The sequence below is a fragment of the Canis lupus genome, chromosome 19 (assembly GCF_003254725.2).
Source record: "Canis lupus dingo isolate Sandy chromosome 19, ASM325472v2, whole genome shotgun sequence".
Taxonomy (NCBI): domain Eukaryota; kingdom Metazoa; phylum Chordata; class Mammalia; order Carnivora; family Canidae; genus Canis; species Canis lupus.
Genome location: NC_064261.1, coordinates 32,884,555 through 32,956,643, shown reverse-complemented (window position 1 = coordinate 32,956,643; position 72,089 = coordinate 32,884,555). Strand labels below are relative to the sequence as shown.

General features: G+C 41.7%; 1 protein-coding gene and 1 pseudogene across 1 annotated transcript; one reads left to right on the top strand and one right to left on the bottom strand.

Moving 5' to 3' along the window:
• LOC112649742 (sal-like protein 4) overlaps nt 1-12,485 on the bottom strand; it is a 14,294-nt pseudogene extending 1,809 nt beyond the window's left edge.
• Nucleotides 12,486-54,612: 42,127 nt separating this feature from the next.
• Nucleotides 54,613-71,023, top strand: DDX18 (DEAD-box helicase 18). Its single transcript, XM_025429683.3, has 14 exons — nt 54,613-55,141; nt 57,041-57,325; nt 59,140-59,280; nt 60,688-60,823; nt 61,175-61,275; nt 61,392-61,591; nt 61,683-61,797; nt 63,253-63,392; nt 64,658-64,819; nt 65,129-65,281; nt 65,968-66,081; nt 67,527-67,583; nt 67,945-68,122; nt 69,219-71,023. Exons 1-14 carry the CDS (start codon nt 55,057-55,059, stop codon nt 69,359-69,361), a joined length of 2,010 nt encoding a protein of 669 aa, XP_025285468.3. The 5' UTR covers nt 54,613-55,056; the 3' UTR covers nt 69,362-71,023.
• Nucleotides 71,024-72,089: the final 1,066 nt, after the last annotated feature.

Genomic DNA, 72,089 nt, shown 5'->3' with positions numbered 1-72,089 from the left:
TCGGCAGCCGCGCCCCCGAGTGGAGGGCGTGCGAGGCCCACGTGCTCCCCTGCGCGCCGATGTGCTGGGCGAGCTGGGTCTGCTGCAGCTGCTGCTGCGGCGCAGGATCTGCTCCAGGCCTCACCGGGGCTGCTGGCGCTGGGCGCTGCGCGGCTCACCGGCACCTTGGTGCCCCAGGGTGACCTTGGTGTTGGCCACTTTGCCTTTGGGTAAGTAGCTTATGGCCTGGGACTCGGTCGGCAGAGCGGTCTCCGCCTTCAGGTATACGACAGACTGGGCGCCCGGCTTCTCCTTCAGCTCCCGAGCAGCCGCCGCCCTCTCCGGGACCCTCCGCAGCGCCTGGGCTGTGCTGGGGGCGGGGGGGGGGGGGGGGGGGGGGGCAGGGGGGTGCTGAGCGCGGCCGCCGGCCCCTCGCTGTCGCTCCTGGTGAGCACCGCTGGGGTTTAGTGCAATTTTTCTTATGTTCTAAGAACTCCGAGAAGCTGAAGAACTCTGCCCAGCATTGCTCACAGATGCGAGCCTCCACCCGACGAGTCCTCTCTGCAGTCACTCCATCCCTGTTGGCTTCACTGCCGGTCCCGGGGTGGTTCATTGAGCCCCGGCTCCCCCGCTGCCCGCGCCGCTGCGGCCGCATCTGCAAACTCCGGGGCGAGGGCTGCGGGGGCTGCTCGCCCGGGTCCTCCTCCGAGTTGATGTGCTGGGGTTTGCACTGCTTGCGCCTCGACGGGGTGCGAGCATCGGGCGCCTGGAGAGCCTCAGTTATTTGCCCACTCCGCCACAAATTCTGTTACCCCCATAAATGTTAAATGTGTTGAAACCCTATGCTCAGGACACCTGGGTGGCTCAGGGGTTGAGCGTCTGCTTTTGGCTCAGGTTGTGATGATCCCGAGGTCCTGGGATCAAGTCCTACATTGGGCTTCCTGCAGGGAGCCTGCTTCTCCTCTGCCTGTGTCTCTGCCCCTCTCTCGGTGTCTCTCATGACTAAATAAATAAAATCTTTAATAAAATAAAATAAAATAAAATAAAATAAAATAAAATAAAATAAAATAAAACAAAACCCTGTGCTCTAATATGTTGGTAAAAGAGGCAGGACCGTTGGGGGGTAATTAGGATTTACTGAGGACATGAGAGTGGAAACCTAAGGAGGATCAGTGCTCTTGTGAAAGTCAGGAGAGAGTTTGCTCCCTCTCTGCTCTCTAACAGGTACAGATACAATAATATGATCGTCTACAAGCCATGAAGCAATTTCTCATCAGACACTGGATCTGCCAGCACTTTGATCTTTGACTTCTCAGCCTCCAGAGCTATGAGAAATAAATGTGTGTTGTTTAAGCCACCTAGTCTAGGGTAATTTGTTATAGCAGCCCAAGCAGACTAAGATAGCTGATAATACCATCAGAAATCAGCTTTCAACTCAGTGTTCTCTTTGATGGCTTTATCCTCAAGATCCTCAGGATCAGGCCCAGCATCCTATATTCCCATTGATATGATATGAAGTACAAAGAAAGAGAGAGATTTTGTTTCCCATAATACTGTACATGCAATCTTTGAGGAGGGCCTTACTGAACCCAATAGACCTGACTTGGATCTTGGACCTATTCCTGAACTAGTCATGACAGCCAGAAAGAATGCACTGACTGACTAGCTTACATCATGTGATACATGCTGTCATCCAGAGTGGTCGCATTTCCTCAAAGCACATGGGCTGACAATGGAGGATCAGGGCACACTTGCCACACACACACACACACACACAAAAAGAACATTTATGTTGGGCATAAAAGTCACACACCTTTTCCATAACCATATAATCATCTTTCAGGCCAGCGGAAAGTTTCTTTGAAACTTTGGAATTGCATAAAATGTACCATGGATAGTCACTGAGAAAAAAATTACTTGAAGGAACATAATTACTAGAGAAAGTAAGGAATATGGAAAGTTAAAATGATATTAGTACTACACACTAACATTTGAAGTTCATGATGACTTTTTTATGAGGGCCAATGGTAGGTCAACGAAATGACAAAGCTTTTTTATTATCTTAATCATTTTAAGGTCAGGAGGGATTTGGAAGTGAGGTTATTGAAGAAAATTAAACATTCCATGGTGCATTTATCTCCTTCACACTTTCATCTCAAGAATACTTGTCCCTGCTCATTGCTGCTAAGAGGTCTTGCCATGTTTAGAAGGCACAGATTCTAAGTAAGACGGTGAGGAAGCCCCAGAGGAACAGGAAATTTTTGGTCTTCTGGGGAAGATTTTACCCAGAATCCAGATGATCCCGAGAGCAATTCCATATATCAGTCATGGAGATAAACAGCAGCCCACATACCCAGGATATAGGTAAGTAGCTCCCCCTGCTTCCTAATAACCTATGCTCAAGACCAGTGGCTTTTAGGAGTGCCTGGGTGACTCAGGCAGTTGAGCATCAGCCTCCGGCTTGGGTTGTGATTTTGGAATCTTAGGATGAAGCCTCCATCTTGGGCTCTCTGCTCAGTGGGGAGCCTATGTGTCCCTCTCCCTCTGCCCCCTACCACCTTTTGTGCTTGTTCTTGTGCTCTCTTTCTCTCTCTCAAATAAATAAAATCTTTAAAAAACACCAGTGGATTTTACCACTGTATCAACAATCAGAAGCTTTGAAATCCCCTTGCAGAAGAAGAAAAAATTTAGAAACATTCCATTTTTATTTGTTTATATCTAGGGATACTCCATAAAATTATAATCTATTCCTAAACTCTACTTTTCCATGGAAATCATTCTATGCAGGAGAAAGGAAAAGGCAAGCAAGGGGCTCACATTCTTAGGTTTTTCATTGGAGCTTTGCATATGTAGGCTTTGGGGGTTCACACAACCACCCTGAGATGTGTATTATCATATTCATCTTACAGATGAGGTAAGTAACTTGCCCGCAGACTCAGCCAGCAGTGAGTAGTGCTTTAAGCCCATATCCATCTGATTTCAAAGTTTATATTTCCCTATAGTAGTATACTGCCTCTCAAAGTTCTTTTCCCTACAAATAAGAAAAGAGAGCCATTGAAATGACTCTGTTGTCTTGGTTCCCTTTCTTTTTAAGCAGAGTAGCCAACAGCCTTTTTAATGCATTTCTTCCACTACCAATGGGAAGAGGCTAAGCAGGAGGTTAAAATTGTCCTTTCAAAAAAGATAGGTGCAAAGAAAATGGTATTGTGAAGTGGCAACAGAAGAGGGAAGGGACTGGAGACACCAAAGCTCTAGTGTGGGCACTCTCCCTTCCTGGCTGTATGTCTTTAATCAAGCTAGCTGTCTCCTGTCTCCTGTGGTTCACCTTCCCCATCTATAAGATGAGGATGATAATAATACTTACATCACAAGATTATTGAGGGGGAATAGTGAACCACCATGTAACAATTTAGAGCAGTGCCCACACGTAGTCAGTTCCCAGTAAATGTTAACTTCCATTAACTCTCCTCTTTGGCCTCACTTGGTACAACCCACAAGGCTCTCAGCCCCTCCACAACCACCAACCCTGTTGGAAGAATGTAGTATCTTGATGTACTTTAATTAGTTACTGATTTGTTGGCATTTGTGGTCGGTGTTCTCTGCCCAGATGTCTTTTAGGCCCATCTGTTAGCTCAGCAGTTCTCAAATTTGAGGGTATATTGAATCAGCTGGAGGGCATGTTAAATCAGACTGCTGCATCCCACTCCCAGAGTCTCTGACTCAGTAGGTCTAGAGTGGGGCCTGGAAATTTGCATCTCCAACAAGTTCCCAAATTGTTGGCCGAGGAAGAATACTTGAGATTCACAGTAATGGACACATTTTTGAACATAAGTCCGCTTAGCTGGACTATATAAGACCTGTAATGCAGTGAAACACTAGTAATGAAAAGGGAGAATGACTAAACCCAAAATTGGCTCCACAGGCTTCTGCCTTCAAAGGAGGGGGCTGGGAGGAGTGTCATAAACCACTTCAGTGAGAGCTAAAATCTCTCCACTGCTTCTTTTCCCTTTCAGCAGACACTGCTAGGGAGGGGGAAAGGCAGAGGCCATTGTCATGGTCCACTAAGCCACAAAACACTTTTGTGAGACCTTGGATGTGCAAGGAGACCTGGAGGTGATCTGAGTGCTTTGAGCTTTTTATTGCTGTTCCTTAATGGGAAGGGGATAGAAGTAGAAGAGGGAAGGAAAATAAACAGAGTGAAACCAGAAGAAGGAGTGAGAAGTACCACTGAGCAACATGTAGGAAGCTGGAACTTGGGTTGGTAAAGATGGTGAAGGGCTTACAAAGAATATTGTTCAATTTTAGGTTGTTTGCATTTTTATGTATTTTATATATTTTATCAGTCCTTTCTATCTGCCAAGTCTTCATGAAAGTCAGCACCATGCAGAGGCCTTGTGGTGGGGATGCAGGAAAGAGGTGATAAAGCAAGCGCAGAGACTGATACTGTAGCTCAGATGATGCATTTTGAAACACGACAGCATGTCGGGACAGCAGCGCTCTCTGAACTGAGTGACTTAGAACAGAGGCTCACAGCGAGAGGTGTGACCAGCAGAAATACAAGCCACTCCCTCAGCAGAAATATAAGCCACCCCTTCCCAGAAACCCTGGAGAGATTGGGAATGACTCAGACTTCCTACTGAATTTGGCATGGGATCAGAAGGCAGCTTCATTTATATCTCAGTGGTCAGGGGACCTCAAGGGACATCTGGTAAATACCAAACTGCTCTAAGTAGTTTGCAGCACAAGAAGAGTTTGGGTTTCTAGGTTGGGAACCATTAGATAGTTCTTGATGGCTCCTCCTTTCTGCATCACCTTTCACAGGTGGCCCAAGAAACATGGAGGTTCCTGGCTCAGTACACTGTTAACACTCTTTAAAATATGGCTCACATGCAGAAGTTTGGCAGTCCTCATGCTTCTAGAAGAAATACCATCTACATCTTTCCAGTGTGACTTAGCAGCTCTGGGGAATGAAAGTACAAGTTTCTAAGTAATAAAGACAGAGCAAAACACTATTTGGGAAAGGGACATTAATTGTTGGCAGTTAAAAAGTAATGAGTAATTCATAGTGGCTTTCTGCTCTGATTTACATGGTAACCTTTTTTCTCCTCCACAATAAAATTCACAAACAACAGAAACATCTGTTTATGGGTCTCCTGTCTCCCATCTGCATTCATTAGGCATCTGGGTGGGGGTGTCAGAAACTTCTAACTCATCAATGCCTCCCCTGACAACATCTGATTCCAGTTCCCTTGTTACACCCAGAGGGGCCCCTTCCAAAGCTGTAACTAAAACCAGTTTCCTTGGATGGCTTTCAAGTACTAATAATATACCCCATTTGCAGATGGAATCATCCTGGTGGTGAATGGGAAGCCAGCGAGGTCCTGGAAATATCCCCCAAGGTCTACATCTTCCTCCCTGCCAAGTATGCATGCCCAAGGGCATGGGGAAGGGAGCTTTAGGTAAGGCCTTCACACCTGGGATCCAAGGGTATCAGGTCCCTAAAGATGTGAAAGTGACAGAAGGAGAGGTTTTTATGATGCACCACAAAATACAATAAAGTCCCATCAGACAGTCACTTAAAGAGAACATTATCTCCTCTTGGATGGTTGCTATCACTTCTCCTCACTCCGTGGAGGCTGTTTCGACACCGTGCCCTATCATCATGCCTTAATGTCAAATTACTGAGGCAGTAAGTCCATAAAAGGAGTGTGTGGAGTCATGTGACTGAGCTGAAAATTTCGGAAGAAGAGCACACAATTGTATATTAAGGGAGAAAATATCTAGAACTTAAATACTCATCTCTGCTGCATTTTCTTTTGCCTTTTGAGAGTTTAATAACATATTTCTTTTCTACCCTCTGTCTAAAGATGTAAGGTTTTGGTGGCAGATGTTAGTAGCAAATGCGCTTAGTAACAGTTGGGTTGCCACTGTCTGCTTGTCCCTTCCAGACCCTACCTACAGTCCTCTTGCTACCTCCACCTCCTCCTTGGCCATTTTCCCTAATGCGACTACCCCTGAAACTGAAAGGTGCTGGACTTCAGAGTAGACAGTTTCCCGTGCAAAGCTGGAGCTACACGTGAGCTTGTTAAAGCTTGGCCCAAACAGGAGGTTTGAGCTAGATGATGCCAGTAGTGTTCCTTACCCAAGACTGGTCCCCCTCCAGTCCTGCCTGAAAGTCTGAATGGCTGCTGTCACTACCCTCCTCAGTCTTACCCAATAAGGAGATGATATGGTTGAGAGATCACAGTATCAGAACCAAACAGGCCCTGGTCTCAAATCTGATTCTTATAAGCTGAATAGCTAAAGGGCCTTGGTTAGCTCACCCAACCTCTCTGAGCATCAGTTTCTTTTTTTTTTTTTTAATGGGAATTCCACTTACCTTGTAGAGTCTGTACTTAGTAAGTACTCAGTAACACAAGTCTTCTTTTCTTTTGTGATTGTTGCTGTTTCTGTGCTGTTGAAATAAGAAAGGAGGAGGAATGGAGTCCCACAAATGAGAAACTATCTCTTTTTCCTTGGAGATTAAGCCACTGTCTTAGTGGCAGAGGAGGGGGAGGATCTTAAGCAGGCTCCACGCCCAGCATGGAGCCCGTTGCAGGGTTCAATCACACAACCCTGAAATCATGACCTGAGCCAAAATCAAGAGTCATTTGCTTAATCAACTGAACCACCCAGGCACCCCCACAAGAAACTATTTCTTGAGGACTTGCATTCTTGGAAGTAAGACTAGCACATTCTTTCACAAAGGAAAGAAATCCTTCCTGGTCTCTGCCAGGTCCAGATATCCCACTCTGCCCTCTGGAGTTAAGAAATATCTTAAGCTAGCCCTGAAAAGGCAGAGAAGCCTTTCCAATTCTGCCCAACCTGAAAATTTAGCAGTCATGGAAAAACACATTGGGAATTAATTAAAGACTACCAAATATACTTAAAGACCAATCAGAAACCTACCCGTATGGAATGCTCAGCAGAGATGATCTTCAGGACAATTTTTATTCTATGAAACCTTCCCAGCTCCTTCAAACCCCTGCTGAAAGGGAAGTGACAGCGGACCATCTCCTTGTAGCTGCAAGCTTATGAATAAATGGCCTCAGCTAATTGGGTCTCTGGCTTATTTTCGTCTTTGACAGCAGGGTAACTTACTAATTCACTGTAAGTCGTTAATGTGTCACCCCTGATTTGTTACCAAAGGGTAAATTTGGAAGGGGTAGATGTGTCACATATGCTTAGATAGGGACAGAACTGAGGCATGGAGAATGGGGTGCCTGGCAAACGTGCACTAGATATATGCTGGGTTTCTGAGGTGAAGTGGATGAAGCTCTTTAAAGAAAGAGACAAAATGCTAAAGACATCTTTACCTAAGTCATACTTATTTCCAACGATGGCACTAGAGGCCTGCTTTAGAAATAGTGTGATTATCAGTTAACTATGTCATCCATGGTCAGGTGTAGAGTATATAAACATGCTCCATTCGACTTGAGTACAAGGAAAGTCACCTTGCTTTATTTTTATGTTCAATTTAATTTGGTGAGACCCTTACCATCATGCAAATTCAGAAGTCCTAGGAAGAGAGGAATGGCTTACATAGACCAGAAAATTTGACGATCTATGTCATCACATCCCTAGCAGTTGCTGCTAAGATACTCAGTGTCCAAGTTAGCAAGACCTGTTTAGGAGGTGGGATGTCCCTGACCTGTACCAAGTGGGCCTTGGAATCTATTGCCAAGACTTCTAAGCAGATCCATTCTCCCTTGGCTTCGTACAGCCACCGTTCCATCCAGAGTGCTATAGAAAGGCAGGCCTTGGGCTTCCACGTCTCGTGGAGACCACTGCCCACTCCAGGGTAGCCACTGGAATTTCTAAGGAACAAGAGGGCCACAAGCCAGTGCCTGCCTCAATTCCTATTAATTCCTCTCCCCATCTGTTGGATGAGCTTCTAGCTCCCAGATAATATCTAGGTGGAGCCACACAGACAAGATAGGGACAGAACTGAGGCATGGAGAATGGGGTGCCTGGCAAACGTGCACTAGATATATGCTGGGTTTCATATAATGAAGCAAGGGGAAGAAACCTCTTTCAAGTTTCCTGAAGCCAGCTTCTCTGGGACCCTCATACAAATAAAGAAAATGTACCCCTTCCTCAAAACACATCATGTGTCGTCAGAAAATTTTCCATATTTGTTAGAACAAAACTCATATTGCCATCTGCCAGATTTTCTTATAGTAAGTACAAGAAGTCATGATGTATACAGTATATTAGAGCCCTTAGAGGAGATGTCTTTCTGCAGTGCACAACCCACACAACCTACAAGCCTTATTTACAACTTTCATTGGAGGCTCTGAAAGCAGAGAGCAAACTTGAAAAAAGTAGGATCCAAAAGAAAACCCAGCATAAAAGGATAAGGATGCTAAATATTATTTTTTTTTAAGATTTTATTTATTTATTCATGACAGATGCACAGAGAGAGAGGCAGAGACACAGGCAGAGGGAGAAGCAGGCTCCATGCAGGGAGCCCAATGTGGGACTCGATCCCGGGACTCCAGGATCAAGCCCTGGGCTGAAGGCAGGCGCTAAACCAGAGCCACCCAGGGATCCCCAGATGCTAAATATTCTAACCTGTTTAGAGAATGTATGCATTCTATATGGCTTTCACACAGTGCCTGTTTCTAAATTTGAATTATGCATCAAACAGTCTTCTTTGAGGTACGTTTATGTAGAATGCAGACGATAGGCCTCCAGAATAGGTGGGCAGGGGAAATGGAGCACCTTTTCTCTTAATCTTTAATAGTATGTAGGACCTTCCCATACTGGGAGAAAAGACCACAGAAGCCAGTCATCAACCCTCCAATGCCGGCTTTTCACTGAAGCCAGGGACAAGCTGTCTCCATGGCCCAGTGACAAGAAAAACACTCTATACATTGTGCTCAGGCAATTGTTCCAAAACTAGGAGTCAACAAAGCTCTAAAACCATCACACTTGGCTTCATTCACTGAGTGATCTTTGGCAGAGGGCTAAGGAGCCACGCTCTGAGAACTGGGATGATAAAAAGATCATTCAAATGCCTGGAGGGGGGGTGTATGGTGAAGCCAAGGTACATTCCATCATGCCAACTTCCACAGAGCTGGAGAAAAGAATCCCAGGAAATAGTCAAGGAGAACGGACAATACATCTTTTTGCTATCAGCGAACTGAGACCTACAGGGAAAATCTTTTGGTGGATGCCCCCATGGTAACAATCCACCTCAATGAAACAAGGTTATCAGAATCAGGCAATTGTCTACCTGTGAGGTAGTGCATTGTTCACACTCCACACAGCTCACAAGGGCCATGTCACAACCAGAGTGCCATGCACAGTCACCACTTAGACAATTGCTTCCTGGCCCACTCTGTCTTTATTCTCAGGTGTGCTGAACTCACAATTCTCCATCATCATCATCATCATCATCATAGTCTTCAGAGTTGAAACCTCACCTGTTTCTCCAGGTATAACCTTCATTATCCTAACACTGATCCTGATAATACACAACTCCAGCTGTTACTGCCTCCCCAGCTCAGCTAACCTGCTCTGGAACTCTGTTCTCCATGCCATGCTCAGTCCTGGCCCACCCCAACATGGAAGCAGACAGTGCATATCTCTAGACAGACGGCTGAGAACATGATCTTCCAAAGAGCCTCCGAACCCTCAGTCCCAAGGACTTGTTGAGAGACATAGGCAGACCTCAACTTAGACTAAATTCTATTTGGGGAGTAAGGTTTCAGCAACATTTCAATTAAAAAAGATCACAAATTCTGTACTGGGGCACCCATAGAAATAGAAGAAAGAGCTCTAATGAAAAACAGTAAGGCACCTGGCATTCCATGTTCTCTCCCCCATTACTCCCACCATATATTTAAGTAATAACTTATTTACCAGAATAATATCATGTGAGCAATCCCAGATGCTCTGGCTCTTAGCATCTACAGCTTTCCTAACAGAGTTAGATGAACAACAGGAGGCTGGAATAGAGATTGGATAAGCCAGGCTGCAGTATCCCCCACAGCAGAGCCAGAGTTTGGACTTGAGGTCTATTTGATGCTGGGACTTACTCTCCTAGTTGTTACTGCTACAGACTCTGCTTTATTTTGTTAAGTGCCAACCAATGAAGCTTTAAAGGAGCTAAGCATAAGTTCCAAGAGTGAAGTTCAGAAATGTATAGACTATTAAAACCGGTTAGTTGAGAAATCTTCCAAAGGAGTCAAATGGGAATCTAAAATGGCAAAGGGACTGAGCCTTTTAAGGAAGCAGAAAAGAAAGAAGGTGGGACAGTGGAGGGAAAGGAGAGAAGAAAAAAATTAGAAAGAGAGAAAAAAGAAAATAGAGGAGGGAAGGAGGGAGAGATGGGAGGAAGAAAACATTTAGTTTACTACATAATCCCATTTAGGATTTACTCCATATAAGTCATATAAGGATCCACAGCTTGCTTAAAAAAAGAAAAAGAAAAAGAAAACAAAGGAAAAGAAAAACAACAAAAACCACTGAAACAGCTTAATAGTTGACAATGGCTGAACATAAGTTTTCTTAAAATTAATACAATTGGAGCCAATACATAAAAAACGTAATTGTATGAAGTCTTCTTCTTGCTAATCAATTAACCAGGGCTCTCTATGCCCTTTAGATGTCACTGAATACCCACGCCCCTGGAGCAGACTCCAGGTTTTGCTACTTTCTTCATACTTTCCTTCCTCTGGTCCCAGGATCTCACCCAGCTTGGGTAGCTGGGAAAAGCAACAACCAAATTCCATGAGGTTGTTGCTAAGTGTCACAGACAACTCAAAATACCCTAACGGTATGTTCTGAGAACACTGGTTCCTCAAGATGATGAAAGAGTTTACACTGCTTGAAAAATGTCAATGACTTTATTTACTTGAGAACATCTCAAACTTTTACTGTGCTGATTTATATTGTCAATATCTGATAGGATGTAGTTAATGTCATATCTCTTAGGCGTGCTTTTTTTTTAAGAATATTTTGGGGGTTAGTAGGACACAAAAACCATTTGAGGATCCCTGACTTGATCAGCTCCCCTTTCTAGACAATTTTGCATTTTGCTGCAACCACTCCCAGGGAAGACTCTTACTACAGAAGTTTCTAGCAAAAAAGTGAGAGGACCAGGAAGAAAAAGTGGGCAAAGAGACCAAATTCTCTAAACCTCCATCATTCTGTAGCTGTTGGACCATTTATAGGTGGAGCCAATCCTTCCAGAAATACGGACACCTCCTTGGGCTTGAGTGTTCATTTCACCAAGGACATCTACAACAAAGTCTCATCTGAATCAACAATGAGAAATCCACATTCTTCATGTTAGCAACAAGAAAGAAGGACTACGAGAAATTTGGGTCTCACACATACTCTGTAAACCAATAAGCATGCAGCAAATCTCTTGCTTGGCAGTGTGTTCTTGGGGGGAGAACAAAAGGAATTAAAAGCCATGTTTTTCGTCACCCTGGAGAGCTCAAAAGGCACATAATTTTGTAAAACAACAAAAATATGTATAAAGGAAGAAACTAAAGCTTGCAAGTCCTCCACTGACCTGTAAATGTAATAACTTGGGAGTGTTTCCTCTCTCACAGAGGGAGGCAGCAGCCCTGCTCTTGCAGGAAGCCAAAGTGGCCAACTCACCACCAAGAGCCTACCTTCTTTGTACCAGATCCCAATAAATCCACAGGCACTGCGGGCTCTCCTTTTGCTGTTTGCTTTCAGGCAAAACTCCCACTGATTTACAAATGCCCACTTCCCACACAAAGAAGAATTTCTGGAGGAGAACTGCCAGAGGAGAATAAAGGCCCAGAATGTGCTAGGAATTGAAAACGGTCCTTTTTGTGTTAATTGGATGAGAATGCAAATGACAAGGAGTGCAAACAGTGAGCACCCTCCACCCCAGGGAAGTCACTAACCCTCCAAGTGGAATGTTGGGTACCTGGACAGGAATTGGAAACAAAAGTACAACAGCAGACTCTAAGTGGGTGTCTAACCCTGAAAAGTTCAAAGCCAGTAGTTAGGCTGAGGCCCTGAAGTCAGGGACCAAAATTCAAGAACACTAAGAAGAGTCCGGTGATTTTTATCAATTATTACACATAATTCTCCTAATAACCTTCCAAGGTGTTGTTATGGGGCTGGGAAGGTAAGTGACCCGCTAAATCAACACAGTTCTGAGCAGCAGAACTAGTATGTAAGCCAGCCCTGGCCTTTCTCCTGTTAAAGATAAACCAAGGCATGTTGAAAATGTTAAGAGTTCATTTGAGCAAAAATCAATTTGAATCAGGCAGTGCCAAAGCAGACAGTTAGGAGTGTTCAATGGACAGGAGCCAGGGGAAAGACTTCTAGAGAGAAGAGGCAGAAAGCAAGCAAGCAAACTATGTGGTTGACTATAGCTGAGAGCCTCCTTGGCTGTTTGTGATTGGTTGTCCTTAGTGTTTTGATTTCATAACCTTGAGGCACTTATGGGCTTAGATTTGGGTTTGCTTACGCATATTGCCATGGCTTCAGAGCCACCTCAGACAAAAGGCCTCCTTGTTGAATTAATGTAATATCCCTATAGCATCCATCTCCCTGTAGCCCAGAATCAGCACCTAGAAGAGTCACCTCTACCTGGCTTCTCTTTAGTTTTTAAATCCCATAGGTAACACCTGAGTATGGTCTCTTCCTTATAAACAATAAAAAACATAAGCAACAAGAACTCTCAACTATTATAGATAAAGTCAAAGTCCTACTAGACCACCATGCCCCATCCTGTCTTCTAAACAGATAACTGCTGCTACCCTTTGGCATGTCTCTTTCTAGAGCTTCTTGCATTTACATTCACATACGTGTACCCATGAAAATACATAGCACTGTTTCGTGGGAGCAACTCTCACAGAAATGATATCATGTATTGCTCTGAACCTTGCTCTTTTTTTACTCAACAGTGCATCTTGGAGATCTTTCTCTGATAGAGCACCCAGAGCTACCTCATTCATCCTAACCATAGCAATGCATTCAGTAGCCTGGCAGTGCAGTGTGACTTATGTAGACATTCCCCCATTGTCGGGCATTTAAGTTGTGACTAGCTTTTTTTTCTGATGTAACAGTCTTGCCATGACATGTGGTGATGACCCAGGCACATTTAAGGACCCAACACAGGCAGACCTCTGAGAATTATCTGAGAAAGCATCCCAGGAGATAGAGAGATGTGGAACCTTTAACCCAGCGAGGAGGCTCCAGTGGTGATGGCTGCAGGGGATGCTCAGGGGAGCCTGCTGTCCCCAGTGGCCACAGATCACGTTTGTTGGAAACTGAGAAGTTCCTGTGAAAGCCAGACGCAGCCTTCCAGTTTAAAGAGGAGACTGCAAATAAAAAACACACTTAAAAAGTATAGTTGATGTAAAATGAAATAGTCACTATGGAAAACAGTATGGAGGTTCCCTCAAAAAATTAAAAATGGAATTGTCACATGATCCAGCAGTTCCGTTGTTCCAAATATACTCCAAAGAACTAAAAGCAGTCTCTCAAAGAGAGATTTGTACACCCATATTCATAGCAGCATTATTCACGGGAGCTAAAACATGGATGCTAGCCCAAGAGCAGACAGATGAATGAATAAGGAAAATGTCATATATACATACGGTGGAATATTATCCAGCCCTAAAAAGGAAGGGAATTGGGCAGCCCGGGTGGTTCAGCGGTTTAGCGCCGCCTTCAGCCCAGGGCATGATCCTGGAGACCCAGGATCAAGTCCCACATCAGGCTCCCTGCATGGAGCCTGCTTCTCCCTCTGCTTCTCCCTCTGCCTGTGCCTCTGCCTCTCTCTCTCTGTCTCTCTCATGAATAAATAAATAAAATCTGTTAAAAAAAAATAAAGGAAAGGAATTCTGCATGTGCCACAACATGAATGAATCTTGAAGATATTATACTGAGGAAAACAAGCCAGCCACAGAAAGACAAATACTGTGTGATTCCACTTACTTCAAGGTATTTGGGGTAGTTAAAAATCATAAAGTCAGGGGCACCTGGGTGGCTCAGTGGTTGAGTTCTGCCTTTGGTTCAGGGTGTGATCCCAGGGTCCTGGGATCAAGTCCTGCATTGGGCTCCCCACAGGGAGCCTGCTTCTCCCTCTGCCTATGTCTCTGCCTGTCTCTCTGTGTCTCTCATGAACAAATCAATAAAATCTTTTCTAAAAATCATAAAGTCAGAAAGTATAATAGTGTTTGCCAGAGGCTGGAGAGGTGGGGGCATGAGGAGTCCTTGCTTAATAGGTATCGAGTTTCAGTTTTCCAAGACAAAAAAAAGTTCTGGGCATAGATGGTGGTGACAGGTGCACAACAATGTGAATGCATTCGATGCTACTGAACTGTACACCTAAAAAATGGTTAAGATGGTAAATTTTATGTCATTATTTTAACACAGCAAAAACAAAAGACAAAATAAAATTTTTACAAGTGTAGTTACATTTTCCCTGGAATAATTAAAGCAAGCCCTACAAAACTGAGGACTCCATGCATCCCAAACCCAAACCAACTTGAGAGGTTAATATTGATAAAGTACAACTTCAGCTCTTCAAACTAAACAAGTATTGAAATGCAGCCCATGCTTTAATGCTCTTTTTATAGATTTATAATATTTTTCCTCTTTTGAAGCAAATGAGAAAATAGATTAGTCCTATATCGGATCCATAAAGGTGCAGGGAGACACTGGCTAAGGAAACCTACTAATGTGGGCAAGTGGAATCTACTAGGCCAGAAGGAGAGCAAATTAATTTATTCTATTCACTATTCTTACCAGTCCAGTTAATCCTGGATTGCATGAAATCCCAAAAGATTATGTTTTATTCTGCCTGTTTCCCACCAGCCTATGCCTGGGGAATGTCTGCACATCCCTCCTCACCCTGCTTGCCTTCCCATCCTACAGGACAGCCCTTCCCCCCGGCCCCCGTTCAATACCAGCAGAGCAGTGCATGCACATTATATACACAGAGGTTCCTGCTTGACCCTCAGACTAACTATGTGTAAGCTTTGGGGAAGGAAATTCTCTGGCATGTGCACTTTTTCTCTCAACCTATAATGCAGTTTCTGGCGCTGCATTCTCAGTAAACACTTTTTGACCTGAAGATCCCTAAGGAGAGTACTCTCCTCATCCAATCATCTCCAAAAGTTTACAGGAAACAGGTGGGGCGGGGTGGGGGGGGGGGGAGGAGAAGCAATAAGTTACCAGCTCAATTCATCAATTCACTCAGTAACTCCTTAAGGAATTAACTCTGTGGAGTAAAGGTTTTTTTCTTTCCTCCTTAAATTCAAGCATACTTCCTAGAATCTCCAGTATCTGGGAATTTGTGTTAAGTAGTCTTTGTTAATTAAATAATAGATTTAAGAAGCAAAGAGCTCATATATAATATATATATATAATATATAAGGCTCATATATAATAGCCTTCTGGTAAACAAAAGCCCTCACTTCTGACTCCTGGAGAATCTACCTCCTGGAGCTGGGGTGAGGAAATGTCCCATGCATGGGTGACACTCTCTTGGCTATCTTGAGAACCACACTGAGGTTCAGGAGACTAGAAACCACGTCCAGCATTTCCATTAGGAATGTTCATGATCTTAGGTGTATTATCAACTCCTATATATCAGTTTCCCCATTTACAAAATGGAAATAATAAACATGCCCTGCCTACCTAATCCAGATTGCCGACTCCTACTCATCCTTAAACCATGTCCAAGCATCACCACACCTTGGCACTGCTCCTGCACACCTTCCCATTAAGAAAAGTATTTGCAGCAATGGACAGATTCTAAATTGACTACAGCAGTATCTGTAGTCTCGCATGCTCTTCCAGTAGCCTGCTCCCCTGTTCCTCCTCCTCCATCAAGAGGTGGAATCTACTTCCCCTTCCCTTGACCTTGAGCAAGGCTTTGTGACAGTTTCCACAAATAGAATGCATGAAAGCCTAGAGTCAAGTCTTACCTTATAAAAGATGACAACAGTGAAAAATTATGTTTTGTGCCCTCTTTGGAGATACACCTTCAGAGCCCTGAGCCATCACATAAGAAGTCCACTTACCAAGAAGCCACCAAGCAGGGGAGACTATGTGGAGAAACCAAACCGACGGAGAAAGACGTCCAAAGGTCACCAACCACCCCAGCTGCTCCAGCCCCCAACTGCTGTGTCTTCTCAGCACAGGTGACAGACATATGAGTGAATAAGCCTTTGCAATGTCGCTGGCCCCAGCCACCACCTGATCGCAACCTCATAGAGACTCTGATCCAGAACTGCCCCACCAAATTGCTCCTGAATTTCTGACGCTCAGAAACCATTACTGATAACATATGACTCTTCTTATTTTAAGCTGCTAAGTTTAGAATGAATTGTTACATAACAACAAATAACCAGGGAACACCTGGGTGGTTCCATGGTTGAGTGTCTGCCTTTGTCACAGGTTGTGATCCCGGGGCCTGGGATCGAGTCCCATATCAGGCTCCTCGCAGAGAGCCTGCTTCTCCCTCTGCCTATGTCTCTGCCTCTCTCTCTCTCTGTCTCATAAATAATTAAATAAAATCTTAAAAATAAATAAATAAATAACCAGAAACACTCTCTCCCCTGAGAAGCCCACACCTACATCATACCACACCTACATTTATACACCTATAAAATAACTATGCGTTTATCTATTATAATTTCCTATTTGATAGCAAGGTTTTCTTGGTCTAGAACCATATATCATTATACTCAATTTTTAGTGCAGTGCCTCGATAAAATGTATGAGGTATTCAATAAGTTTGGAAGGATGGATAGATGCACGGATGGAGAGATGGAGAAATAATTAAGTAAACACCTCCCAAAGAGGCTATAGAAAAATATAAATGGATGGATATAAAGTATCTGTAACAATATCCTCCATATTGTACAAGGTTACCTGTTCTAAAATAGCCATAAGGGATGCTGAACTCTAGGAAACTGAGGGTTGCTGGAGGGGAGGTGGGTGAAAACAAGGGATAATTGAGTGATGGCCATTCAGGAGGGTACTTGATGGAATGGGCACCAAGTGGCTCTATGCAACTGAATCACTAAATTCTTCCTCTGAAACTGAAAAAAAAAAAAAAAAAAGAACAGGAAAAAAAAATATGTCTGTTACTTAAGATGGGTATGATATGGTTAGGGAAGTTTATAATAAACAACATTTTCGGGGTGATAAACTCGATAACTTCCACTCATTCTACTCTGATCCAGCTAAGCTGGGCTACAGTTACTTGACTGCTTGTCTGCATTTCCATTAGTTATAAGCCCCATGGGAGCCACAATAATTTTATTTTGTTTACCACTTTACCCTTAGAGCCTAGCATAGTGCCTGCATAGACTGATGTGTTAGAGGTAGAGGAAGGAAAGGCAGAAGGAAAAGTGTATCAGAATTCAATATAAGTCTCTTTAATGGTCTCCTTGACTGTGTAATTGTCACCTTTTTAAAACTTTCAAACATTTTAGTTGTTCCTGATTTCAGATTGAATCCAGAAGGCATTTGGAGAAAGGGAGATCCTAAGCCCAATGCTTATAATCTTCCTCATTATCAAGTCTTTATCAAGCAGCAGTCTGCCTCAACAATGAGCTATGCAAATGCTGGGCAATTGCCTTCTGGGGCAATTGCAATCTGAACAGAATCCTGGTATGTATTGCACGTGTAACTCTCCCAGCAGTGCATGAACAGAAAAAAAAATTAACAAAGAAGGAGTTTGATGAAGTGGCTAGGGTCATCAGGAGTTTTATTATATGTAGAAAGAACAAAACAGTTCTGAAAAGTTCGATAGTCTGCCTAAGGTTACTTACTGCTAGTAAGCATAATAGCTGCTACTTAGCAAGATAAACACTTTAGTGGATTAACTCATTTCATTCTCATAACAACCCCAGGGGAATATTATTAGCACCCCCATTTTAAAGATGAGGATTTCGATGAATAGAGAAGCAATGTGCGCAAGTCAGAGGCCAGGAACTGGGGAAGACAGAACCTAACCCAGAAAATGTGTCTGAAGACTTCAGGCTCTTGAGTGTTATGTCAACTTGCCACAGACTGTGGTCACACATTACAGAAGTAGGATCCACAGCCAGTTTTTCCCAGCTATGGGCAACATGATGCAGCAGGGAAGCAGGGGAGGTGGTGATTACTTTGAAAATAACCATAAAATTCCTCTCAGGGAAAATTAAATAAGCAAATCAGGTTTCATGGACCTTTTTGATAGGGACTTGAAGGCCAGTAGGCATAGCCCGGAAGAACTGAAACTACAGAGTTCACTGTTTGTGACCTTGTGAATTTTAAAAATATATATATTTATTTTTATTATTTATGAAAGAGAGAGAGTACAAGCAAGGGGAGGGGCAGAGGGAGAGGGAGAAGCAGACCCCCCGCTGAGCGGGGAGCCTAACCTAAAGTTGATCCGAGGACCCTGAAACCATGACCTGAACCAAAGGCAGATGCTTACCTGACTAAGCCACTGAGGCACCCTGAGAATTCATTGTTTTATACAAGAAATTAATGAGAAACCATAAGAGACTCTTAATCATAAGAAACAAACTGAGGGTTGCTGGAGGGGAGGTGGATGGGGGATGGGGTAACTGGGTGATGGGCACTAAGGAGGCCCTGTGATGTAATGAGCACTGGGTGTTATATAAGACTGATGAATCACTGAACTCTACCTCTGAAACTAATAATACATTGTATGTTAATTGAATTGAATTGAAATAAATTAATATATTTTTTCATAGGAAAACTACTTAAAAAAAGAAATTAACAAGAGTATAAGAAGTATGCTAGGTAGAAGTGGAAAATGAGGCCCCTACAAACACAGCAAGAGGCAGAATTTGGATAGAAAATGCTGTCAGTGACAACTCTCCAAAGGTGGAAATGACCAAGTTGCTTTAAAGAACAAGGACATCTAGCCATTCATGCAGAAGTCATTAGTGATAATCATCCACTGTTTCCAGCATTTCCATTTCTGGGCACACAGTTGAGGTGTACTTCCCAGACTCTGCAATTGAGTGGAGCCATATGACTAGTTCTCTCTAAAAAGACATGAATCTCTTCCTATTCAGTACATTTCATTGCCTCTAGAGTTCTCTTCCCCTCTCCCATCCAAAACATTTGAGACAGGGACTACTCCAGCCTAGGACCCTGAGTTTCCATGATGAGCAGAACCCCCTGCTGACCCTTGATGGAGTATAATGAGCTATAGTTGCTTTCCCAACATTCCTTTATGGAAATTCTCAAACATTCAGAAATCGAAAGAATTTTATGGTGAACATCTTTGTAGCCACCACCTAGATCCTACAATTAACATTTTGCAATATTTGCTTTGTCTCATTTCCATCCATTCTTTCATCCCTCTATCCATTCATCAGTCCATTTTATTTTTGGATACATTTCAAAGTTAAGTTGCAGGTGTCAATATAATGTCATTCCTAGGGGATCCCTGGGTGGCACAGCGGTTTGGCGCCTGCCTTTGGCCCAGGGCGCGATCCTGGAGACCCGGGATCGAATCCCACATCGGGCTCCCGGTGCATGGAGCCTGCTTCTCCCTCTGCCTATGTCTCTACCCCCCCCCCCGTGACTATCATAAATTAATTAAAAAAAATTTTTTTAAATGTCATTCCTAAACACTTCTGAATTCATATTGCTATGTAGAACGCATATTTGTCTGTACTTATCTTTCTGGCAAAATGTACATATATATTTTGAAATGTATAAAACATATGAAGTGGCTTAAACAAATCCTAGATGCCCATTTGATGAGTTACACTTGTTGGTTTAAGCCATTGCTGTTTAGAGTTGTTACCACAGCATAACCTAGCCTATCCCAGTTATGAATTCCATTGTATGTTGTGCTGCCCTGTGATGTTACCAATCCTAGGTATCCCTAAATCTACCAGTCTACTGAACATAGCCTAAAGATAGTGAGAAGGGGAGGGTAGATTGGTCTCCAGTATAGTGGTGTGGTAGCAAATCGGGCAGTGCACAGAGGAGTCAAAATGCCAAGTAGAGATTAAGAACTCTACACAAACAGACCTTGAAGTCAGAGGCATCCATCTTGGAGAAATGCAAGCATCTCCCCCCATCCAAGACAATTGGAGAATATTAGAAGGAAATCCAGAGGTGCTTGGGTTTCCTTCTAATGGAAACTGGCTCAGTTGTTTGGGCATCTAACTCTTGAATTCAGCTCAGGTCATGATCTCAGGGTCATGAGATCAAGCCCCACATCAGGCTGCACTCGTGGAGCCTGCTTAGGATTCTCTCTCACTCTTCCTCTGCCACTCCCTCCCCCCACCATCACCATGTCTCTCTATCATTCTAAAGAAGAAGAAAAATAAGAAGGATGAGGATAAATGAAGAATGAGGAGGAGGAGGAAACCCTGGGCTTTTCTTTATATTATGGAATGGATTTGAGCCAACTTGATCTGAATTTATTGGCACAGTTAGTTACTCATTCCTCCTTGAATAGTTTTCATTTGGCCTCCAGGATCACCCTCTCTCTTGTGTTTCCTCTTACCTTCCTGGGTGCTCATTCTCAGTCTCCAGGTTCACTTTACCTTCAAATGTTAGATTACTACAGAGTTCAGTTTCTGGGTCTCTCCTCTTTCCTATCTATCTTCATCCCCCTGCAGATCATGTCCAGTGCTATGACTTTAAACACAACCAGTGTAATAAAAATTCCCAAACTTAAATCTCTATCATGACTTCTCCCCTGAACTCCACTTTAAGATTTGACATCCAACTTAACATCTCTACTGATAAGTAGAATAGGTACCTCAAACTTAATGTGTCCAGAACTCCTAATTGCTTCATGAAACTGCTCCTCCTGAAACTATTCTTCCCCACCTCATATGTGGCATCTTCATCCTCCCATTGCTTAGGCCAAAAATCTAGTAGTCATTCTAGATACTCCCCTTTCTCTCATAGATATATAGACAGATAAAATGAGGAATTAAGCAATTGATAGAGATATATCCTCTTATGTCAAGAAATGTTCTGGATGTGAAGGTAAGCTGGCAGCAATATCTGTCACCCCATTGATCTCCAGGGTTGATTGGGCTGATCTGTATGTCTAAGCAGGTGCCCCTTTCCTTCCTCACCATTCCATGTGCATCCCTTTTAAAGCTGCACTGTTGATAAAAGAGGACAACCTTCCTTGATAAAGGAGGACCCTTCCTCAGTCAAGGGTATCCAAGCAGTTATGCTCCCCTCTGGAGCCTGCAAACAAGCTCTCAAAATCCATTCATAGGAAAACACAGGGTAGTGGAGTTTCCAAGACTCCATACTCATCCAAATGAGATGCTGCATGTAGCAGTCTGCCTTTCTTGGAAAGGAAAGGAAAGGAAAGGAAAGGAAAGGAAAGGAAAGGAAAGGAAAGGAAAGGAAAGGAAAGGAAAGGAAAGGAAAGGAAAGGAAAGGAAAGGAAAGAAAGGAAAAGAAAGGAAAAGAAAGGAAAAGAAAGGAAAAGAAAGGAAAAGAAAGGAAGGAAAGAAAATTTCTTTACTTCTAGAATATCTCCAGAACCTGATGCCTTCTCTCCTCTTTTAGCACCACTCTCCTAGTCTAAGCTACCAACCATCTCTCCCCTGGATTATGTCAATAGGGTCTCAACAGATCTACCTGATTCTATTTTTGACCTTCTACAGTCTATTCTCAACATATCAGCCACAGTGGTTCAGTTAGTTACACGAGTCAGAACACATCATGCTTCTGCTCACTCTCCAATGGCTTCTCATTCACAGAGTAAAAGCTAAGCTCTTACCATATTACAAAATCCTGCCTGATTTGGTCTCCCCTTACCTCCTAACCTCATCTTCTATTTTCACTGGTCTCCAAGCACACTGGCCCCTCATTTATTCTTGAACATACCAGGCATGAGGGCAGCCCAAGTGGCTCAGCTGTTTAGCACCGCCTTCAGCCCAGGGCGTGATCCTGGAGACCTGGGAGCGGGAGCGGGCTCCCTGCATGGAGCCTGCTTCTCCCTCTGCCTGTGTCTCTATCTCTCTCTCTCTCATGAATAAAAAAATAAAATTAAAAAAAAGAACATACCAGGCATTACTCCTGGCTGTTGTTTTTGTTTTGTTTTGTTTTTTAAGATTGTATTTATTTATTCATGAGAGATACAGAGAGAGAGGCAAAGACACAGGCAGAGAGAGAAGCAGGCTCCATGCAGGGAGCCTGACATGGGAGTTGATCCGGGGTCTCCAGGATCACACCCTGGGCCGAAGTCAGGAGCCAAACTGCTGAGCCACCCAGGCGTCCCTCCTGCCTGATTTAAATCAAAGAAGAGTTCTGCTAATCTAATGGGAAGATGTAATCAGCCACAGGCTTGCTCAGAAGATCGATAATATCTACAGGGATGAGACTGATCTCATCTTTCCACTCTGTCAACTTCAAGGAAATGGCAACCAACTCTTCTTACAATCAAAAGGTGAGTTGTCATGGCTAGAAGCCTTGTGTCCTCCATGACAGTGTCCATAGGACAAAGTAAAGGGAGGATTAGCCCAAGGTCTCTGTTCTCAAGTGCCTCCCTCCTCCCCAGGAGGCAGAACTGTTCCAAAGCGCACTAGAAAAGCTCCTCTTCTTACATATCATATTCCAGAGCATATGGGCTGGCAAAGGGGAACATGCTTACCATGACAATCACCATTCTATGCCCCTGGGGCTAGGGACTTTATGACAACCATCAAGTAAATATTCTGGGAGCAAGGAAGAATGAGACAATTGGTATGTACTAAACACTATTGACAGGCCACTAAACTCAGAAAGAGGAGCACTGAACTCAATACTTGCTCTGCCATTAACCTTATGACATTTATAAGTGATGCCCCATTCTAGGACAGTTTCCTCATCTGCAAAATGAGGAGGTTGAGCTAGACGTTGCCTTCCAGCTTGAATTTTCTCTTATTCTGCGGACTCTGTGTGCCGTGGTAAAGATCTGAGTCTTCTTATGTGTCATTCCTCATATATGTATACATCTCTTTTAAATGATGGGAACTCTGGGAAGTCTTTGATCCTCTATTTTAAAAAGAGAAGGGAAATTTTAATGAGAACATTTTGTACTGCTCATTCCCTGCTGGCCCTTAAGAATAAAGGATCTTTTTCTACTATTACTGACATTTAAAACATAGCCATTCAGATTCAGTAATTAGGTCTCAAAATCACTCAGCATAAAACTATGGCTTCCCAACAATTATTCTAGCAAGGAAGCTAGAATGACCCTCTCATATCTGTGTTGCTGACAGTAATTCCTAACCATCATCTTATTACTTGATGTAAGAATGAAAAAATGAAAGCAATGCTCTTCTTGACACCAGAACCTCTGTCATTATCAGAACACAGAGGAGTAGGCTTGACCCTCTGTTTTCTGAAGGTCATTGGTGTTGAGAAGCTGGAAGACAAATTGTGAGCTCCAGAACCTCTGGTGGGAGGCATAGGAACATCGATCTCTCTGCGGAAGATGAGAACAGAAAAAATGGAAAGAGACAATTAAGCCATTGCTTTTTTTTTTTTTTTTTTTATCAGAATGCCCAGCACCCAGCACGGTGCTTACCAGTACTCACGCAGTATGCACTGCATGAATTAAAGGACAAGTGAACCCATTGCTTTCTCAGAAAGCTCCATTTAGGTGTAACTGGCAATCTGCACAGATCAGCCACCTTACCTCTTCACTCCTTCTGCCTTTGGCATTGACTCACCCTGACTATTATTTGTCAGCTCATCTTTGATTCTCATGTTCCTGAGACAGTAATTGCAAAACTGCTCAGAGACAGTAAAATACAACTCAGCCCTCTGCCCTCGTACACAGCTCACCTCCTAACAGATCCAAATGGAGGTTGATTCAGGGAAATGCCGTCCCAGCCCCTCAATTTCACAGGGCATATCAGCCTTACTCCAGCCAGGCAGTTAGGGCATCTGGGTTCCACACTTAACTGGCGACACTAAAGGCATACACCCTAAGCATTCACCTGGAAGTATAACATTAAACATGCTGCTGCCTTTGGGTACTTATCCAAAGCTCAACTTAGAGGAAAAAAATTGTTTTGGAGGATATATGAAATCTATCCTTTTTATCCTTCCATCCAGATATTCTAAAGTCCACTCCTGATTTAAGTAAGACCAGCAGAAATCTGTTAGCTAACAAAGTCTCTGACCCCTTTCCCTCTCTACTGCCTCCCATTGAAAAGCTTCCACTGACTTGGGCTATGGTGTGACACCATCAGTCTACATTGAGAAACATAATGAGAGGCACTCCAAGGGAGCCCCAAATATCTACACAGAGGAAGCTGAGAGTACTGTTGCATTACACAGTGTTCTCATCGGGAAGAATCCCAGAAGGAATGTTATTCTTACCATGGCATCGAAATGAATGATGCACTCCTTACGGATGGGTTTGTTTTTAATCTCATGAACTCAGTAGTATAACCAATCAAATATCCCTTTTCATTTAGTTTCTAGAATACTTACAGAGCAATTTGAGGCCCATCTGCTACAAGAGTAACAGATTGTATGGTCTGCATTTTTGCTTTGGCTTCTTTCCTGGCTCCTTTTTCTATCTCCACCAGTAATTTCTCTTCTCATTTCTCACCTACATGTCTTTATGGAGTTTTGAAAAATTGAATGTATTCTTGTAAGTGCTTTAAATCATTTATGGACAAGGGAAGGGCATAAATTTGTTAATTGGTTCAGGCACATTAACATGAAATCCCATCTTATCAAATTTTGACAGGCATTTGAAATGTAGTCCTCCTTCCCAAAACCTTAGTGAGATGTGATGACACAAACAAGTGTTCTGATTATTTTCCCCATGAGTTGCAACTAAAAGGGCTTCAACCCACAGCGGTTCTAAGATCAATGGGCAATGCTATGTTTAATAACTGCACAGAAGGACAACTGGCAGGAAAGGATGTGGTTACTAATTATTGACTCAGGACTGGAAGGATGAGCAACAAAGACAAATGTTGTGTATGTAATACCTGTGCCAAAGACTAGCCCAAGCATAGGAAGGAGCCAGGTGTGAAAGACTCCAAAGCTTGACTGAAAGAATGCTGGCAGCACAGAATGTCACACCAGAGCAAAACTGAGTGCCTGGGACATCCATAACTATTCCATACAACCTTGACCCACCACCTTGGTTGATTGTATCATGCAATCATGTACATGCGATTGCATGTACATTTCACCTGTACAGATTGTGAAGCTTCCCTTTCACTCAGAATGAAGAAACTTTAAGGTTAAAAATGAAAAACAAGAAGAGTCGATATCACAACAGCTGCTGTAAAGACAAATACAACTTGCAAATTTTCTGAGGGCTAACACTTTAAATTCTCTAGGCTATGTATGGAGTGATGGGGTGGGATCTACAACAGCTGTAATTCAATTCTTATGTTATATGAAGCTAAAATGGCATTGCTTGATATTAAAAGTTCTTATAAAATAAAAAAATCCTCACAAACAGCATTGGAAATAAAATGCAAGCCCTAAAAATTTCAGATTGTACCTTCCATCCCAGCCTCATTCCAAATCTAAACTATGTATCTCTTTTATTCATAAAATGATACATATACTTATGAATAAAAGCCCAAAGCTGGGCATTTTGAAATGAGTTATCTAACCTCTGAAAGCAAATAAGATCATTTCCTTTCACATCTCTTCATTCCTAGCAATTACCTGGCTGAATTTCAACCTGACTCTGAATCGGGAGGGAGCATCTACTTTGCCCTGGCTGAATATATTGTGAGCAATCCGTATGCATGTTTTCTTCCATTCTAAAAGCCTATCTCTTAATAAGATTTTTTATTAATTTCCTCAAGCAGATTTCCACTATCAGAGGTGCTGGCTGTGCATCACAAATGACCTACATTTTAGTGGTTACCGGTCATTATGTAAGTAAGGAGGGAAACATCTCCTTCTGTGCGACTCAATGGTTTAATAATTATTAATGAGACATTATGCCTTTAAACATTTCTGACAGATGATTAAATGCACTATAAATGTTTAACATCACTCTCTGAGGTCTGGAAATGTGATGTCAAATGCCTACTCATGCTTCACACAATCAGAAAAGACAAATTAGATTATGGCAATATGGCAGCATTATTGATTTTGTTTGTAATATTTACAAACTGCAGGTAAAACATAATGTGAAAAAAAAAGCGTGTATGACAATGGCAGGTCCATTTACTCAAAAGTTTTTCCTTTACACTCATTTGGAAGTAATTTACCTGGTAGGCAGTGGTGTTGGGACAACTCTTGAGTCAACTTCTTGAGCTGTATATCCTTCTTCCTGGGCTCTGGATGACAGGAGGAGACTCATTCTCATGTTGAGACTCATGGCCCATCTTTGCCAATCCTAGGAAATAGGAACTTTGGCCCAGAGACCAGTTTGCCTGTCAGAATCACCCAGAAATTTTTTAAAGACCTATGTAGGCCTCTCACTATTTAGTCAAACCAGGATCTCTTGAGGTGGTCACAAGCATTGGTGTTTTATTTTTAACTTCAAAATATCTGTAAAATATAGCTAGGGTTTGAGAACTTTTGATGTATACCATCCGCTGTGCCAGATTTAAAACATGGACTCAAAATTCTTTGACATGCCTCTCATTAAGAGGTGGAGCCTAGAGACACTTCCCTATAATCTGGGCTTCATGACAACTTGACTGATGGATTATAAGGCAAAAGTGATGCCGTGCTAATTTCTAGGTTCAGTCCTTAACAACTGGAAGCTTCCACTTTCTTCTGTCTCCTAAGACCTCATTCTTAGAACCCAGCTACCATGCTGGGAGGAAGCCCAAGCAGCCTGTGGGAGGTCCATATGGAAGGAAATTGAGGTCCTGACCCAGAGTCTGCTTGAGTAACTAGACTCACCAACCATGTGAATGAGCCATCTTGAACGTCATTCCTCCAGCTCCCGGTAGATCTGCCCTAGCTTTCATCATATAAAACAGAGACATGCTGTCCCTGCCAAGCCTTGGCCAGACTTCAGATTCATGGACAAAATAAATCCTCATTGTTATTTTAAGCCATTAAATCATGTGGTGGTTTATTAGGCAACACATAACTGGAATATCTGCTTATCCAAATGGTGTCATGGAAGGGGATTTACTCCTTTAAGAGTTGAATTACAAACATTAATGGGCTTAGAGCCTCAAAAAAATGCAGCCTTCCACCTTTTCTTTGGTCAAAATAGTGAAACTCTCCTCCCTTCTTAACACATGGTAGAGCTCCTCCAGGAAGTCTTCCAAGTCTGTATCATTTCTCTGTTATTCTCCCAACCACCCCAAGCCTGTTTACAAAATGAATTAGTGCCTTAGTCACATAAAATTGTAAACTCAAAATATTGAATACCAATTTTTATGTGGAAGACAGTTTGATGAGAAGATAATCATAGTCTTTAAAGAGCCAAAATTTGGAAATAACGGCTTGAATTGATAACAACTCAGACGGAATGAGTAAGAACACAAGGATTGGGGGGAAGGGAATTACAGTGTGAGAGAGGAGGAGGGCTTTATACAATACCGAGCTCAATGACAAGCTGTGGGCCTTGAAATGTGTCTCAGTCAGTTCTGCTGACTTAGCAAATACTACCCACTCAGTGGTATTTATTTTCTCATAGTTCTGGAACCAAGATCAAGGTGCCAAAGTTGGTTTCTGGTAAGACCTTTCTTCTTGGTTTGTTGATAGAAGCTATGTCCTCACATGGCCTTTCCTCTGTGGGAGTGTGGGGAGAGAGAGATCTCCCATGTCTCTTCCTCTTCTTATAAGGGCACCATTCCTGTCAGATTAGGCCCCAACCTAATGAATTCATTTAACCTTAATTACCCCCATAAAGGCTTTATCTCCAAAAGTAATCACATTGAGGGTTAAGGCTTCAATGGTTGGGGGACACAATTCAGTCCATAACAGAATGGAAAAGGCTTAGAACAAGTGGACAAATTCTACAAGGAATTATACCCTTCTTAACATGCCCCAGACTAGGTAGTCATCTTGCCATTTTTGTTACTAATAATAATAACAATGGTAATCATTTATTGGACAAATATGAAGTGCCTGACATCTCATATTGTCATGTTAGCTTCTCAGAACTACTCTATCAAAAAAAAAAAAAGGAATATTATCCTCAGGGTGCCTGGGTGGCTTAGCAGTTGAGCATCTGCCTTCAGCTCAGGGCATGATCCCAGGGTCCTGGAATCTAGTCCCGCATAAGGCTCCCTGCTAGGAGTCTGCTTCTCCTTCTGCCTATGTTTCTGCCTCTCTCTATGTGTATTTCATGAATAAATAAATAAAAATAAAATATTTTAAAAATATATATGTATATATATTCCAACATATATATATGTGTGTGTGTGTGTGTGTGTGTGTATATATATATATATATATATATATATATATATATATACACATGATGGAATATTGTACAGCCATTAAAAAGAATGAGACCTTGCCATTTGCAACAACATGGACAGACCCAAAGGGTATGATGCTAAGTGAAATAAATCAGATACTATATACCATATAATTTCATTCACATGTGGAATTTAAGAAACAAAACAAACAAACAAGCAAAGAAAAAAAGACAAACAAAAAACTGTTAATTATGAAAACAAACTGCTGGTCTCCAGTGGGAGGGATGGGTAAAACAGATGAAGGGGATTAAGAGTACACTTATCCTGATGAACACTGAGTAATGTAGAGATTTGTTGAATCACTCTATTGTACACCTGAAACTAATAGAACACCGTAGGCTAACTATAGTTGAATAAACACAAAAACAAATTAAAAAAAAAAAACAAAGTTTTCAAACTTTTGCTCTAAGAGAAAAATCAAAAACCATCAGGCAGAAAAGAGAATTCTTGCTAGACCGATTCAACAGGATTCTTGCTGAAATCAGGACAGGATGACAAGACCCTGACGCTGTGAGGATGAGGAATCTAATTTGACATGGAGGGTAGGAGGTTTCCACCCAACTGGTCTGGCATGATTCTTCCCAAACTGGACTAAATGGGGTAAAGGCAGGGCTCAAGGTCAGGGCCTAGTCAAGAAGACAGCTCAGACGAGGCTGACCGGTTTGGTCAAGGAGAGCCTCTTTGTCACCCTGCTGATGAGGAGCTTATAGTTGGATTGAGAGAGAGATGGCAGCCAGCAAATGCAGCCCAGAAGGCTAAGATGGTGGATTTCCCCTACAAGTCTCTCTGCCTACAGACTCTGGTTTTGAAGAGGGCAGAAGAATGTACAGGAGGAACTGTAGGTGCCATCACTGAAGAGGAGCCAGGAATGGCATGGTGATAAGACAAGGCTTCAGAGAGTGCTGGGGGCCTATAGAAATGATCCGACCATAGATCAGGTTCTGATAACTTTTGGCCCACAGCAACTCTGAAAAAGCAAATACATCCTGGCCCACGGCTAGTCAAGCAGTTTATCCCTAGGGGCCTCCTACACAGGTTTCCTCAAAGCAAATCAAGCAGTCATTTCTTCACGACACACCCTTTGTTGGTCCTCTCATCCATATTTCTTTAGTGCCACTAACCAAATCCCTGATCTGTGCTCAGCCAACCTGAACACATTGAATGTTAGGGGACCTTCCTTGCCTCCTCCTTCAACTTTTACTTTAAAAGCTGAATTCCTTTGAAGTATGAAAAACAATCTGCCTCTAAATTAGCCTGGGAGGCTTCAAGAAATCCAGCACAGTTGACAGCCACAGTGTATCCCAGGCCCCATTGCTGACCTGTATATACCACTGGATTGATTGGGAATGGCCCCGATTGATTCTGAACTTGCTCCCAGAGAGTGGAGGATTTTCTGAGATAAGTTTAAGTATTGACCAGCGCTGCCAAGAGGTGGCTGCTGATATCCTGAGGGAGAAAACCCCAGGGACATCCTTGTCTATGCTTCACCTTCTCTAACTTTCTCCCCAGCCAGCTCTGCCCCTCATCTCTCTTCCCAGAACCCTCAACTCCACCTCCAGTCTGCCAGGCAGCAAGAGCACAGAGACTACTACATATTTTTTAAAGTGTTAAATATTTGAGACTGCTTCTTGCCCTACTCTCTCCAAGATATAAAACTATTGGAAACATTTAAGTGTCCCATATAAAAACAGGGAAATTGAAATAATTTGCCACAGAGATTTTCAAAAAAGGATGCAAAATACCAGCATAATTACATAGTCTTTAGCTCAGGATATTATATTCCTATTATATAGTTATAAACCTGCCTTTTCTTGTCTTCCTGTCGGGTAGAGCAATTTGTTTTAAAACCTTTTAAGTTTTGTTTAAAAATCATAAAATTTATGTCCTGACAAACCAATATTTTCAAACTCTAAGCTATTTCCAGAAGACCATTTACACCCAGAGCAGCCCAGTGGTGTGTGTCCTGGCTGATAAAGAATTGAACCGTCAGGGGATGTCGGACAAAATTCCAGTAAGGAAGGAGCTTGAGGTGAGTGAGCTTTTTCCTCAAGACAGAGGACCGGGGGGCAATCAAGTAGTTGCATAGTTAGACTGCTGAGTTCTTTTAGCTGGAAGTTGGAACTCTGTTTTGATTTTCTCAAAATCCAAATGATATTAATAAATAGTGACAGAAAGAAGCCATGTTTAACCTAGTTGTGTAATGATATATTAGAATAGAGAGAAAAGAGATCACAAATTCAATGGTCTTATACATGGTCATAACCTAGAAAAGGCCTAGGAAGGAAATATCTACCTGACTACTGCATGCGAAGTCGCTGCACCTAATACTACTGCATGTAATAGCCCTGCATGTAATATCACTGGATGTACTATAGACATAAGGGTGGGAGAACACAAGGACCTCCCTGAAAGCCTTCATTAGCCAGTTTAAGATTTCTGTGATCCAGAAGTTCAAGGATGATAGACATAGGAACTTCTAAGGTGTGATGGTTAACTTTACATGTCAGCTTGACTGGACCACAGGATGCCCAGGTATCTGGTCAAACATCATTCTGGGTGTGTCTATGGGAGTTTTTCTGGAAGAGATTAACATTTGAATCAGTAGACTGAGTAAGGCAGATCGCCCACCCCAGTTTGGGTGGGCCATACAATGCATTGAAGGTCTGAATAGAACAAAAAGTTGGAGAATTGGTCTCTGCCTGACTGGTTTGAACCAAGGCATCAGTTTCCTCCTCGCCTTGGACTTGGACAAAACTAGAACTTATACCATAAGTTCTCCTGGGTCTCCAGTTTGCCAATTATAGATGTTGGGACTTGTCAGCTTCCACAATCATGTGAGCCAACTCCTTGTAATAATTCCCTTTTATGTATGATTGATTGGATAAATAGGTAGATAGATAGGTAGATAGATAGATAGATAGATAGATAGATAGATAGATAGATAGATATGATCTATTATTTCTTTTTCTTTTTCTCTGGATACCCAACTAATATACTTGGTGACCTTGGGGTATATAAATCAGGCCCCACAAAAACAAAGGAGTCAAGAGAGACAGACACAAACAAAGCAAGACAGAGACTAATAGAAAAAGATTTAGACAGGCATAGAGTAGAGAGACATACAGATAGAGAAACACAGAAGCAGAATGAACAGAAGCAGACAAGATGAAAGAGAACAGACAGGCCTACACACAGACATACAAACAGGCACAAATGCAGACAAACAGGAAGAAGGTGAAAAAATACAGTATCTCATGATGCTGTCCATAATTTGTTCTTGAATCTGTCTTTATTTCTCTATTTCAGGAAATACTCTGAGGGGGAAACATGTCCCTTATATTTTAATCACACCTGGGCCCAGTCAGGATTGGCTATTATAGATAGTTGTCAGTGACCTGCACCACACCCAGGAGGAAAGGATCGGCTCTCATATTCCACAGATGCTCAGATACTAACCTGCAACCACACCAGAAGCCTGAGACCTAGTCTCACCTCTGCAGGTGACACCGTGTAAGGATGGCATGCTGTAGACAGGAGGTCTCAACACAACTGCCCCCTAGGGTCTCCTTGGACTTGACTCCCCCCAGACCAATTAAAACAGAATCTCTAGGGCTGGGCATTGCTATTTTTTGCAAGCTCCCCAGGGAAGCCAGGAAGCAAAGTGATCTGGGTTCTGCTACAAAAGGCCATATGCCGAGCTGCAGAGTTCAAACCCAAGAGCATTGCAAGTAGCCCAGTTTGATGATGTTCATCCCCCAGGCACACGACAGTCACTACTTACAGCCCATGAGCTCTACTTTCTATGCCACTTTCAAAGCTCCAGGGAGCACAGACTAATCACAATGGCACATTGTCACTGCTCCGCGCCAGGCTAAATGCTATACAGGCATTGCCTCATTTAATCTCACAACACCCTGTGTCATGTAGATAATCTCTCCGGTTTTCAGGCAACAAAACTGAGGTCAGAGAGATCAAATGGTTTGCCAAGATCAAATAACAAGAATGTGGGAGAAGTTCCCACACAGATGGTCTCACAATGAAAATCAGAGCTGCCCTCTGTGCAGAGCACAGGACCACACACAGGAGGGCACCTGGGGCTTCCGTCTGGGTGACAGTATCCTGGCCACACCAACTGTACGCTGTGCTGTCATTCCCTTCAGCCTGGTCTGAGGAAAGACACAGTTAGAGCCTGGGCCCACCAAAGGTAAGAGGGTGGGGTGTTGGACAGCGTAAGCTTTTTCATTGACTTCAATTAAACTCACCAGAGAAGTAGATCACAAGGGACTCCAAAGAACTTTTGCTAGTGTTATTTATATTATTCTTAATTCCAGTTTAGCAGAAAAAGGTTTTTCTCAAACCTACTCCACCAGGTTAGGGCTTTCTCTATTATTGAGAAACAGCGCCATCTACTGATGCATCTTCTCATTGTTCTCGTAAACCAGGAGAAAAATAATTACTGTTGTTTATGCCTTTAATTATGAACGTGTTCCAAGACGTGGCCCTTCTTTCCAAAAGTCTGTTCTACACTTAAAGCCAAATAAATTATCTTATTTTATAGCCACAAATGACAAATGGGTTTGGAATTACACGAGAACTTTCAAGCATATGTCTTTTTTTTTTTTTTTTAAGAGAGAGATTGAGGAGGGAGGAGGACAGAAAAAGAGGGAGAGAAAGAATCTTAAGCAGGCTCCATGCCCAGCATGGGGCCAACTCGGAGCTTGAGCTCAAGACTGAGATCATGACCTGCCTGAAATCAAGAGTTGGACACAACCAACTGAGCAACCCAGGCGCCCCTCAAGGATGTCTAGAAAAATGGATCCTACAAATCAGGACTTGATGAGATAGGGCAGCCACGTGGCAAGCCCTTGGGTGTAGAGTCAAGAGGCCTACACAGCAGGGACCATACCTGTTTCCCTGAGCCTGCATGGGAGCTTCACAGCCAATCCAAAAGGATATGAACCCTAAGTTCCAAAATACTAATGACCTAGGTATTAACCCACAAATAGATGTTTATAACTACTGTGCAGAAAAAAATAAAACATCATTAAGATAAATAAAAGAATATCTAAATAAATGGAAGGCTACACTATGGTTGGGATTCACAGTCACAGTGGGGATGAAATCTCCCTCAAAAGGGATAAAAAGTGGTTTTGGGGGGATACAAAAATCTGTTTTTATGTGTAAGGCACAGATATACAGTATATCTGTGGCATTAAAATTTCAGGAGAGTGGGGGCTATTTAGGGGGAAAAGTCTAAGAAAGATTCTTTAGGGGGCGTATGGGGGGCGTAGACTGAGAAGCACTGGGTTTAGAAGATTCAACATTGTTAATATGTCAATTCTTCCAAAATGATTTACAGATCCAATGCACTTCTAATCCAAACTCTGATAGGGTGTGTGCATATGAATTGACAAGCTGGTCATAAACGCATATTGAAGGAAGAAAGGTATGAGGTTGCTCCACTAGATAGTAGGATTATGGCAGTGCTACAGTAATGAAGACAGTGCACTACTAGCCCAAAGTAGGCAAAGAGACCAGTGGAATAGACTGGAAAGATTCACACACATATAGACATTTGGTTTACAGAGCAGTGGAGAGAAGATTCTTTTCAACAAATGGTACTTGGATTTCCATAGCAAAGCAATGAAAATTGACCCTCATGTCATTATTACTAGTGGATAAAAATATAAATATGAAAGGCAAAGCGACAAAACTTCTGGACCACTGGCCCTTAAAGTGTAGTCCCCAGACCAGCAGGACCTAGGAACTGTTAGAAATGCAAATTCTCCAGCTTCCCCCAACTAACACCCCCAGACCTCCTGGGTCAGAAAATTTGGCAGTGGAGCCTGGTCACCTGTGCCCTGAGAAGCCCTCCAAATGATTCCCACTGAAATCTGAGAGAGAGCCAATTTAGGGGAATATTTGTGTGATCAAGGGAAGGGAAGACTTCCTGAACAAAGCATAACTATAAAGGAAAAGATGGGGAAATAAAAACGTAGAGCTTATGTTCATCAAACAATACCATGAGGTAAAAGAACAGATCACTCAGCAGAAAAAGAAACCTGTAACACATAACTGACAAAGGCTCATCCCCAGAATATATAAAGAACTCTTACATATCAATAAGAAAAAGCCCAAAAGAAAAATGGGCAAGAGACCTGAAGACACTCCTTAGATGATATTCAAATGGCCAGACAGCATGATGAAGAGCCCAATGTCTTTAGAAACTAGAGAAATACAAATCTAAATCACAATGCAATATAAGTACAGACCCATCAGAATAAATTAAAAAGGGATCCCTGGGTGGCGCAGCGGTTTGGCGCCTGCCTTTGGCCCAGGGCGCGATCCTGGAGACCCAGGATCGAATCCCACGTCGGGCTCCTGGTGCGTGGAGCCTGCTTCTCCCTCTGCCTGTGTCTCTGCCTCTCTCTCTCTCTCTGTGACTATCATAAAAAAAAAAAAAAAAAAAAAAAAAAAAAGTTAAAAAAAAAAAAAAAAAAAGAATAAATTAAAAAGACTGGCAACACCCAAGTATTGGTGAGAAAGTAGAACAGAAATTGGCAAACTTCTCCTGTAGATGACTAGATAGTAAGTTTTTTAGGCTTTTTGGTCAAGAGACAAAACTGAGCATATTATCTAGGCAAGAACTTCTCTAATGAGAAAAAATTCTTGTTCCCTTCCATGCCATGCCCCCCACCCCTGCCACATTTTATTGGAGTGGGCCATCCTTGGTGGTAGGCAGGTTTTGCTCCCAGTTGTGGTTGGCTGGAGATAGGCCCAAGGAGCCTGGTGGGCAGGGAGGTGGGAGGTGGCCATCATGGTCAGTTTCCCTCTCTGCCCCAGGGACACTCAGATCCCAATTCTACCACCTGTTTTTTGTAAATAAAGCTTTATTGAAACACAGGACACATATGTTTACATATTGTCTGTGTCTGTTTTTACAGTAACAATGGTAATTGTGACAGAGACCATATGGCCCACAAAGCCTAATACATTTACCATCTGGCCTCTTACACAAAAAGTTTGCCAACCCCTGTAATAAATCACTGAGCTGCACATTTCCATTTTATATATATATAATATATAATATTATATGCATATATAAATATGTTATATTTATGTATATACAAACATACTATATTTTATAATCTCAACTATATATGTCATATATATATATAAGATTCTATGTTTAGCTCTGCCTCATTTTTGGCAAAGACCTTCAATGCACAAAATAGCAATTAAATTAAATACCTTTAAAAAATAAGCACACTTTTCTTTAATTAAATATATTAATTACAGATGATGAGTATTAAAGAGGGCACTTTAACTGCTATAAGCGCTGGATGTGGTATGTAAGAGATGAATCACTAAATTCTATTCCGAAAACCAATATTTCTCTGTGTGTTAACTAACAAAATTGAAAAAAATTAATTATATAGACAAAATACTTGCCTCCAGAGCTGATTTTAGTCTCAATTTCTACATTTGTGAAAGAATAGATCATCAACTTTTGCTCCAACTACTTTGATGATATATTTCTTAAAGATGTTTCAAAGATTGCATGATGATACTTGAAGGCACTTTCGACAAGTGCCTTGCCAAATGTTGTCACTTCTCTATTTGAGTTGTTCTTACAAGACTGAACCCACGTATCTATAAACACAACAAAATTCAACAAAGGAGTCACATTTAGTAATGCTTTATTTACTCAGTGATGTGAGGGAAGGCAAGTTTTCTGATGCACTGAGTTTCTCTTTGCATTCTGTAATTCATCCATTCAGCATATAGTTATTTAGAGCCTATCATGACAAAACGTTTATTTTCACCATTTTAATACTAATATTTCTGACATATTTTGTATCTTTCCCTGTCTTTTACACAAAGAATGCAAGAATAATTTAAACTTTTCTTTATGATTCAGGCTTATTATGGAACCCAACTGTACTCAAAAATGTTGGTTTTCAAATATACATTTTAGCTGATAAGCCCTTTTATAAAATGCTAACATATAACATAGATAAAAAGAAGAGTTGAAATGAGAGATGGGGATACAGCCGAGTCCCACCCACTCAGCATCCCTGGGACACAAAAAACCCTAACAACAGAGTCATCATTAGAAAATATCAGTGCCATACAGAAACACTTTCAAAGGCTAGTAAGAGATAAAAGATAGCTCCATCTCAATAATCCTGAATTATGTTCCAAAATTACTGCTTTTTTTAATTTGAATGAGTTCTATGTGTCCTTCTCAACATCAGCAGTCACCTCTTGTGGCTGATCACTGTGGCCCCCAGAATCTTCTCTCTCCTCCACCCATCCACCCCCAACATCTCTGGTTTCTGAAGATTGAAAAATCAAATTTACCAGCCTTGAATGTGGCTAAATCAAGAGTCCAGAAACAAGCAGGACATGAATAACACTTTCTTGAATAAAGGACATAGGCTTTACGTTCTGCATCTCAAGTGCATCTATTTTGAAAACCAAACACATTTTTCTAATTTCCTGGTTGCCAAATGTATATTAGAAGCTAAGCAACCCCTAGATAGGTAAAGAAAGTCTCTGAGTCTAAAAACCATATTTACTAGTAACTTTCAAATGCAAACATTTGGATTGACTCCTATGTGTTTCAACTTAAACTTATATAAAATATGTATCCATAAGTGCTGGTGAAGAAAATATAAAGCTAAGGCATATGCATAGACAAAGCACAGATAAACCATGGAGGTGCCCAGACTCATTTACACCCAAGGACCAGTTACAGAAACAAAGCCAGTTAAATAATTTAATTCTGACTTAAATCCTCCAGGGGCCTTAAGCATCCTTCAAATTAAACTTCAAGTTTATTTCACATCACAAAAACATTCTGTCTATAAAGAAACCATGGAGTCTGGGGAAACCAAAAGTTTTACAGAACTGAATGTAGTATGTGATTTCACATATATATAAAATCTGGATTGTGGGCAGTATCCTAAAAGGTATATCTACTCACCAGGGTTATGATGCTTAAATCTCTCCTGCTAATTCCAGCCAAGTGCTCCTCTGCTTATCACTGAATACAGGGTCAGAGAACTTTCTGAGTCAGTCCTATATGTATTCAATCTTTCTAGGATATATTCACGTATTATTAAAAATTCGTATTTGGTACAACTTCAATTTTGAATTCAGTGTAGCTTTCAATAAAACTATAAAAGTCTAATACCTAGGATAATCATACTTCAGATAAATAATGTTAAACCCAGAGAAAGCAATTTAAAATGTAAGCAGAATAAGCTGATGATCTTCCACTTCTTCAAAATAACAGTCTTACTACCTGTATCTCATTTTAAGTAGTATGAATCCTTAGAAGAGATAATTTAAATAAAAACAATAACAATTTGAAATTGATTCATAATCTGTTAGTATCCATCTGAATATGAGAAATACTTCTTCAAAAATTTAAATGAATTGCCCGGATTAATAAAAATATCTTACGGCTACAAATATTCCCTTGAGCAATAGTTGCCTTGTAGGTGCCACAATTAACTATTCATTTGAAAATAATTCCGGGTTTGAAATAGAAGATCTAAAGGAAAATTCAGGACAGATCTGGTACAAAGAATGGGATGTTAAGAAAACCCACCACACACTCAGCATGGACCTTGCAAATACCTAGTTATTCTAGCTCAGTAAAAAGGTAGAGAAAATAAAGTTAACTTTCTTGCCTTTAATTTAAAAAGAAATGTACCTTTTTTTTTTTCCTTACCACAACGAATATCAAATTTACACAAAACCTTAGCTCATCAAAAAGAAGTCAAGGCATAAAAGATTATTCAACATTACAATAAAATTTTTATAAAATTGAGACTATATCAAAGCCATTCTGCAGCTGCTGCTCCATTCTGGATGAAAATGTCCATGGGAGAAAGCCAAACTTTAAATAAGGACCAAGGCACCCCTCCAATTTGCACTGGGGGTATTTTATCAGCTGTGCTCACAGAAAGACACTTCCGTCCTTGAAATCAGATAAAAATGCTTTAGGGGCCCCCTGGTGGTGATTTTTAGATCTTGACCATCAGATAAAAATGACCGTGAATCAAAGGAGCAGCCAGGACTCAAGACCAGGTTCTATAAACCGATAACTCCTCTGCATGATTCTTAGCATTTTCAGTGTGTACATTTGTCCATTCAATTTCTCTCTACATATTCTTCTAAAAAAAAAAAAGTTTTCTTGGGACGCCTGGGTGGCTCAGCAGTTGAGCATTCTGCCTTTGACTCAGGGTGTGATCCTGGAGTCCCAGGATCAAGTCCTGTGTTGAGCTCCCTGCATGGAGTCTGCTTCTCTCTCTGCCTGGATCTCTGCCTCTTTCTCTCTCTCTCTCTCTGTCTCTCATGAATAAATAAATAAAATCTTTTTTTTTTAAGTTTTCTTACCTCTCAATTCCCTGCAACTTAAAAAAATGAACATCTAATGCCTTGACACAAATAAACCTCCCTGTCTCCCGCTTCAGATAATTTCATTCAAAAGCATATTGTACAACACTGTGGTTAGTGCCAAACAGTACAAATTCCTAAGTCTGCATGAAATCTATTTATTTACTTATTCTCAGTGCTGGCAAATGCATTACAGTTGGCTTAAATATTTTAATTGCCAATATGTTGCTAAAAGTGGTGGATTTAACAAAATAGAAAAGCATACATAACTGAGTTTTACTAGGAACTACAACCCAAAACAGGAGCTTCTTGGTGGCCTATTAAACTTGGAATATTCTGCCTAGACACATGAGATTGATCTAATAAACCATTCTTCTAAATCTACCTGAAAGGTGGACAGCCCAATTAGTAGAACCTGAATTCACCGAAGAACATGCTCAAAGATGCTTAACTTGACTGAACATTATAATCAACTAGGGAGTGTTTTTAAAATGAGGAACCCACTCTTCCAGGGATTCTGATTTACTTGGCCTGGAGTTAGACCCAGACATCAATATTCTGTAAAAACAAACAAACAAACAAAAAAACTCCCCATGAAATGTTTAAGGATAGCCAAGGCTGAGAAACATCACACTATTTCCAGGGACTCTGGCCACTGCAGTCAGACTGCTCCTGTGCCTGCTTGTGGCTGAGGCCAGACTCTAAAGGGTGACTTTCTACACCCACGTTTCCCTCTTCTGTTATTTCTCCCTCTTGTAATTACATGCAAGATTGCAAGATTGTAACATAGCCAATAAACTTACCCACTACTTAATATGTTGGGTTACAGCCAATTATAAATTTTTAAATCTCATGCTCACAGAAATTATATAAGCTAAACTGCACAGAGTAACTTTGGAGTTCTAAAATTAGTGAGATTATTCATTCATTCATTCATTCATTCATTCATCTTTTTAAAGGTTTCATTTATTTATTTGACGGCGAAAGCACAAGCAGGAGCAGCAGCAGAGAGAGGAAGAAGTAAAGTTTCCTGCTGAGCTGGGAGCTTGCTGGGATCACGACCTGAGCCCAAGGCAGTAGTTTAACCAACTGAGCCACCCAGGCACACCTCATTCATTTATTTTAAATAACAAGTTCCCAAGCAATGCTGTGACTATTGATCTGGGGACCATACTGTAAGAATTACCCTCCTATACTACATGTTGAAAGCTCCTCAAGGCTCTATCCCGGACACTTTCTCATTTTACATTACATTCCCATTGTATACAATTACAGCCAAAACTCCCCCCTAGACTACACAAATGACCCCAAGTTTCTAGCTCTGGCCAGACTTTTCTGTCAGCTTCTTCTAACCTCCAATTGGCTACTCAACATCTCCACCTCGTGGTCTCAATGGCATCACCATTTCCACATTCCAAGTCCAGGCTTGTGATCTTGACCCTACTCAAACCAGGTCCTCTTCCTCTTCCAAGGTTCCATGGCTCAGTGAATGGTGTCACCTCCCACTTGCCCAGGCCAAGATCCTGTGATTCATCATGGATACCATCCTCTAATGTGGTGCCTTTAACAAACAAACAGTTCATTCCAAAGTTTATCCACTTTATCTCCTAAATATCTCATAGCCGCCACCTACACCCCAACCCAGAATATAGTCATCCTTCACCTGGACCATCACTCCCTCACATTCATCCTGCATCCCACCCCCTCTAATTTTTTTTCTCCACACCACAGTTTTTTAGCTTTTTTTTTTGTTTTAGTGAAAATATGATATTATTCTCTGCCCTTCAATGGCTTTTGATTGACTTTAGAATTAAAACCAAAAATCTAACTTAACTTGGTTTATAAGGCTTAGAAAGCACCAGCTTCCACTCACCTTACCATCCTCACCTCATGCTACCCGGTCTCACTCTGAGCACCAGCCACATGAATTTCTTTCGAATGTTGAATTGTCCTGCCTCCATTCTCCAAGGATACCTTACCATGATGCCCGACACAATGCCTCCCCTCACCTTTTGCCTAGTTAAACTGGACTCATCATTCAGCCTTCAGGTGAGGTGTTACCTGTCCTGAAAAGTTGTCATATACTTGTACTTCTCGACCTCATGAGACCCAACACTTTTTACAACAAATATTTTGTAATGTCTCCTTTAGTATCTTAAAATTAAATTTACAAATCATATGACCGCCATATAAATATAATTTCTAGAACAGTGTAGTATCCAAAGCATAATGTAAAGCAGAAATTAAAGGAAAGTAATTTAAAATAAAAAGTAATCTCTATTTCAACGTATAAATGATTAGTCATGGCCACATAAAAAGATCCAATAAAGTAATCACATGTTTGCCTATGATTCCATATATAGAATGAAAGAACTCCAAATGCAGACCAACACAGATTTGTTGTGTTGATGACTCAAATACCATCTGCAGCTCTGCCACCAGCAAAGTGATTTTCCAAAATAATAAGCAACTCTTATTAAAGTTGCAAACAAAATAAAGTACAATCTTCCCTCCACTTACACCAAAGTTACATTCTTAGAAAATTCTATGAACATTAAAGTCATGCAAAAATACTTAGTATTTCTATGTAAAGTGGACTTCAATTCCAAACTCAGATGATTAAATATATAAGTATCCAGAAAGACATTTGAAGGTCATGTTAAACTAAGACAATAGTTGGTAGAGAGAAGTGTCCTGTGAGCTGTAGTATGTCCAACACCCTGTTCCTCTCTCATTAAATGCCTCCAATCATTTATAGGGGCAAACAAAAGTGCTCCTATGGATTTCCAAAGTTCCTCCTGGGTGGCAGTACTGCCCCCAGGGGAGGCAGATTATAGCAGCCTCTACCTTTAGCTCTGACACATACCATATGCCCTGGCAGAGCCCTGCTTTTCCTTTGTAATGATACATCCACATGTAAACACTCAGTTAATGTCTGGCCCCTTCATAGACTAGGGGCACCAGGAGAACAGTGACAGAATCTGCATTTTTTTCCATCATTGTGTCCCTAGTGCCAGCACTGCATGCTGGCACTGGGCACTCAATCAGTTCTGCTGAGTGAATGAATTAACACGATTCCTCTGGTGCTGTGTGCTAGAAAAGCAGACAGCTTCATGCATGGCTCCACACTAGTGACAAAAGAAGCAGAACAGGAGTCTGGACGTAACACAGAACATTAGCTTGATTAGAGAGGTCATATGGATCTCTCCTGTTGTCTTAGTCAGTTCCAGCCACTATAACAAAATTACCAGAGACTGGGTAGCTATAAATACCAGAAATTTCTCACAGTTCTGCAGGCTGGAAGTCCAATATCAGGTACTAGCATGATGAAGACCCTATTCCTATTGTAGATGGCAGACTTCTGGTTGTATCCTCACATGATGAGGAGAAAGAGGACATGCAAGTTCAGATAGTTATAAGGGCACTGACTCTATTCATAGGGGCTCCACCCTATTGACCTCATCTAATCCCTCCTACCTCCCAAAGGCTACTTCCTAATACCATCACATTGTGGGGGAGAGTTTCAACATATGAATTTGGGGGGGGTGGAAGGGGCACAAATATTCAGTCCATAACATCTGTTGAATTTAATACATTTCCTTTTTCTTTAAGAACTACCAAGTTTAGGGGCACCTGGGTGGCTCAGTTGGTTAAGCATCTGACTTGGCTCAGGTCATGATCTCAGCGTCCTGGGATGACCCAGTGTCCAGCTCCTTGCTCAGTGGGCAGTCTGCTTCTCCTTCTCCCTCTGCCCCCACCTCCAGCTTATTCTCTCTCTCTCTCTCTCTCTCATAAATAAAATATTTCTTTAGAAAAAAGAACTACCAAGTTCAGCGTATACTCACATTTACAGAGTAAGATCCAAATCACACAGTTTGTAATAAGCCCTCCAGTAATGGTGAAAGGAACAGAATACAAGTTTGTCATAAAAAAATAATCGGAAAGAGGCAACAAAAGAGTCAATTTACTGCCTTCAGGTTATTCACAAAATAAGATGAGTGGCCAGGACAATTAGACTCCTGGAAATGTTTCAGATCACTGTTGCTTTGTTTTACATGTGGCTATCAGGACCAGAAATGACTAGGCTGTTTCAAGTTACAAAATCCATTTTATAGCTAAAAACTCTGCTGGATTCAAGAGGAGCAAAGTGAGGGCTTGCTGTAGCACAAGTTGCACATGAGAAAAAAAGATAACTACTTTTTAGTATCATATCCTAAGAGTGTTCTCATTATAAGTGATATATGTGTCTTTCCTCCCAATATATCTTACAATTTAGAAGCAAATATTCATCAAGCTGTGTAAATCTGCCCCAATTTATTGAAAATTTTGACACCAGGTAACAGGTCCAAAAAACAAACAAACAAGATCGAAGCAGTAGAATAGAGACTTCTCAAAAACATGGCTCTGTGGGGAAAAAAAAAAAAAGACAATTCTATGGTGAGGAAATGTTCATATTATGACATCTTTTTAAAACTTAATATAGGTGAAAAATAAATAAATAAATAATTTAGTGAAAAACAAGACAATTAAATCACTGAGAAAGATTTTTTTAAAAGCCACATGCTTCTGTCATTATAATATTTGCATGTGTATAATGAAGTAAACATGAGTTAATAATTAAGAATAGCAATCAGTATCAAGAAGGAATAAGGGGAGACCCTCTTCAACAGAAAAGGTCTCCTATTCCTTTTTTTTAAGTAGGCTCCATACTCGGTGTGGAGCCCAACCCGGCATTTGAACTCACAGCACTGAGATCAAGACCTGAGCTGAGATCGAGTCTGATACCTAATAGACTGAGCCACCCAGGCTCCCCAAGAGACTCCTATACTTATGTAAAGTCAAAAAGCCTAAAATCCTAAAGTTAAGATATAGCAATCTCCCAATTACTTAGAATAATGATATCTACATGAAGAAAGAGCTTAGAAAGTTAAAAGAGGTTACCACTGGGATTAAAACTGAAATCAGAGACGTTTTTCATCATAAATGTCACAATACTTTTTTTATTTTTATTATATACACATGGTCCCCAACTTACAATGGTTTAACTTATTGGCTTTTTTACTTTATGACGGTGTGAAAGTGATATGCATTCAACAGAAACCGTATTTTGAGTTTTGAATTTGGATGTTTTCCCAGGCTAGGTACATGCTGGGGACAATGCTCTCTTGTGATGCTGGGCAGGGCAGCCAGGCAATCACAAAAGCAAATAACCAATACATTGACAACCACTGACAACCATCTTGTTTCTCACTTTCAATACAGTAGGTAAGTTGCATGAGATGTTAAACCCTATTTTATACAATAGGCTTTGTGTTAGATGATATTGCCCAGTTGTAGGCTCCTGCCAATGTTATGAGCGTGTGTAGAGTAGATGAGGCTGAGCCACAATGTGTCGTAGGTGAGGTTGTAAATTCACATTCAACTTAGATGTTTTCAACTCAAGACAAGTTTATTAGGCTCTAACTCCATCGAAAGTCAAGGAAGACCTGAATAACTATTATCTCCATAACTTTTTAGTACTTAGCTTCTGAGAAGGTCCATAACCAGGCTGTGAGCCACATGAACTTTTAAAGGATGTATTTATCCCATTCCATGTTAAAAATACTATTGCTTAATATATTGTTTCAGTTACAAAAATACAAAATCTCAGGACCTCAATGCGGAACCTGAACAACCATGCTATATTAGTGCAAACATTGGTGAAGGTCCAGACTGTGAACTACAAACTTTAAACCCACAACCATAATGACTTAATAGCAAGTTGCACTTTTGCATGACTCCTTGGTCATAAGTTATTTCCTGAACTGAAGACAGTGAGCTAGGTCTATAGGCTTAACCCATTCTTTTCTTTGTGCGTGTGTATGTGTATGAATCAGTCTTTCATCAAGACTTCTTTAAACATTTTTTAGCTGAATTGTTAGCATTGAAGTGCATTCTGTTGATGGGAAAGAGATCGTATTCCTTTCATTGAGAAATTTCATGTTTTTTAGAAAACAAAAAAAAAGAATAGCTTATTATAGAAGAGCACTGCTCCCTTGGGAAAATTATGATTTTTAAGGAATATGAACCTGTCAGTCTGTAAGTTATGAGCTAGAGGCAGCATCTGAAGTTTTGATTAATCTACTCATTATGCAGTTGACCCTACTTGCTAGCCTTGACAGCAAAGAGAAAAATCTGCACTGCTAATATTACTTCAAGTAGAAAAACATGGAAGGAGGTTCTTAACAAGACTCTTCGAAGGTTTCAAAGTACCGGGCAAAGTCTGGAGAGGTGATCTTGGAAGAACAGGTCCTTGGTACTTAATGGCTTAAATCTGCACCTCTGAGAGTGCTCCTTCTTTCCCCACCTTGGACAATTTCAAGCCAAGGGACTTACAAGTATGTACCAAAGAGGATGTGAGAGGAACTAAGGACTGAGAACAGATTCACTCATTCAGTCATTTCCTACTGAGTACTAACTATGTGCCAGGCACATATGCTAGGCACCATGCTGCATGTTGGAAGACAAATATAATAAGATCTGTTCTTTTGGCACTGAGAACCCAGCACCCAATAAGCACATTTTTATGAGCTCTCTGGCTGCTTTCATTTTGCACAAGGCTTTCTTTTCAGACACAAAATAGCAAACTAGAGGACACCTACTGACATGATATGCAGGGTTTTTTCTACATGACAAGACTATTCTAAGCACTTGACATGTATTTATTCATTTTATTCTCTCAACAATGCAATTTGATAGTGACTAACATCATCCTCACTTTATACATAAGGAAACAAGCATAAAAATTTATGTGACCCACCCCAAGTTGATATAGTCTGACTCCAAGACTTGTAGGTATTGGGGATACCAGTCGATCATTCCTCTTACACAGACACAAGGCAAACCGAACGAAAAGGCAGAGGAGATTAAACAGACATTCTTGTTTCATAGCTGTAGAAGTGAATTCCTCAAGATAAAGGGGAGAAACATTACCAATACAGCTACCTAGATATACCCTGAGCTAGCCTACCATGTTCATAGTTTAGGCCTTCCTTTGTCTACACCTGTACTCTTGCTCCAGGATGTCTTACACTTCCAAATTAATAGATAGCTATTTGCAAAACTAAACCCATGATAATGAAGCACTTAGTATAACACTTGGTAATATTAAGTTGAGAAGAGTTTTAAAGAGGCTAAAGAAATTAACCATTGATTTTATTTGTAACTTTAGCTCCATTGCAATGCTTTCTCTGAGAAACTTGGAGGAAAATGAACCATTGCAGGTGCTAAAAGGCCCACAAACATAGATGACATAGATGCTGTAGACTTGCTGGAGATGTTGATGGAACAATAAGGCACAGGTATGACATGAAGATACACCAAGGCTGCCATCCAGAGGTCAATTAGAAGGTACTGGTTAATCAGAGGACCACCAATGCCTATGGGAACTTCTTAAAATTGAGTTCCTTTTCTGTGGAATCTGCTGGGGCTTCCACCTGTACAAATCTTCAGATAAGGAGCTAGATGGGGGGCAGTGGTGACTAGAAAAATAGGGAGAGTAACCTCCCACCATCCATAGGTGGCTCTCTGCCTAAGAAGAAATCTTATCCAACCAACAAAGAAAAAGAGAACCAACTCACCTTGGAAAATCAAGAAAATAAGTCACTCTCTACATTTTTTTCCTCTCCCTTACCCTCACTGCAGAACCCACGGAAGAGGACAGAAGATGGACGTGGGCAGACAAATGTCTCAAGTGTCTCCTTGAAGTCTTTGGAGAGGAATGCCTAGCTTGCTGTATGTAGAGCAGAGGGCAGAGATTTTAATTCAGTGAGAGATTGACATGTTCAATAGGCTAGATTTTTTTAATGAGTAAAGATGACAGAAAAGCTATAAAATCAAACTGAAATATTGTTTAGGGACTCCACCACACAGCTGGTAGAGAAATCTGACACCACATGATAAGAGTTAAAAAAGTCAAACTCTACAATGTTTATACCCAAAGAACCCGAGATCCCTCAATCAAGCCAGTTACAGGCTGATTTGGTGTCTGAGGAAAAAAGAAATAATCAATTAATATAGAAATAATTTCAAGATGTATCTTAAAACTACCCCAACTCCACAATGTGAAACACATTTTTAAAATCCTAGGCTGGATCACTCAAGTTTGAAGCTAACTTAATGGCTAATTATGAATATCCTCATCTCATTAATGAATACTTGATATAAAACATACAATCTATTAACACCATTAATAAATTCCTGATGTAAAATATATCTCATCTGTACTGGACAGAGAGGAGCAATTAATGCCTCTACGACAGATGAGATCAGCAATAAAAATTATAATTTCAAAGGAAAAAGTTGTATCTATTTGGATTTGTGCCTGAATCCTGGGCCAGACTTGCCACTGAGCCATCATCAGTATTTCTGTTGGTGTATCCTAGTTCATATTTTTCATAGCTAGTGATTAAAAAATAACTTGTAAAGGTTAAAGGGATTGTTGCTTTAAATTATCTAAAGGAAATGTACCTTGTTGTTTCTTTCTGTCTTAAAAATATTTTACCCTGAAGGTGCAGGCTCATATCAGGCTCAGGCATCACAGAACAACACAAGGGATCCCACCATTCCTGGACTTCGTTCTCCCTTCATAAAACTGAAGGCACTGGGCCTCTTTGTTTTAGTGGAAATATTTCCTTGTCTAAAACTAGGTAAGTGATACCTGTTTTACTGTGTGTAGAACACACACAAACATACCAGAGTTCCCTGCAATCATAACTCTGATACTTGTGTCAGAGGGTCCCCACCTGCATCTTCTCCATGCCCCATCCCCACAAGAAAGACCTTTGTGATTCCCTCCTGAGCCTCTTCCCTGCGAGACTGATACCCCAAGATTCTTTCCAGCCCTAACACTCCATGGATCCTTCCAGACACAGTATCTCTGCCTTTCCTGTTCCAGATCAGGCCTCCACATCCCTTACTTGAGAATACAAATCAGACATCCTGGCAAATAGGATGAGTTAGTCCTTGCACATCTTTACATAAGCCCCAAAGAAACCCCTGGAAGTTTGCAGCAGGCAGGCTGCTGTCTGTCACAGGCTGGAAATCCAAACCAGCTGCTCATAACTTTCATATTTTCAGAATAATAGTCAATTAAGGCATATGAAGATACTCCTTTTGGCTTTGATAACCATTTCCTTTCTGTCTTCTAAAAACGGATAGACAGCATAGGGCTTCAAGAAATCTCATCTCAAGAATCACAACCCTAGACCCAAGGCTAACACATTCTCTTTCCTTTGATGCAGAAGGTTGATCCTGGCTTATATATATTCCTTCCAATTAGTTACAGGAATGTGGTTAGTATTTCAACTCAAATTTCTTGTATGAAATATAGAAATTCTGTCATGAGATGCTTCCATGATATAGGTGCAAGTTTAATTAAGCTTACTCAGAAGTGATTGCATGAATGTATGAGAGATGCATTTCTCGTGTACCTCATTTTCTTGCCTTGGTAGAAATTCTAGTGCTCAGCTCAAGGGCTTCCCCACAGTCCGAGGTTTTAACTGGCTCTCCCTATTCCTAGCTAACTGTGCGTTAATTCTGCCACAAGTGGATGAATAGTAATGACAGTTGTCACTTACTAAAAGCTAAGTATCAAGCTAAATGTGCTTAGCATATAAAAACCTCATTGACCCCTCACACAACTCCATAGGATAATTGTTATTACTACATGTCTTCTACAGATAAAGAAACTAAAGCTCTAAAAGGATAAATATTTGCCCAAATTAGGATAAGCAGTAAATGGAAGAACTGAGATTCAAGCTTATATCTGTCTTATTCCAAAACTGAACCCTTAACCGCTAAATTTAATTTTTCCCTTGGAATCAAAACATTTAGCATTCTATGGTTTCCAAAGTAAATGTGTGTGGGGAAAGGTATATATGATTTACACATGATGTATTATTGCATATTATGTTTATGTATACTAAATTACATATAGTATATGTTAAGTATATTTACACATTATATATTGTTACAGTTATATATTCATATATATATATATATATATATATATATCGCTGTTCCAGACCAAATCTGCCATTCCCAAACACCCCACCATCCCCACTGTACCCTCAACAAATACAGGAATTCTATGATTACAGCTCATCTTCCTTTAATTAATCAGTAAGTCTTACCAGTTTTGTTTTGTTTTTTTTTTAGGATTATATTTATTTATTCATGAGAGACACAGAGAGAGGCAGAGACACAGGCAGAGGGAGAAGCAGGCTCCATGCAGGAGCCTGACATGGAGCTCGATCCTGGGTCTCCAGGATCAGGCCCTGGGCTGAAGGCAGCACTAAACCGCTAAGCCACCCGGGCTGCCCAAGGCTTACCAGTTTTATCCTCCAAATATTCCCTTGATCTTTCTGTCATGAATCTATTGAACAGAATTGAAACTAATGTACTGACTACCTACTATGTGCTGGACAGAATTCTGGAAACCAAAGATATGTCTGTCTGTAAGTATCTCATAGTGTATGAAAAAAAGAAAGATATTTAAGAGAACACATCACCATTTAGTGAAAAAGGAGCATCAGTAGACATTGCCCACAACACACAGGCAGCCCCTGAGGGGAAGTGAGCAGCCTTGGCCCAGGAGTTTGGAGGAGCTCCCCAGAGGGGGCTGCACTGAAGCTGAGTCTTGGGGGGAGGGATGATGAGAAGGGGACTGGCAGCTGGACAAGACTGAGCGAAGGCAGGGAAGGGGGGGGAGGGTGACTCAAGCCAGAGACCACGTGGAGGCAGGAAGCAAGCATGGTGAGGTCCCATCACTTTGTCCCCAGTATACTGTGAACGAACAGCCACCAGCTGTTTACCCAAGTCTGCCTGAACACCCCAGACAAATAAGTTCTCCAAAAGCATAACTTGAATCACCCGCCACCACTGCACCCTTCTCAAGAAGCTATATTGTCATAAATTATCAAATTACTCCCTAACTGCTGCCTCTTATTTTAGGGCCTTATGTTCCTTATGTTTTAGGGCCACATTTCCTTATCTTCACTACTCCTTACCCAATCTCCTCCAAAACCTCAAATGAATCTATTCCCTTGCTGACTATAGGATCAACCGTACCCTACACCTGTTTTACCATCCCCACCAAATTAGATGCATGCTCAGGACCCATTTCCTATGCCACTGAGTCTTGGTCTGCCCTTACCTACTCCAGGTGCCAAAACTGCCAGGCAACTGGCATCACAGACTCAGAATGGTATGCATTATCCGCCCTTTGGTCCATCTTTCCATCTGCCCACAATTACTCACGTAGTGATCCATTCCCACGTTCTTCACTCATTCAAGGGGTACTTGTGGATCATCTATTTTATGTAATTCTTCTCAAAGGAAATATTCCGTACTAACTTCATTTTCTCTTTCACCTTGATCCTCCCCACCGCCATCCTCCAAAATGGTTTTCTTCTTCTTGTATTTTATACGACACATCCCAAGCTGGAGATTTCAGAAGCATCCCCCGTTCCTTCCTCTCTCTTCACACCCACATCCAATTTGGCCACCCAGTTATGTCAGTTCTCTCAGAAAACATATCTCTTTTTTAAAATATTTTATTTATTTATTCATGAGAGACACAGAAGGAGAGAGGCCAAGACTTAGGCAAAGGGAGAAGCAGGCTTCATGCAGGGAGCCTGATGTAGGACTCGATCCCAGAACTCCAGGATCATGCACTGAGCTGAAGGCAGTCGCTCAACCACTGAGCCACCCAGACGTCCCTCAGAAAACAGACCTAAACGTATTCTGTTCTCACCCCATGATCTTCATAATGTCCCTACCGAACCATTACAATGGCCACCTGATTCATCATCTCACCACTATTCTCTCCATTTCTGTCACAGGTCTTCTCCAAACAGATGTCAAACATTTAATGGGGACCTATCTAACTCCAAGTACTCTGCTGGACATTGGAAGTCTAACTTGGAAATTTTCAACTTCCACCAAAAGTGTGACTATTTTAAGGGTGGGAGCTTTGGCTAATTTGATTTTATATTGCTAGCTCCTAGCCAATTACTGGCCGATCATCACTGATTAACAGATATTTGTTTAAAAGAATGAGTGAATGAATGGAAAGTTCTCTCTCTGGGTGGTCCCAGATGAATTCATTCCAGGTGAATGAAATAACAGTCCTGTTTTCAAGAAGGCAAGATTAGCTGAGAAAAGACAAAAGGTGGAATATGGGCAGATAATTTGATAAATTGTATAAAATCAGTCGGTGAAAAAAATCAGTCAATGAAGAGTCAGATATTTTGCAGTTTTCACTGTAGTAAAATAGGTAGGTAGAAGGGTGGGGCATGGCAGCTGCTTTCCTAAATTTACTCTCCAAAAGTAATCACTTTCCAAAAATGTTTATAGAAATAAGTTAACTTGGTGGTTGTTAACATTACTACAAAGGGACTGTTATGTGAATCCCAACACTACTCTGGGAAATGGAGTGAATTAACATGGAGAGAGGGGATATCTTAAACAGTACATGTATTATTTTATAATCATGAAGCAGTAAAAAATAACATGTTGAGAACTACGATGTGGACTTTCCAGCTTCTTCATATGGATTGTTCTTCATTTGAAGAACCTCCATATGGATTGTTCACGAAACAGTCAAAATTTTATTTCAGAAAATTCTCTGCGTGCAATATAGTATCTTAATTAGGATCCTAGAACATAAAAAGGACATTAGTGGAGAAACTGGTATTATCTGAATAAAGTTTAGCTCATAGAAACTAGTTTAGTGTTAATAGCAATTTATCAGAGTCAATGTCTTAATTTTGACCACTGTCTCATCACTATCTGAGTTGTTGAAATTAGGACAAACTGGGTGGAGGGTAGTATTTTTTGCAATGTTTTTGTAAATCTACAATAAATAAAATAAAAATGTATTAAAAACTAATCTCAGGGCACCTGGTGGCTCAGTGGTTGAGCATCTGCCTTGGGATCCTGGGGTCCTGGGATCGAGTTCCACATTAGGCTCCCTGTGGAAAGCCTGCTTCTCCCTCTACCTATGTCTCTGCCTCTCTCTGTGTGTCTCTCATGAATAAATAAAATAAAATCTTTTTTAAAATCCCAATTCTGAAGCCTTATCTCCACAACATACGGAGAAGCCAGGGTCAGTCTATGATTCAATCACTAGTGGTCAGACTGGAGGACCCTGCAGAGAGAGGACTCCCCACTCCCACCCCACCACACTTTTTCTGTGGTCCTGTATTGTTACTTAATAACATGTAAAGCTGTCTTCTCCAGTCTTTTCTCTGACCCCAGGTCTTTGCTAAGCTGTTTCCACAGAAATACCTCTAACACTGAGCAGCATGCTGCCCGACCCCTATCCATCTCTCTCTATTATACTACATCATCTTGTTTTAATGTCTTCCCAGCTTTTAGCCCCATGTAAGTTACCTTGTTGACTCACTTGTTTATCTGATTCATATTAATCTCCCTCTCTAGGCAGTAAGCTCCCTGAAAACAAAAAGCTTGCCCGTCTTTTTCACTGCCTGACCTTGGGAGCCCAAAGTAGCACCTGGCACAGCATTGGGTTTTTTTTAAAGTCATAAATGAATATATTTCTTGTGAGAAAGGTTTCTATAATGTACTTCTGTACCCTCTCCACCTTCTAGAAGCTCTGCACCATTAATGCCTTAGAGAATTGTGGCAGTGCTCCCTGAAATCATCCCTCCCTTTCACAACCATTCATTAAGACATTTCTTAAGCACCTGCCATTGCTTAGTAAAATCCAGAGAACCAGAGTCAAGCCACATGAGGGGAGCAACACCCCACTTATTTATATAATATAGCACTTTTTAAGTTCCTATACACTAGAGTGGTTGGCTTGTAGCAACTAGTGTTTGAAAGTTCCCAGAAAAATCGCTTCAAGAGTCTTCATGCAGTGGTTAGAGAGAGTGAGTCAGTTACTTCTTTTTCAAATTCTTAGGAGTTTGTGAAATAGACTGTTTTCTTTTCCCAGTGAAGTCTTTTGTTGTTGTTTTAGAGAAGGAGGAAGAGAGAGAGAAAGAGGGAGTGGGAGCAAAGGGAGAGGGAGAGAGAATCTCAAGCAGGCTCCACACCCATAGCAAAGCCTGAGCTGGGGCTTGATCCCACAACCCCAAGATCATGACCTAAGCTGAAATCAAGAGTCTGGCTGAGCCGTCCAGGTTCCCTGGAGTGAGGCTTTTTTAAATTATTTAAATGAAAAAAAATCATACACAAATCTGCTGTTTATTATATAAACTCTTGTCTAAGGCTTAAAACCTGAAATCGTTACTGAACCAAAGCGGGTCCGCTCCTTGGTGAGCTATAGACAGAAATCACCAGGTGATTGCCTCACAAGGTCACTTTATTTCTCCCATAATTTCCAAAGCATGACTCCCTGAGCAAGGGAAAGGAGGCTCCTTTCTTTAGGGCTTGGGATGATGTTCGGAGGGGAATTTCACATCATACTGAAGCTGAGATTAACTGTGGATTAACTGAGTTAATCACTTCAGATTAACTTCTGATTCATCTGTGCTGGCCTCATCCTCGGATGTTCCTTTTTCCGTGTCAGCAGTTCATTAGTGAGTTTCTAAAAAGTCAAGCACAAGCTTCTAGGAGGGTCTTGGGTTCAGGAGGTCAGCCCTGAAATCAGAGGGCCAAGGGGTCTCACAAGTGACAAAACAAAACTGAAAGAACGGGATGGCTGAGGCATGATCCATATTAAATTTAAGTGTTCGAATAATATTTAAATAAAGGCAGCATCTTCAATTCCCCGCTCTGCCCGCTGCTAGCACAGTGCATATGCACAGAGGGTATGGAATGAAAGACTGAGTCCCTATCCCCATCCCCACATGAGAGTGCTGAGCTGCCATGGGCTTCCCTCATCGCTGCGTGGTTTGCCACAGCTTTATTTTCTCTCCTCTCCACATGCCAACTCTGTAAATTCCACGTGCATCTTACCCACCGTTCCATTCCCAGAAACGAGCACACACCTGTCACATTCTCCTCGCTTAAGAATTGCTAAATGAGTGAACAACTGATGAATGACTATGTTCTGGGAAAGGAGACGTCTGGGATGGGGAATCCCGGGCAAGAGATTTCAAAGAGCTCAGCATACACTGCGTAGATGCTAAGACAGGCCCTAGAGTCCCAGACAAGAGGCATGTCAGAGGCACGTGATCAATTTCCACCTCCCCAAACCCTGGCAGAGGCTTTCTGAGATCTGATCTAATGATATCAACTTGTCTGTGAGGCCTGGTCTTAGAAACTCACTGTTAAAAGTGCTGGACTCTTGAGCTGCCAGGAGGGAGCACGGGTTTATAAACCCAAAAGCCACAAGGTCACACGACTTGTTTCCAAAGAATTGCCATTACCTGGCAGAGCGAAAACTGGCCATCTAACAGCCCCATTATCGGTGTAGCTAGCAGAGCTTACATTAGCTCGATTTCAGCCCAAAGTGGAAGACTGTGCTGGGGGCGCGGAGGGGGGGGGGGGGTGCAACTGACCAGCTGCCACTGCCGAAAGTCAAGAGCTGCTGGTGCTCCAGGAATTGGAGCAGGGCGTGCGGAGACCCCGCTTCCCAATGTCCTCCCAACCCTGCTTCAAAGGACTCTTAGCATCACTTAGCTTCAGAATCTGCTTTCCCAACAAATACACGAAATTTAGGGGGTTTTTAAGATTTTTATTTATTTCTTCATGAGAGACACACAGAGAGAGGCAGAGCCGCAGGCAGGGGGAGAAGCAGGCTCCCTGCGGGGAGCCCGACGTGGGACTCGATCCGGGTCTCCGGGGTCACGGCCCGGGCTGCAGGCGGCGCCCACCGCGGAGCACCCGGGCTGCCCCGACATTAGATTGTTTCCTAGTTTCCAGCAGTGCAGGATACAAAGGGGGAAGCACACATGCCCGGAGACTCCCGGAGGCCTCCTGCTCGTCCTCGTTTCTTCAGCCTCCTCCGGGGAAGCTCCCAGCCCCGGGACCTGCAGGGGCCCTACAGGTGCAGCCCCGGGACACAGCGTCAACCGCGGTCGGGCCTCCGCTCCTCCAGAGGGCGCTCAAGACTGCGGGCGCCAGGGGCCCCGGACGCATTTCCGCCCAGACGCATCCTTTTCTCGCGGCAACCTCCTAGGGGGGGGCCGTGACGTATTTCCGGTTGCCGCCGCACGTGCGAGTCGGGCGGAAGTGACGTCAACCCGGTAGCCGAGGGGTGGCGCCGCAGTGAGGGCGCCCGGCCGGCACCATGTCCCATCTACCCATGAAACTCCTGCGCAAGAAGATAGAGAAACGGAATCTCAAGTTGCGCCAGCGAAACCTGAAGCTCCGGGGTGAGTGCGCTGCGAGGACCCGGGGGCCTGGGGCCGGCGGCTGCGCGGAGCCCGCCCCTGGGCCGCTCTCCTCGGGCCGCGTGGGCCTGGCGCGCCTCCTGGGGTCCCGCGCGGGGCCGCTCGCCGCGGGGGGCGCCCCGGGTCGGCCCGCGCTCCCGAGCCTCCGTTGCTCCGCACAGAGTCGGAGCAGGAGCGCGACGCCTGGGGTCTCTAAGCGGGCCTCCAGCCGGGCTTCCAGCCCCAGCAGCTTTACCTGCGCCTGCCTCCTTCTGGCTTCCTCGCGTCGCCTCGTCTCCCCCTCTCCCGCCCCCACCCTAGGTCCATTTCCAATCAGACACGTGGAACTTGCTCATCTGCACGCACCTTCTTTCAGATCATCTGGTTAATGTCTGCGTTGCTTCAAAGGAAACTCCTTGGCTGCTTGGTGGGATTGGCTTCCCCTCCCCTCGTCCATCCTCTCTCGAGGCCTGGAGTGTATCCTGTTTGCAGCTCTGCAGTGCCCCCTGCACGTGTCCAGCGCGTGCCCTCGATTCCATTGCACCCAACTTTAGGTTATGAATGCCTCAGCCGCCTCCAGGTGTTTGCATCCTTCATAAAGACTTACTTACCTGTCGGTCCCCTTGCTTAGCTGCCTCACTTGCAGCCCTCCGTTCCTAACAGGGAGCCAGAGATCTTGAAGTTACCGCTTTTGGATCCCGTGTAACCTCAGCCCCCGAGGGCAGTGTTGGGAGGCATAATTCCTTACCGTACTTGGATTTCAGCACAGATGAGTTGCTTGAAAGGAAACCTGAAGAGGACAGGTTGTGGGTTTTAGAAATGGTGTGTGTGTGTGTGTGTGTGCGCGCGCGTGCGTGTGTGTGTTTCTGATGCCTATCAGTAGTGCAGCACTGCTATTTCTTGATACTTAAAGGTAACAATTGAAATTTTAAGAAGTGTTGTTACTTTTTATCCTATATAAACGGAAACTTTTTAAAAGACATCCTTAGGCATATATATATAAGGTAAATACGGGGACCAATAAGTGAATTTTCAATTCACTGCTGCAGAGGAAAGTTAAGGTTGAGTGTTTCGAAATTATAGGAGAAGCAGCAGTTGTGTGAATAGATGACAGTCTTTTCTAATCTATCCGTGAGCCATGTATTTATCAAATACCTGATATTAACGTGTATTTGTAGCTGCCGTTGTCTGGCCCCATCCATTCTTTTTTTTTTTTTAATTTTTATTTATTTATGATAGTCACAGAGAGAGAGAGAGAGAGAGAGGCAGAGACACAGGCAGAGGGAGAAGCAGGCTCCATGCACCGGGAGCCTGATGTGGGATTTGATCCTAGGTCTCCAGGATCGCGCCCTGGGCCAAAGGCAGGCGCCAAACCGCTGCGCCACCCAGGGATCCCTGGCCCCATCCATTCAGATGTTTAACTTCACTGAAATTTTGCTGTCTCAGATTTTTTTTTTAAAGATTATTTATTTATTTATTCATAGAGAGAGAGAGAGAGAGGCAGAGACACAGGCAGAGGGAGAAGCAGGCTCCGTGCAGGGAGCCCGATGTGGGACTCGATCCAGGGTCTCCAGGATCACGCCCTGGGCTGCAGGTGGCACTAAACCACTGCGCCACCGGGGCTGCCCAGCTGTCTCAGATTCTTAACTCCATAAGGACAGAGACACAGTTTTTTGAAGTTGAATCGATGTAGCATTTCCTTTTCCAGCATTTTTCGTTAAAGGAAACTTACTTAATTTGGTAGAAGAATGCCATAAACTTAAGTGGTTTTAATAATGTACATGAAAGGGAATTAAAAGCTAAATCATTTCAGTCATAGACACCATGAAGTTTCTAACCTGAGATTCCAGCGTTTTAAGCAAACCTTCCCTTTGTCACAATGTGTTTTCTGTTTTTAAACAGGGGCCTCGGATGTGAGCTTATCAGAAACACAAAATGGAGATGTGTCTGAAGAAACAGTGGGAGGTGGGAAGGTTAAAAAATCTCTAAAACAGTCTGTGAACATGGGCTCGTCAGAAGCCCAGAATGGAGAGGTAGCTAAAAAAACAGTGGAAACTGTACAAATTAGAAAGAAAAAAAAGAAATCTACCATAATAGTCAATGGAGAAGCAGAAACACAGCCTCCCAATTCAGAATCAAAAAAAAAGAAGAAGAGAAAGAGAAAAATGGTGGATGATGCTGGGCCTGGTAAGTACTTCAGTTTCTTTGAACTTCAGGCATTGAAACAGTTTTCACAGTGTCACCATCTTTCTGTTATAATTTATTCATAACAACATGCAAGAATCCTTATACTCACTGGGATACCAGAAAATAACCTAGTAGCAAAAAGAAGTAGGGTGAGGGCTGGGATGTAACATTTATATAAGACACTGAGAAATGTGTCCTTTTGTATTTCCTAATGACTGAAGGAAACCTCATGCTTCAATAAAAGCCTCCTTTGAATTCTAGAAATTTGCTCTTTTTGACAATTGGCTAGGTTTTTAAACAGACCATATTATGGCACAGTATTTTAGGTTTATTACCTATTTTCAAACAAATGTGGCATTACACTGAAGACATCTGGGCTGGTACATTTCTTTCTTCTCGGGCCTTTATTTCAGAGGACTTTGCATTAATGATTATTTTTACTTACCACCCCCCTTTTTTTTTACTCCCAGTTTTTTTTTTCCTACCATAAATTCTCCTCTTGAAAGGAGACTTAGTAATAATTTGGATATGCAACTGCAACGTGTATATAAAAAGAGCGAGTAACTTCTGTATAAATGGAATGCTAGTTTCTAAGTGAGTAGGATAGCCAGGATAGGAGGAGGCCAGCTTCTTTTGGAAGATAGTTAGATTTGGATAAGCTTATATGAAGGATAGGCCTTTTAATTGAGATGTGAACAAGCAGAGATTTCAAGGGGGACTATAACAGGTGTCAAACTATCAGCCCGCTGCCTACTTTTGGAAATAAAGCTTTATTAGAACACTACAGTGCCTATTTGTTTACTTGGTCTTTATTAGGGCAAGCCATATGGCCTGCAAAACCTATAATGTTTACTCTGGACTTCTATAGAAAAAGTTTGTCAATGTCTGGGTTAGAACTTCGTATTCATCTAACTTAACTGAAATTAAGATTCCATTTAGAAAGGAGGAGCTTTGGATTTTTCCAAACATGCCTAGCCATCCTCATGCTGCCTGTAGATTGACCATTTCCCAGAAGGAGAGTAGTCAGATGCAAGGAAGAGGCCAGTCCTGAGCCACAGAGTCCTGAGTTCTGGTCCAGGTCAGTTCTGTTCTAACTAGTATAACTAGCTACCATGAATTTATAAAAGCCCTGCATGATAGTTAACGCATTTGATCCCGAGTGGAACATTGAAGAGTTGATGGGAGGTAAGGCTGGAAGAGTAGTTTAGGGCCCTGTTAGGAAAGCTGTGTGTAGAAGTGAAACGTCAGGAGGCCTTCCCCCTGCCTCCTCTCCCCACTTAGTTTCCGGGAGCTGCCAGTCACCCAGCTAAGGGAATTGTTGCACTTGCACTGAGGTCTCTCTAGTAACGTGAAGAGCCTTTGGGATTTCTGCTCATCTTTATACCACAGCTAGCTTTCATGAAAGATTTATATTTAATGGAATAGTAGGACAAATTAGTGCCTTTTAAGAGTTTGAAAAACCATTAATCATAGCCCTTTTTTCCCCTCTGTGAAATACATAGAATTTGATGTAGTTAGTATATTTAAATTGTTTCAACTTTCCAAAAATGTCTTGGTCACTTAAGATGCTACAATAGGCCTAAAAAATAGAGTTTGTTGGTGAATCTCCATGTCCCCCCTATAGATTACATGTACATTAATTACATGTAATTAAATTTTTAGTCATGAAAAAGACATTCTTCACATCTTGAAACCAGAATGTGTTAAGCTTTTGAAAACATGCCTCTTTGCATTACAGATCTTTTTATTTTGTGATCCATTTGATATTATATTTTAACAAAAAAATGGGGGGGGGGTGTCCTTTAAAACCAAAGATACCAAAAAATCAAAAACTGAAGACAAAGGGGACTCTGAAGAAGGGACCCAGGCTCCTGAAGAGACAGAAAACAATGGGGAGAAGCCAGATGATGAGGAAGAGGACAGTGAAGTGCCCAGCCTACCCCTGGGACTGACAGGTAACTTGAGAAAGTTTTCCACAGAAACCTTAAATATGTCATGCCTTCTGGATTCTAGTTTGAAGTTTCAGTTGTGATTTTTAATTTACCTAGAACAATTATATGCAATTTTTTTTTTTTTATCTAGCTGCTGCTTTATCTACTTAGTGTGCCTTAGTTCTTGTTATTTCTTTTTTCCTTTTATGCATTCTTAGCACTAAATATTTTGATAAGCACACCAACAGCTTCTCGGGTCCTCTAGTCCTTTGGTTTATTGTTTTCTAAAGATCATTCCATTTTGTAGTAGGAAGATCGTTGGCACAAGTCTAGAGATCTGAGGTTTAAGTAATGCTGGCCCAGTTACTAGTAAGGAAGGATGAAAATCACATTATTAAGGGATTTTGGCCAGGGTAACTTCCTTTGGCCTCTGTTTCTTTATAAGGTCAAAAGTTTGGGCAAAATCATTTGATCCAAACCAGAAATGTATAAGAATTCCTTGGGTTTTTCAGTTTGGGTTTTTTGTTGTTGTTGTTGTTGTTGTTAAAATACTGAGGCCTGATAACCCCAGGCTTATTTAATCAAAATTCAAAGGTTATGGCAGCAGTTCTCAACCAGGGCAATTTTACTTCCAGGAGGGGTGACCATGTCATCCCAGTTTACCCAGAACTTGACTGGTTTTTGCATCTGATGTCCTGCATCCCATAAACCTCCTCTGTCCCAGACAAGTCTTGAAGGGTGACTTTCAACATGTTTGGTTCTTAGAACTGAGGGCAGGCCACTGTCATTTAGTGGGTAGAGGTCAGGGAGGCTGCAGAACACCTGATAATGCATGGACAGCCTCTCACAACAAAGAATTATTCAGGCCAAGGTGGACAATCAGCAGAGCATGTGTGGGGTGGGGGCTACCCCAGATGATTTTGGTATCTTCCCCTGCTCAAGAATCGTGCACATTTGACATGTGGGTTCAGTCTAATGGTGTGTGGCTATATCTGACCTTCTTAGTTGTTTTTTTTTTTGGAGTGAGATTAACTTGTGGTTGACTTCATACTCAGTTTCTACTATACTGGATGCTTTCCATTTGTATTTCAGATTTCCTAAATATTTAATATCTCTCTGAACCACCCCCATGCTTGGTATTTTCATTTCATACAAGCCCCTTTATTATACCTCCTCTCCATCCTTTACTATTTTGTTACAAGATAGGTTCTAGACTTTACACGGCCGTCAGCAGTGGAGAAACTTCAAAAAAGGATCTTTATCTTAGTATTGTATAGAAATGGTTGGGGTTTAGTCCTCCTTACTGGAAAAAGTTTTACTAAGTTTGATTCCCACCCAGTGATGTTTGCAAACAGCAGAACTATTTTACATAACTATAGCAGCATTAACTTAGAAGATAAATTTGCTAACGATAAACCTTCTTTTATTTAGGAGCTTTTGAGGATACTTCATTTGCTTCTCTTTCTAGTCTTGTTAATGAGAACACTCTGAAGGCAATAAAAGAAATGGGTTTTACAAACATGACTGAAATTCAGCATAAAAGTATCAGACCACTTCTGGAAGGCAGGTATGATTAGATTATCATTGATGTTTGGTCATTAGTGCCTATTTTTAGCACTAGTCGTTTAGAAGAAATTGGGAACATATTCTGTTTTGCAACAACAAAAGTATTTATGCTTCATTAAAGGCATTAAGTTACTGATGTTTGAAGAAAAGTGTTTCTGTTTCATAACACAATTCTTATTTCTGTATTTAGGTATTTAATCTCTGTGATTGATTTCAGTGATAAAGAAGCTAGGGACTTTTTCTTACTCGTTTTCTAGTCTTGATGTCTAAAATGTGATAGTACATAGTAGATATTGAGTAAATGCTTGTTGAGTAAGGAGACGGTCTATTCCTTTCCATTTTTAATATTTAGGGATCTACTAGCGGCTGCAAAAACAGGCAGTGGCAAAACGCTGGCATTTCTCATCCCTGCAGTCGAACTCATTGTCAAGTTAAAGTTCATGCCTAGGAATGGTGAGTCTCTGATCTGATTGTTTTTGCCAGTATCTCACTAGAAGTTTATTGTAGCTATTGAGGACTCCTGGTGATAACAGCGGAACTTATACCATCTGTCATTTTTTGCCTTTTAGGAACAGGAGTTCTTATTCTCTCACCTACTAGGGAACTGGCCATGCAGACTTTTGGTGTTCTTAAAGAGCTAATGATGTACCATGTTCACACATACGGGTTAATAATGGGTGGCAGCAACAGATCTGCTGAAGCACAGAAACTTGGTAACGGGATCAACATCATTGTGGCCACCCCAGGCCGTCTCCTGGACCACATGCAGGCAAGCCAACACTAGTATGGGGTACCCTGTCTCATTGTCTGTGTGAAACCTAAACCTGACAGCTAATCAGTTTTTGCTTTTGTCTTGTTAGAATACCCCAGGGTTTATGTATAAAAATCTACAGTGTCTGGTTATTGATGAGGCTGATCGTATCTTGGATGTTGGGTTTGAAGAGGAATTAAAACAAATTATTAAACTTCTGCCAAGTAAGTAGGTAATATCTGCATGTGGTTTGCAGAGTAGTTGTTGGAAATGGATGAGGGTTGTTCGTCTATGAAAACTGTTAATACTGTAATTTTAATAGAGCCAAGTGAAGTGGTTGTGCCAGTCATCCCTGGAGAGAGTTTGCAATACAACTTATCAGTAACTTCTTGCAGTGGTTTTGCTGCTTTAGAGGTTATAATGCAAGTCAGACAGTTCTAACATAGGTCGACTCCCGTCTGCCCCCACTACCCCTTTTCCCTTTTCTCACCCAATCTGACATCTCCTAGGTAGCCATAAAGGTGTTGCCTTCTGTATTGTGTTTGAGTTGTCCATACCTTCGTTACCGTACTTGCAGCATTATGAACTGTTTATGTCTATAATAAGGTCATGATTCCATTTATTATATGGTTTTTTCATGCTTTATTGAAGTATAATTGATATTGCAAATGTCTGTACATGTTTTAAATATACAATTTAAGTTTTGACATGTTTACACCTGTGAAACCGGTCACCCCTATTAGTAGAGAAAACATTCTTTCACCATTAAGTATTATCGTGTTAGCTATAGATTTTTTTTTTGTAGCTACCCTTTACCAGATGGAGAATGAGAATGATCCCTTCTGTTCCTGATGTTCTGAGTTTTTTTGTTTTTATTTGCATATATTACATTGCTTTTATTAATCCTGAATGGCATGCTACAGGTACCGTACGATGTGTACATTTATTCATTACAAAATGGCTTCCAAACCATTAGAAATGAAATTGCAATAACAGCATAAAACAGGACAGTAACATCACAATCAGATGTTAAATCTATCAAATGCTTTTACCCTACTAAATTAGATGTTTTTTCCTTTAAATTTTAAATCTGTTAATATAGTAACTTATATCGGTTAACTTTTAAATATTAAACACTTGAAGTAAACCCCACTTGATCGTGATTCATTATTCTATGTGCTATATTCAGCTTTGCTAAAATTTTGTTTAAAAGTTTTGTTTAAAAGATTGTGTCACAAATCATTATTGGGTTTGGTATCAGGGTAATGGCTGGTGTCAAAGAATGAGTTGGGAAATAACTCTTCAAATCCTGGAGAGATTGTGCAGAATTGGTAATATTTTCTACTTAAATCTTTGATGGAATTCACCAATTGAAGTCTTTGGAGCTGGATTTTTCTTTATGTAACATTTTTAACTACGAGTTCCGTAATAGATACAAAGCTATTCAGGATTTCTCTTTAATCTCAAGTGGGCTTTAGCCATTTGTCTTTCAAGGAAATTTTCCATTTTATCTAAGTTGTTACATTTATAGTCATAAAATTGTTCGTGATACTCCCTTCTTAATATGTAGTGATATCACCTGTCCCATTCCTGATAGTTCTACTCCGTATTTCTAGTTGTAAGGTGATGCTAAAGATTCCCTGAAATAGTTGAGTTATTTTTATATGTATCTGTTTCAGCACGCAGGCAAACCATGCTCTTTTCTGCCACACAAACTCGAAAAGTTGAAGACTTAGCAAGGATTTCTTTGAAAAAGGAGCCATTGTATGTTGGTGTTGATGACGATAAAGCTAATGCGACAGTGGATGGTCTTGAGCAGGTACTTTTCATCAAGATCTTACATTTAAGGATCATTTTTGGTGTGTATTTGCAGTTGTTTTGATCATCCAAAAAGCAGATGAATTAATGAACTTTTAATTCAGATACAGTGAATTGGGTTATTGTCTCACTGGCATCATGAATCTTGAACTTTGAATAGTTTGGTCAGCTCTCTTTATTCTGCCTCTTAATACTGTTTGCCGCAAGAAGACATTAATCACTACAGATTGTAAATGCAGTTAAGAAAAGAAGCGTATTGGGATGCCTGGATGGCTCAGTGGTTCAGCATCTGCCTTTGGCTCAGGTTGTGATCCCAGGGTAGTGGAATCAAATACCACATCAGGCACTCCAGGAGGAGCCTGCTTCTCCCTCTGCCTATGTCTGCCTCTCTCTGTGTGTGTCTCATGAATAAATAAAATCCTTTTCTTTTTTTAAAAAAAAGTGTGTTATTTAGTGATCTTCTACTCTAAGATACAAGGTGAGTTAGCAGATGGAGAGGCTGGTTTCAGGCACACTACTGTGAAAAGTTGGAAATGAGGTGGCATTGAGATCCAAATTAGGTAGACTAAAAACAGAACTTTGAGTCTTCTGATGAAAAACTATTTCAGGGATCCCTGGGTGGCGCAGCGGTTTGGCGCCTGCCTTTGGCCCAGGGCGCGATCCTGGAGACCCGGGATCGAATCCCACGTCGGGCTCCCGGTGCATGGAGCCTGCTTCTCCCTCTGCCTGTGTCTCTGCCTCTCTCTCTCTCTGTGTGACTATCATAAATAAATAGAAATTAAAAAGAAAAAAAAAAAAGAAAAACTATTTCAAATAACTATCTCATTTAAAAACTTTTTGTTGGTTGTATATTTTAAAAGATGTATTCACTCAGCTTTGTTATCTTGTTTAGGACAGTGCACTTTTGCTGTAGTTATTTGAGATCTTGCTATTAAGGACCTTTATAAAAATGAAGCATTGCTTATGCTTTGATGGTTCCAACGAGTAGGTGTTACTTTATTATGGCTGCACAAACTGGTAACCAGAAGTCTATAATCTCAGAAATACAAAAAGTATTGATATCCAGTGTTTGCACCCAATAAAAGGAACCAGAAGAGCTAAAATGAGTGTCAGTTTATGCTTTGTTTTAATAAAGACAGTAATTTTGGTAGAGGTAAGGCACGATGGTGTATATGGAATGTTTATTTGTGCTCTCCAAATTACATTGGTTTATGAACCTGAAAATGTCTGATTATTTTTTTATCTATTTACTTGAACCACTTCTAGGGATATGTTGTTTGTCCCTCAGAAAAGAGGTTCCTTCTGCTCTTTACATTCCTTAAGAAGAACCGGAAGAAGAAGCTGATGGTCTTCTTTTCATCCTGTAAGTCCGTGAAATACCACTATGAGTTGCTGAACTACATCGATTTGCCTGTCTTGGCCATTCATGTAAGTGATCATCATGAGTTTAGTAAAACACAGTTAACACTTACCCAGTCGTATGGATTGTGGGGTTTGTGGTATCGCCCTCTAAATGTGGAATGATCCCATGTGGAGGGAGCTTTGCCGGGTATGAAAGGGTAGGGACCACAAAGGGGTAAGACATACCACCGACTTAAGGAAATAAGATACAGGCCAGAGAGTGAAATTGAAATGAAGCAGGTTAACAACTCCGTAGCTGGGGGTTCTTGTACAATTAGACCTCCTAGAAAGGACCTCAAGTTTCCAGCTCTAATGGATGCTTTGATTTGATTCTAGGGAAGGCAGAAGCAAAATAAGCGTACAACCACATTCTTCCAGTTCTGCAATGCTGATTCGGGGATATTGTTGTGTACAGACGTGGCAGCTAGAGGGCTGGATATTCCTGAAGTTGACTGGATTGTTCAGTATGACCCTCCAGATGACCCCAAGGTAACTGGCATCCACAGTGGCTCTACATTAAGGAATGAGCTTTCTGGTTTCCCTGAGACCTCCCGTATTTCATACTCAAAGGTGTATCCCATAGTCATTCAGGTCATGTTTTACTCTGCACTGACCGTGGTATTTCTCTGGTGCTGATGATATTTAGGGCTTTTGCAGGACCCAAAAGGAACATGTAAGATTTGAGAGGCCTCAGTGAGGTTGGAGTTAGGAATGTCATGTGCTTGCTTGGAATGGTCTATTAAGAGCAGTAGGTGTTAGAAGAAAATAAAATCTGCTTCCAGAAATAGGTAAGATTCTGTGCCTATGTAGTAAAATAAATTTTACTAAATATTTTCAACAAGCAATAGGTTACATAAATTGTCAGCTAGCAGGAAAACACGTTGAAAATGTTATTTTGAAGATGAAGCACACTTAGTAGTCATTAGATCACAGAGTTAATGTGAAGATCAGGTCCAGTGACTATTGGGCCTCCGTCATTGCGCTGTTACCTCTTTGGTCATGGCACATGCAGACGCCGGGGACGTGGCCATGGTGTGTGTGGCACCGCCCTGTGGGAGGAGCACCATCTAATCCAGATGTGCTGACACGCTTCTGTTCGCCACCATGCAGGTCCTAGAAAGGCAGGTTCCCATGGAACTTAATGTATTAATTCAGGTTTTCTCTCTCCATCAAAGGAATATATTCATCGTGTGGGAAGAACAGCCAGAGGCCTAAACGGAAGAGGTCACGCCTTGCTCATCTTACGCCCTGAAGAGTTGGGTTTCCTTCGTTACCTGAAGCAATCCAAGGTAAAGATCTTGGTTTGGAAAATTTTAAGTGGGAACCAATGCCTCTTGATAGGAATTGTGTGCCAAGGCCAATGGCTTTAAGCACCATTTCAGGATGGGTCTGAGGTATTGGGAGTCACTGCGGTGCTATGGGAACAAAGCAGTTCGGTTGGGCAAGGGAGATTCAGTGCGGGTCTGGCCTCACATGAACAGCCCTTGACCTCTTGTCAGGCACTGTGTCCCAGCGTCCCCAGGCGCTGTCCCTTTCCCCGGCCCTGTTTGAAAACACCTCTGCCTCTCCTAAGCATCTTCACACCTGGTCACTTCCACCTGCCCTCCCTTGCTACAGCCTTGTTTTCATGATGACTCCATTCACTCCTGCCTCTTTCTCCTCCTCCTCCTATACCCTTCTCACTGACTCTGTTTTACCTCTGTCTCTCCCATTACCATCTCAAGTCTCCCAGTAAAAAAAAAAAAAAACCTTCAACCCTAAAACCCACTTTCCTTCTTCTCCCTTTGTCATTGCTGCTGATGATTGCCTTTCTTCCTTCTGTTTTGGAAAGGTTTTGGTTTTTTTTCCTCTATTTCATCTCCACTCACCCTGATCCCCAGCCCACCCTCATCTGGCTCTGACCTCCGATCTTGTGCACACCCATCAAGCCTTCTCTTGACACTCTCCCCTGCTTTGGCCTCCCTTGCCACTGTATTACCAGGTGGATTTTCTTCCACCTTGTAGGTATGTGCAATTCCCTGAAATGGCCTTTTCATCTTGTCCCTAGAATGCCTTTTTCTGGATCTTTAGGATGCTTCTGTTTGAGTGAGCTGTGCTGTCTTGTGGGATGCCATCACTGATCTCCTGTGGTTTGTGTTCCCACACCGCAAGTGCTCATCCAGCTGTCGTCTTACCCCCTACCTGTCTTCTCTGCAAGACAGGCCCTGAGGGTGGTGTCCAGAACTTGGTGGCTATTTTTCCAGCACCTCTCCAAGGTCTGGCATTTTTAGTTATAGGTGATGACTGGTGAGAGATCCTTCTTGTAGGAGTATGTGGTCTTCATGAGCTCTGGTATCACAGACCCCAGTCACGGGGCTACATGGTCCTAAAACAGCTCTCGACACAGAGGGAGGGGCTGGTGGTCCTTCTGACTGGAAGCATCGTGCTGCCTCATGTTAGATCCATAGAGGTCCTTCTGTAGAGAAAAGGGCTTTGTTTATTCACTTTCCCTGTCCAGTTCCTCACCTTTCCTTTCAGGAAGGTTCCTCAGCACAATGCATGTGAAGGTAGCAGAGGTAGGAAAGCTTTCCTTTGGCTTCGGGAGACCAGAGGAGCAGCTGTCTGTCCTGAGGGAGTTGTACATGCCTGGCTGTCCTGGTTCTTCATGGCACGGGATGCTTGTTATTGCTCGATCATCTACATGCCTGATATTGATCCATCCTGGCTTACTAATCTCCATGCTTTTGTTTTCTAGGTTCCATTAAGTGAATTTGAATTTTCCTGGTCCAAGATTTCTGACATTCAGTCTCAGGTATGTTTGGTATTTTTGTTTGTGTGTTTTTGTTTAAAAAAAAAAAAAAGTTTGTGAGGAAGAAGTAGCCTCAGTTGGTAATCATTGTCCTCTGACTTTCCCCTTTCATAAACCAGGTTTGGACTGTGTGATCTTTTAGGGTTCTTGCTATGCTGTTTACCGGGTTCCTGTGTTCCCTACCTTATTTCTGTTTATACCTTACAAGAACTTTGTCATTATTCTTACTGTGCCCTGATTTTATAAGTATTAGAAAACTTGGATCAAGTGTATTGGGACAAATTTTTTTTACAGGTTGGTTTTATTCTAATATATATGAAGTTTGTTTTGTATTTTATTGAAACCAGTGTCTTCTTCATTTCAGCTTGAAAAATTGATTGAAAAGAACTACTTCCTTCATAAGTCAGCGCAGGAGGCATATAAGTCCTACATTCGAGCATATGATTCCCATTCTCTGAAACAGATCTTCAATGTTAATAACTTAAATTTGCCTCAAGTTGCTCTGTCGTTTGGTTTCAAGGTGCCTCCTTTTGTTGATCTGAGTATCCTTTTTTTGTTGTTAGGAACTCACCCAGGAACTGAGAGACAGTTGACAGAGGGGCATTTGGGCTTAGCGTTTGGTTTGGTGTCCACTCTGGCTGAGGTCTGGAAGCCCTGAAATTCATTCTGATCATTATGTGCTTGTCAGTGCTAGCACATGGCGAGTGGGGATGAACTGTCACAATGGAGATTACAGAAACAAGACAGCCTGTGGTTAAAGCCTTTGAAAACAAAGGCAGATGGTGAGAGCCAGAGAGTTGTGCTTTCCAGAGAGAAGCACAGAGGGGTATAGTTGCATGCAGGGCTCAAGTGGTCGTGCGGCTTCCCTGTATGAAGTCGTGGAGAGAAGCATGCCCTGGAGCTGAAAAGAAATGGTGGGACCTTAATTTTTATCCTGTCAGAGCCATTGAAGGATTTCAAACAAGGAAGTTGCAAGACTAGCAAAAGAAAATAACACTTACATGCTACTCAGGGTAAAAGGCAAAGGAAACAGTTCCAGTTGCTGCTGTTGCAATTGCTAATCTATACTTTATCTTCACGTTTTCCACCAAGAAAACAAACAGTGAAAGTTTGGCCTTAAGTTAGCACCATGACATTGACTCCCAAATGGACGAGACTAGGGGGTCACCATCCTCATCATAGGCAGTGGGTAAATGCCTGTTGTGATGAATACTTCTTGAATCATGAGGAAGGAAGAGCAACTCCTCCAGTAGCTAAGCATTCCTGAATCCGTTCAGAACAGAGCTGAAAGTCACTTGTTTTGACACTGAGGGTGGTTTTAAATGTGTTTCTATAGACTTGATGGTTTAGGTCTCAACTTCTTATAATAAGTGTCTTCAGTTTCTTTGTGCAGAGAAAACAGTATGACTGTTCCATTGGGCTTAAAAGTCATACCTGCTCGTTTTTGTCCATGGTCACATGACCACTGTAGACTTCCTGGAGATGTGTCACGTAGGTTTATGGTTATGTTTTCGTGGTGCGGGGAGGGGTTGTGGTAGAGGAACAGCAGTGAATGTGCTGGTTTGTTCTATGTGTGGATATTAGAAGATGGGAGTTCATTGTCTTCATGTTGCTTGATTTCCTTAACCTTCCCTTCAGATGTGAACAGCAACGACGGCAAACTTAAAAAGAGAGGAGGTGGTGGCGGCTTCGGATACCAGAAAGCCAAGAAAGTTGAGAAGTCCAAAATCTTCAAACACATTAGCAGGAAGTCCTCTGACAGCCGGCAGTTCTCCCACTAAAGACACACCTTCCTTGCATCTTGAATAGCTTTGTCCCGAGATGGATTTTTTTCCCTTTTTCTAACTAAGGAATTGTTGTGGCTTCAGGATTGGGACTGGTGAAACAGCAGTATGAATTAATGTTGCAGCACTGGACATGGATACTTCCAGGAAATACTTCTCTTATTTGGGGGGTGTAAAACAGAGTTCAGTTTCTCTAGGTTGCTCAAGGGCAAAGCAAGAGGCCTTTTGGCTTTTGTTGTGATGAGAGAGTATTTTAAATCTTTCATCTCCAAATTAGTCATGATTGTTTGGTTTGTTTGTTTTTTTAGGGGGTTTTATTTTTTTATTTTTATTTTTTATTCAAAATCAGTTAACATATAGCCTATTATTCGGAGGTAGAGTCAGTGATTCATCAGTCTTGTGTAACACAGTGCTTGTTGCATCATGTGCCCTCCTTAACGTCCATCGCCCAGTTCAACCTTAGAAGGCAGTAACCTGGTGCACTGAACAGATGCTAGGGGTGGTGATTAAGAAGATTGACTCAGGTTTTTTTGGATTTGGTTGATTCTTGGACCTTAACCATAGTTCTTGACCTCCCCTGATAATGCTACTGTGGCTAGGAAGCACCTTATATTAAAGTTGGCATTCGTTTTTATATATGCCAGATTTTAAAGCAATGGGCCTCTCTCCCCTTTTTTAAGAGCAAGAAATGTGGGCTGTCATTGTTACTTGAATAAAAGCACCTTTGGCATTCTAACATTTATTGGGAACAGTGGGAATCCGATTTTCGAGCCTCATTTATACCAATATAGGTGTAATACTCTGCTCTTCTCCATTTAATAACTTAGCAAACCTTTTTGATAAAGGCACAGAGTGATAACACAGTTCAGTCAACTTTGTTTCAAGTGGTTTGAATTTTGGTGAACCCTTCCAATTCTGCAGAGTACTCAGGCAAAGCATCGTTTTGAGAAAAAGGGCCCCTTTTATGTCTATGAAACAAAAATAGGTTTATGATGAAAATTGGAAAGGAACAGAGTTCAGAAAGAGCAGCAAAGTTGGGGGTTTCATCACGTGGAGTTTTTCCTGTAGGAACTCTTGATTTCTGGAGTGTTTGATGTGTCTTGTGTTATTTCCAGTGCATTTTATAATTATAAAATGGTTATTACATTTTGATCAATTTGAAACCAAAGTTGCTAGCATCATTTTGTTGTGCCAATTAATATTCATAGTTTCCTGTTAAATGTTAGTACACTGAGAACATTGAATATGGAGGACGGAAACAGCCTGACAAAAATAGCATCCCAGTATTAAAAAAAAAAAGTGATACTCTGTGTCTGGGCTTGACCACTGTTCCCCTGGCTGGATCTGTCCTGGGGTTCAGGATTTGACTGCTGGACTCCTGGCATTTAACAATTCTTCATCTAAGATATCCAGGAACTTGTTCTCTTTTTTTGTTTCAGAAGAAATTATTTCTCAAAAAATACACAAAAACAAAGGGAAATCTTGCTTTTAATCAAAGAGCAGGAGTAAAAACTGAATATTTTCGTACATAGCCATCTGGTGTTTTGTATATATACTTTTAAATTTTCTATCAGAACTGAAGTCATCCTCTAGCCCCTACTTGTAAACCGCTTATTTCATAATGTGTCAATTTTCCTGTCATTAAATTAATTACATCGATTTTATATTTCATTTATTACGGTGTCTTGTTAACCCTTACTTGGTCTGCCTAGACCAAGGTTCTAGGTACCTGCTCATCACAGAGGGAGTTTCCTGTCTTAGCATGTTTCATGCTCCTGTTTGTCCTGCCATGGGTGACATCCAGTGTAAGGCAGTCTACGAAGATTTTATGAGATAAGTACATTAAAAAAAGGTTGAAAGATTGTTTTTTCTATAATAATGGTTTTTATTTCAGGTACTTAGTGAGTCAGGAGGTTCTGCTGGCAGGATGGTCCAGACTAGGGACCTCCAGAAAGCCAGCCTTGACCAGTCTGGCCAGGATTTACATGTGAGGAATCCACTGACTAGAATCAGATACAGTCAGGGCAGCACCATGTGTAATGCAATGCTCATTTGCCCAAGAGGAAGGAATCCATAGGCTTCTGTTCTGAGAGCACAGCTGCCAGTGGCATATGTTGGAGCTGTTAACTTGACAAGTGGGATTAAGTGGCTTCAGTCAGGAAGGTTAGGCATAATGGGCAGGGAGCCAAGCAGATGACTTGGTGCAAATAGAACCCTCTGAGTCCTCTGGGCTGCCAGGGACAATATGTCATTGCTTATCTAAGTTTGTTTTAGTCTTAACTGACCATGTTGGTGTAAGTAAAGCCAAATTCAAGATACCTCAAAAGGATCTTGTTTATTGAAAAATACTTAGTGGTTAGAAACGAGTGTTCTCGAACCAGAGGGTCTGGGTTCAGATTCCAGCCATGCCTCTTTTCTAGGCCTGTTAAGTGAATAAAATAGAATAATAAAACCTACAGCATAAAGTGGTGAGAACTGAATGAACGGAACCACATAGGAGAGTGCCTGGTGCAAATCTGTGCCCGTCAGCTGTCAAGCGCATCCCACAGGAGAGGTTTGCTGTTAAGTAGCATCAGGTACAGGGACTCATTGAAAATCTGGAGCCAGCTTGGACTTTTAGAAGTATAGACAGGATTTCTGGTAGTCCAATCTCCTAGAATTGTGATCTGACCCGGGTTTTGGAAAGCGCTCCAGTTCTGCAGCAGCACCTTCCTAAGGCAACTGT

Excerpts from the sequence above, each read along its gene's own strand:
- DDX18 (XM_025429683.3), top strand. The coding sequence starts at position 55,057 with ATGTCCCATCTACCCATGAAACTCCTGCGCAAGAAGATAGAGAAACGG. Across the intron at positions 63,393-64,657 it reads CAGTGGATGGTCTTGAGCAG|GGATATGTTGTTTGTCCCTC; the intron begins GTACTTTTCATC and ends AACCACTTCTAG. Across the intron at positions 68,123-69,218 it reads GCCTCCTTTTGTTGATCTGA|ATGTGAACAGCAACGACGGC; the intron begins GTATCCTTTTTT and ends CCTTCCCTTCAG.